General features: G+C 37.8%; 1 protein-coding gene and 1 long non-coding RNA gene across 2 annotated transcripts; one reads left to right on the forward strand and one right to left on the reverse strand.

Annotated features, from left to right (window-relative positions):
- Positions 1-17,601: 17,601 nt before the first annotated feature.
- Positions 17,602-46,389, reverse strand: NOX3 (NADPH oxidase 3). Its single transcript, XM_068183001.1, has 10 exons — positions 46,329-46,389; positions 44,877-45,022; positions 41,671-41,852; positions 38,795-38,924; positions 35,542-35,634; positions 34,259-34,512; positions 30,650-30,812; positions 23,421-23,567; positions 20,111-20,235; positions 17,602-17,866 (listed from the first exon to the last, which is right to left on the reverse strand). The coding sequence occupies exons 1-10, from the start codon at positions 46,387-46,389 to the stop codon at positions 17,740-17,742; spliced, it is 1,428 nt and encodes a 475-aa protein (XP_068039102.1). The 3' UTR covers positions 17,602-17,739.
- A 16,906-nt stretch (positions 46,390-63,295) lies between these two features.
- On the forward strand, positions 63,296-66,083 carry LOC137469924 (uncharacterized). Its single transcript, XR_010996794.1, has 2 exons — positions 63,296-63,433; positions 64,948-66,083. It is a non-coding gene; the product is annotated as an uncharacterized lncRNA (long non-coding RNA).
- Positions 66,084-72,089: the final 6,006 nt, after the last annotated feature.

Raw genomic sequence — 72,089 nt, forward strand, 5'->3', positions numbered from 1 at the left:
GTTAGGTAAGGCCTGCAAGAAGAGAACTTCCTTCTGATGGTCCTAACAAAGTTCACAGAAGAGATGTGAGAGAAGGAAGCTGGAAGGAATTTTTCCATTCCTGTGAATGCCTGCCACTCACCCTGGGACTTTCCAGTCTCTTTGTCCTTTGATGTGCCGGCGTTGTCCCCAGAAGATATTTCTGATTACTTACCACAAAGGTACTCGTGTCACAACAAGGGATTATGAGTACTACAATCAAGGCAGTCCTTAAATATGCAGGAAGAGGATGGAATATGGAGAGCACTGGTATAAATAGCAATAATAAAACCTTAATGGCCTCCCAGACTTTGGACAACTCCATTTTTATACTGGAACCTGGCCCAAGAATCTACTAGAGAAGTTCTTAATCTATTGTCTTTCATTCCTCCAGGGTAAGAACAGTTGGAAAAAAATAATAAACAGAACAATGCAGAATTTTGGAGTGCTGGACAAATTTTTTTTTTTTTGGGAATGGCAGTAATCTACCATCTGCTTATTTCATTCAATTGTGTCTTAACCTTACATGCAGAGCCTGCTAATGTTGAAGCCAATGATACTTTCAGCACACATTCCACAGATCAGGTGGATGCCAGAGAAAGCTAAACCGAGCATCTGAAGAAGCTCAGGGTTGGGTTCTGAGATCAGTTTTGCAGAGACACCATAATGGGATTAGTTGGAGTTCTCTTGGCTACAGCTTCAGTTCAGGTTCACCTGCCAGCATTGCAAGGCTTGAAACCAAAGTTGTGTCTGTAATGATGAAAAAGCATGTTCATCAGTGGGAAGCTAATTTTATAGACTTGCTGAGCTCATTCTTAGATACTAATTTTTTACTGGTCCTATGTTCAGGTTTTTACCATTTAAAAATAACTCCCTCTTAAAGGAAGTACAGTCTTACTGAGCTAAACATTTTGTTGCTTGGGAATATTGTTAGTAGTTTTACATTATTGCATCATGTTGTGAAAAACAGGATCCACACTATGCTCTTGAAATGCCACACTCCACTCAATTCTGAGATGGAAAAATCTATTTGACAGTTATTTTATATCAAGTTAAGGTAAAAAAGATGACAATATGTAAATGCCCAGATTATATTGTAAAATGATAAGGAAATGTAACACCCAAAAGGGGTTAGAGACAGAAAATCTTGTATTTTCCACCCTGCTGGAAGTATTTTCATACCACAAGGCCTCTATTCTTCAGCTTGTTCTCAAAGACACTGTTTTCTATTGTTTGTTAAAATAAAATGTTTATTTTTTTCTGTTACACTACCTCATAAGGATCCTAAATAGATGATAAGAGCCCATTGCACCAGGCACTATACAAACAAACACAGTGACTGCACTCTGTCAGGAAGACTTTTGTGACCAAATAAAATATTGAAGAAAATAAATTAGCAAATGGAAAGAAGTTTGGGGAATATAACAGCAGAGAGATGTACATTTGTATAGTCAGAGTAATTTTAGAAGCCATGAGCTGCAAAAAAAGTACAAAACTGTTATGAAACCTCTTCAGTATTAACTCTGTACAGGCTCTGTAATATGGTTTCTTGCTCTTTGATAGTGAAGGCAATACATTTTAGAGCCCCTGGTTTGAGCTAAATGTTTTGCTCACTTCAATATTTACACTCAATGTGAAATAAACCTGAATAAAACTTCAGCTATTTTTTCTGGTAGAGCCAAATAATTTGGTTGTGGGGGAAATCTTCCTACTTATGTCAGCCTACCACTGTGGGATTGTCAGGCCACATTTTGACCTGGAACAGTGCTTTTCTTGTTACCATTTCAATAATGCTTTGTAGCAAAAACTAAACACTCAAAGAATAAAGACTTCATGTTAACAAAAAATCTGGCAGAAATTTCTGTCCAGACTGCTGAGTTCTTTCCTAACATAACTCAGGTAGTACAAAGATCCAATGGCTTTCTGTATTGTCATAGCAAATGGCTAAAATTCATTATATTTATTTTAAAGTATTAGAATTTCTTTTAATGCTCAGTTCTTCTGATGTGCCTTTTTATTTGTGAGCGACTTAAGTCACATTGTAAAGCTCTAGCTGTAGCCATCCACACAAGAAAGTTTATTTTTACTTGACAATTTTGACTTTCACTTGATCATGCCCTTCTAGGTGATAGGGCATTTATAAGAAATACCAGTTAATGCAGATTTTGGGTTAAAATTTGAGGAATGTCAGGAATGATGAGACTCAAGACTGCTCTCCTTTACATTATCTTCTGGCTTCTGTAGAAATGGGGTTTTTCACACTTGCAAGTAGGACTTAAAAACAAAACCACAGACTCAGTACTACCAGCAGCTACACATTTCATCCATTTATCATTGGCAATTTTAAAGCATTGTGAAACATTGGTAGTTCAGTGAGCTTGGTCTTGTTCACCCAACATCCAAGTGTCTGTGTTGGAGGATGTTCCCTTGAGGATAATAGTTGTTTGAATCCTAATTAGGTGCTCTGATGTTCCAGTTTTAAGTATTAAGTATCCCCAAGTAAAAAATAAGGAAAGCTTTGTCATTTTCAACAGCTCTCATGAAGATATTAATTAAAAATACAACATACCACATCAATTGGAACCCAGACTTTTGTACTCTGATCGTAGAAAATAAGTACAGAATTACCTAAATCTTTGAGGAGCAGAGAGGTGACTGTTCATTGCCACACCACATTTCCAGCTGTGCCTCCTTTGCAGTCGTTAATTTATGGTCTTGTTAAACCCACCCATGGACAAGGAGTGGCACAGAGCCTTGGATGTCCCCCACGAGGGGAGATCACAAAACAGGCTATGTCCCTGGGTTTTCCTTTCCTGCTGCCACAGGTGTTTTGCAGGACATTTTAAAAACATATGTTTACCTCATCTGGACCACTGAACAATGTGGTAGAATTAGATGAGGTCCTTGAACTTCTCATCTTCCTTGCTTGTGTCAGGCAAGTCAGTTGCTGCCTGATCCCTCAGAAATAAACAATACCCTTTATAAGTGCCTCATAGCTGTGGTGGATTGCTTATGCTCCCAGAAAATGTGACATGAAAAAAGACGACAGAGAGGAAACCTTTTAGCCTCAGTTCTCTAGTTTCTGTCTTTCAAGTCCAGAGGTGGGATTTGGGTCTGGGAACTCGAGCATGAAAGGGTTTCTGTCTTCAGTATGTGGGAAGGGGATTTTTAAAATGCAGAAGGCAGAAACTTTGGGACATGAATGTTGGGCCAAGCTCTGTGACCACTGGGTGCCACTCTTGTTCCACGACGAGTGAACTGCTGTGTCTTTAGCAAGGACCAAAAAGTTTACTGACTCGACTGAATGTCCTTATGTTGAGTCAGGCTGCCAGAATACGAATGCCATATATTCTGCCTAGAAGAAATAAAAAGCAGAAGGTCAATGATAGACGCTTACAGTAAGCAAGAAAGGAAGATTCAGTAAGCAAAATCCAAGCAGTAAAACCTGGAAGTTAGGTCTGCTGAATATACCACTTGTAAGGGTAGGTTGTTAATCATAGTTGTGAACTCCTAAGAAGTCAATGTCAGAATTTGTATATTCCTAAGGAAAGGGTGAAGAAACTGATTTAAAAATATGTTTTTAAAATAAAATATTTAATTAACAGATTTTAAGTCAGCTTTTTGCATCTAATGCAGCTGGCAAAATAAAATGTAGTTCCTCTGTTTGAACCATAACCTATTTCTATTGTTAGGGTGCTGTAACAACCACAGCATTCTGATCATACATTTCTAAGGGGACAGACAACCACCACTGCTGTAGTACTGAGTATGGGAGAGTAAAGTTAACTGCAATGATTTCTCTGTCCAGACTAAGAGAAGTGCTAAACAGAAATAAATAAATCATCAGCAAGACATTGCTCCCCTAATCAACAGTGTGAGGTTTTTAAATAAATGTTTTTCTGAGGCTTTACCTGGCATAAATTGCTACACTTCTATTAAAGTTGTGGTGACAGCACTGATTCCTAAAAGGTGTGAATACTCTTTAATTCTTTTAAGAATTGTTAGTTTGATTTGATTTTAAACCAAATTATTCTAACACCTTCAAAAATGCAGCAGTGAACTGCTCACTTCCAGATACATTCTGTCATATTGTGATCTGAAAATGGAGGTGGATTGAGATGCATTTCTTTCTGGCTCTTCACTTGTCAAATTCTTGTTTGAAATTTGTTTGGAGCCACAGCTCCTCTTGGACTGCTAATGAATGCATCTGTTTAGCCCTGTGTATTAAATAGATACTATTAAATTCTGTATTCAAAGCTTAGAATGGATTTTTTTAATAGTAGTCATACCCAAAGGCCCCTAGCTGAACTCTAGCGCATCAGAAATTGTACTAGCACAGCAGAAGATGTGACCTCTCTCAGGGAAACCCTGCTGTCTGAGTCCAAAAGAATAGGTGGAAGTGGATGCTAATAGATTAGGAGCATAAGAAGGTACAGAGTTAGCAGTGGTCAGCATGACAAGCTGTGGTCTCAGGAAGGCAGCTTTTTTCCTATAAAATCACAAAAGGAGGGCACAGTGACAGAACTCTGCTGATGTTTATGGGGAGGGCAAAGGGGAAGAAGCATCAAGGTGCTTCTTTGAAACATGGGCTGCTCTCATGAACCATGGCCTCTCATAATAACTAAGTTTCCAGGAAGCAGCCTCAGAAATATTTGTGCAGAGGCAAGTGAATATGAGAGTTTGTGGCATATGTTGCAATATAAAAGGTGAAGCAGTGAAAGATATAAAGAGAGGAGGGATTAGGCCAAAACAAAACGGAGGGAGATATGTGTTGAAGAATGGATATGACAAGTGGTGCAAGGAGGCATTTATAAAAGCCAGAGGGAAGGTTGTTTAATTTCGCAAAATATGAAAAGTTCAGAATTGGATGAGAATTTTAGCTGTATTAATGGAAAAGTAACTTAGCGATTTTGTGCAGACAGATCTGCAAAACAAAGGTTGAGGATGAGGCCCAATTAGATGTCCAAGGTGATAGTGATAATCTGATTATATGAGTAGATGGGATCACAGTGATCAGAAAAAAGTATTGCTAGGAAAGAACATTTTAAGGTGGTTTTTGTTCAGGCCCTGCCACCCCAGGCCTCATTCTGGGAACAGAGGTACACACTGGAAGCTTTAGCTCTTACTCCTCCTTCCACTAAGAGTAAAGTGAATGGAGATTGGAAAGCACTTGCCAAAGACTCCATATATTTGATAGCAGAAAGAATTTGGAAAGTATTTGAAGGAAAGGAGGAGTTTACTAGGACTGAAGCTGTAAAACAAGGACCATATGAAAGCTTGGGTCTGGCTGTGATTTAGTATTGGAGAAGATCCAGCCAAGACTGAAGGTTTATTTCTCTGAGTACCTTGGAACCTTTGGTTCTGTGTCAAATAAAAGACCTTAAACAAGAATTAAAATCAGCAGGAGTCCAAGACATAGTTTCACCTGGGTAAGTAGCTCACTGACTTGTAGCATCACAGTAGTGAACCAAGACATCATAAGAAGAGTGGAAATAGGACATCAGGAGATTTTGGGGTGAAGATAAGTGGCTTATATTTGGTATGAGAGAAATGGAGACTACTTTTGATTAAACCCCAGTAACTAGGCTGCACAGGGTCTAGATACCTTTGTAGATATTACTAAAGCCTGTAGTCAATTATGTGACACTGCTGGAAAAGAAGTCCTTAGAGACTTGAGGAGATCTCTGTGCAAGGAGTCAGTTTGCAAGGTGGTGTATCAAGATATATGTCTGAATATAAATAGTATTAAAGTACCTCATCTGTAAGTTCCATCTAGTCATAGAAGCAGAATGTGGAACAGATACAGCTGATATGGGGGCTAGAAAGGCATTTAATGTAACTTTTATTTTTCAGGAATAATAGAGCTTGCCAATATTCATTCATTAACTCCAGGCTGGTATTTTTAATGACTATTCTCCATGTCTCTTGCATTTTATGATTCCAAGCATCAAAGTGGGTCAAATTTAGCTACTTCATTTTTTTAGTACCCTTCTAGTAATCAGTACAAAATGCAGATACTACAAGCTAAAACAATTGGTACTTTTCAAATATCTTGAATAAACTATATTCTGCAACTGTTTCTTGGTTGTCTTTGATAACTACCTCACAAAGTCTTTTATTACTCTTAGGCAGTGAGCATATAAGTTATTTCATATAGTTAGAAAGGCACTCAGCTGACATGGTTATAAGCACATCTCACAATGTCTTATCCTTAGCCAGTCATTTCCTCTTTGAGAGGAGGTACACAGGCTTCCTCTTTGAGATCTATAATAGGTTTTCTCTGAGGTGTCATGTAGGTCCTCTGCCAAGACCCATATTTTAATTGCTAAGGTTAATTTGGACAGCACAGTCTAGAATTTAACACCTCTTCCTTGTTTTCCAAAATTGCAGTAGATTATCCTGGCCCCATTTCCCCACTAAACAAATGACATTTCCAGCTTCTACAGTGACCTTGGTATCTCAAATGGGACATGACAATTACTGACACTAGAGTGTTGTTTTTCATCAGAGAGCAAAAATCTTATTTTTGGTAAGTAGCTCAACACTGAATTACATCACCATTGAGAATACTGTGTAGGATGGCGGTTATTGGCAAAAGCTCCAGCTCTGTGTAACTTCTCCATCAGACTAAGTATAAATCAGATTACATTTTTACTTTTGGTCCCTGTTTTTTTCTCTGCAGGTACAATATTCCCTAGAGCCACTTTATGTATAATAATGAGAAGGCAGAAACTTACATAAATAACCCTGAGACTTGTAAAATTGCAAACAGGAGATACAGCAATGTCTTTATGGTATCACAGAATTATTTAGGTTGGAAGGAAGCTGTTGAGATAATTTACACCTGTGTTTCAGTTTGTGCCCATTTCCTCTTGTCCTGTGACTAGGAACCACTGAGAAGAGTCTGGATCTTTTTTTCTTCATTTTCTCTCATCAGGTGCTAAAGACACTGGTAAGATCCCTCTGAGCCTTTTCTTCTCCAGGCTCTTTCAGCCTGTTCTCTCATGCTCCAGATCAATAATTATTTAATGGTCCTGTGCTACATTCAGTCTGGTAAATCTGTATCTTTCTCATTCTGTGTAGTGCAGCCCTGGACCCACCACTTCAGATGTGTCTCACTGGTGCTGAGTAGTGGGAAAGGATCACCAGTATCACCTCCCTCAACCTGCTCTTCCAAATGCTGCCCCAGAGGTTATTGCAATTCAATGGTCATGTTTTAATTGAATCAAGGTCTGGTGTTTGGAAGTTCTGATCACTCCATTCTGTGCTATTCTCAGGACATCTGCCTTTTACTGGGGATCCTATAGGAAATAAACTGGCATCTCATTTGCTAGTTGTCTGTAAAGTGAACTAAGCAATGTGAACTAAGCTCTTGGAATTTTGTCTGCCCCAGAAATACAGGTGGTTTCCAAGCCAACTTGAAGAGACTTCCAGCATACACCACTGTCCTCCATTCTGGACATGATTTTCATTGTTTTGAACTGGTAGGAGGAGAGTATGTTTTCTTCTAGGCAGCTGCACAAGTGCACATAACTAGATTATTGGTCCATAACAGACAGGCTCTAGGTAGACTTTCTCAAGTCTAAACCTACATGCATCAGGGTCACAGCTGTTTGCCACCATCACCTTATCTGGCTCAGTATCAGTGTGACTTTGGCCGCATGGTGGGATCCACAGCTGCATTCAATAAACCTGCCTTGGGTCTGTTACTCAGTTTTGGGAGTTCTGATTTGTCTGCTACCTGTGTACTTCCACTGTAGTTCTAGAACGTCTCCATCAACCTTTGAAACATGAGGATCCATAGACATTAGTTTTTGACTGCTCACAGAGAAATCAGTTACGGACCTCTCCCTTCTGCCAAGATGGTCACCTCTCCTAAACCACTTTTGTTATCTACCATAATTCCCAGTGTGTATGGACAGAGAAAACTAGACCCAGTTTAGAAGGAGGGACAGCCTAGAAGTTCAAGAGGGGGTTGACAAACTGAAGAGATCAAGACCTTAGGCTTTTGACTCCTTTGGTGGTCTTGAAGCCCAACTCAAAATTCCTATCAGTTTTCTATGTTATATAATTTTTCCAGAACTAAAGACATTGCCAGAAGCAAAACTTTCCTTTGTGTGACGCCAGATAGAAAGCTATTTCAAAATCAATGATTCATCAGGGCAACATGTTTCTGAGTGAGCTGTACAAACTCCTGAGCTTCAGTGATGATGTTGTCCTGAATATGAGTCTGAAAAGAATGTTCCCTGCTTAAATTATGAGTAGACATCTGCAATCACTTTTCTACAGCCAAACATGGCACCTCTATGCCCTGTACCGTGCACAAAAACAACTCATTCACATCTGGGATATTTATGTGCCTCAGAGATCACTGAAACATCTGTAAAGGAGCTGCTGCCATGTTAATACTCCCTCTCTTTGTGTGACATACCTGAAACAGAATTATTGCTAGGGCCTCCACCTACTTTACAGCCTCCCACAGCTCATGTTGCCCTACCACCCATTCTGCCACTGAGCAAGACCTTGTTATCTATATTTGCTCCACTAAGGGACTGATCTTCATCTCTTCTAACTATGATGGAGGAGTGCCAAAGCCATGCTGGTTTGAATCTCTTAAGCTGGCTCAGTTTGCATGTCACAACAAATGAAAACACCAGGAAGAAGACCATAATCCCACAAGGCAGCCTGAGTAAGACTTCCGGCTACTTCTGGTAGAAGGAGGAACTATACTTCGATGAACAATGGTCTCTAGAAATGCTGTGCCCCCTCTTGCACTTCCCCTGCCTCTCCCTTTCCTTTGACATGTTTCGAATTACAGTGTGCTGATTCCCAACACTGTGAAAGCCCTCATGCCTTTGACATGGCTTAGTATTGAAAATATTAATCTATATATGTCACATATTTATGTCACATGGATGTCTGCATCACATTGAAAGTCAATATGATTTAGTCTCTTAACTCAATTCCTTTTGAAATGTTACCTTTGATGATCCCATGCATTTGATGAAAAATCCAGTTCTAAATATAATTTTGATGTAGTTGATAACCTAGACAACTAAATGTTATGATTTTCAGCAGCTGTAGCATCATTTAGAGACTTTAGCAGATGTGGGTTTTATAACCATATTCATCTGATCATCTCCTCCCAGCCTAAACACACACTGAAACCTTATTGTCTATTTCTCAAAGCAAACTATCCAAATAAGAGCAGCAAGGAATGCAAATTAAACATAAAAGCTTGTGAAAACACTGTGATGGACAGTGTCCCAAGTTAAAGTCATTTTGCTAAATGTGAAAATAACTTGCAAATACTGTAGATTCATAGATATCTTAAGAATTATCTATGCTTTTTTCTCCTCCTGAGGTGAAGGGGTCTGCCTAGTCTAGGCTTGGTTTTTATTTTAATGTTTTCATATTTATATTTTTCCAGACATCTGCACACAAAAATCATTCTGTTTAAAAAATGGCGTAGTTCACACTGTCAGTGCTGTTGCTGGACTTTGATACTTGGATATTCAAGTCCTTTTCTGAAGCAGCTATGTAAGACTGAGCTGACAAAAATACCTTTTCTAGATCTTCTAAACAGGGATGTACAAGGAGTAACTCTGTGAAGATAATTAAAGGATGTTTTTGGCAGAAAGCGCTTTTGCAATATAAAGTCATTCTGTATTTAAATATCTTAGGTAATCTCTGGGTTTAGGGAGATTTTTACTTTAATTGTTCATTTTTTCCTTTCCCATATCACAGTTTAATCGTGTGCTCCATCCTTTTAAAGTGACTGGGTGGAATTTTAAGTGGCAGCATACTAAAAAAGTAATTCAGCTGTGGAGCTGCTATAATTCTGATGGTCTGGGTTCAACCCTACATGCAAGCATTAATTAGCTTCAGTTCATGAAGCAGGCTTTCAATGGCTGAATTTCTAGATTGATATTGTCTTTTAGAATTGTTTTCATTCTTCATCTTAACAGTATGCTCCAGTGCTTTGTAGCAGCAAGTGGAGTTGAACTTACTATGTAAGGTATGAATGACATTCGCCTCCCTCAAATTTATTTTATTAAAAGCAAATTTTGAAAATGCATAGATCCCTTTCCTCTGATGAGCCTTGGATCTTTGTACACTAGTTAACATCAATCAAAAGAAATAGGATAAAGTCAGCATAATAAAATGCCTTCTGTTCTGTTCTTCCCATCACAACTGCAAATGTTTATAAATGTTTTCTGATTGATTCTGCAGAGGGTGAAGTGTTCTAAATGCTTCCTTCCCTGGCATTAATATAATGGAAAATACTAGAGAATAGAATGAGAAGGAATGAATTTACTCTTGTAAATAATATTATTGAAGACACAGTTTTAATATGCCTTTAAGTTGGGTAATAACCAAATACACTAGTCTGGGTGACTGTGGAGCCAATAAGTGAAGTGACAGAGTCATGGTGAACACTTCATATCTGGTTATGTTAGAATTTATTTTAAGCTGTTAATAGAGGATAGCCACAAGAAATAACTGGGTACCCCTTTGCAATCCTAGAAAATCCTTGAAGTACAGGCAAGGTGACAGAAATCAGAAAGCAAACAAATGTGGTGTTGCCTCAAAATGGTCATAAAGATGATGAGTGCATCCCAGGAAGCTGAACCAAAACTGCTTATTTACTTAGTTTTATTATTTTTATTGTATATTCTTGACAAGAATTATTTAATGAGGAGGTTTAATACTTGAAAATTTTCTGATCTGCCCTACCTGAAAATGAAATCTTGGCTCTCCTGACAGTGCAATGCTATGCTATCTGATATTTAGCTGGATCCTGTTATGGGACACAATAAGCATTTTCCTGTGTTCAGGCTTGAGTCCAGCATCAAAATCTATGTTCAGATATTTAATAATGTTTCTTAGTAATAACCCCAAACTTTGTTTCTTTTCTAATAAATATTTTTGTTTGCTTTAGATCTCCTATTTTAACACAGAAATCATTCATTGTCTGCCAGAGGATCCACTTTCATATGCATGCTTTATATCATAGATAGAATTCTAGGAGTAAGCAAGTATGAATCATACTGGTCCTGAGAATCAAAACACTTGCCTTTCAAACCATGCTGCTCAATAACAATAGAACAGAAAATAATTCAAATCAGTTTTGTGCTCATTCAGAAAGCTTACAGATATTTTTAAGGGTTATGTCAAATATATGTAATACAGTCTATAGGAGAGGGAGATTGCTTGTAACAGTTCGAGCTATGGTCTTTGTCCTAAAAGCCTGTTTAATCCTTGTCCTGACATTCTTTTGAGAGCTTGAGGCAAACCACTTAGCATTTCTGTGGCTCAGTTCCTCAACTAAAACTGGAAGTAATAAATTTTTCACCTGATAATGACATTGTGAGAAAACATACATTCAAAGCATTTTGAACTGCACTTAGACTTTATTCATGGCTGTCTATACGTATAGCAATAGGACAATCAGCATGTAGCAAAGCAATGGCTATTTCATTATAAACAAGTCAGACAGTTTAGAATTTTTTTCTTTGAATTTCAGTATTCAAAATTTGCAATATATCATTCAGCACCGGTATTGACTAAATCCCAAATTCTACTGTCCTCATTTTGGCAAAAACTCTTGTTAATTTTGTTGTCTGAGTGCTAAAGTTTTGATTCTGCAAAATGCTGTGCAGATACAGTTTCTTTTAGTTTTGCTAAAAGCACTTTCAGTTCAGCACCTCCCAGAAGAAGACCATTTTTAAAGCATTTTCAGGCTCTTTTATGAAAGCATAATGTTATAGAACGATGATGGACTTGCTTAGATAGATGTTGGGTGGCCAGCATTTGTTATTATGCTTGATGTTTCTTACTATATAAACTTCTTTGTAATGCCAAACACATAAGAAAATAGTTGATGTGCATTCCTGTCAGAGAAATTGTACTTGGGCCTGTTTGTATTACACAAAGTCCAGTTCAGTCAAATCTATCTGTTCTCCCCATGATTTGTATTTGAAGTAACTTCAGTGTTGACCAGTATCACAGAATTCATTTGTTTGTTTTGTCCTCAAACCTTTGATATTAAATTTAAAATTGTCCAACTGTGCCTCTTAACTATCTTCCTCTTGCCGGTGTGGTAAAGAATCTAAAATAGGGTGATCTTAAATGGCTAACTCTGCATTGGTATGCATTCTGCATAGCCCTCTGAATTTTCTTAGCAGCACAAAAACTCAGCAAATTACATGGATATTTTACTTATAATAATGAGAAAATAGTGGGCATTCTTCAATCTAAACATTTTTATCTAAATGTAATGTAATTGTTTGGTAATGTATAACTAATGACTGTGGTATGTTGCAGGTTGATTATGTACCTGAGATCTTTTGAATTCGTCTTTCCTTTTTTAAACCTTGATGAATTCCTAGAAACATGAGAACAAATACATTGTGCTTGTTACAGTAAGAGGGAATTGTGTGTGTAATATCTAAAGCAGATAGGTATCTGCAAATTTCCTGTGTGCATCCACGCTGCAACTATTGTGTGTTAGCTTGGGCTTGTGCACACATCCTTATCTTTGCTCACAAAGTCCCATTTAGTTCAGTTTTTTGACAGTAATGATTTCTCAGAAGGTTTTGGCAGCCTTAGACAGCAGCAGGAGGAAAAATGTTGCTTTTGTGCAAAGAACCTGTCTCAAGCAAGGGTACAGGAGGTTCAGTGTTTAAGGCAGTGATACTGGGGAATGGTCAGCAGTACACTGAAGACCAGGAATTCTGTCTCAGAGGACAGGCTCTTATTTGCCCCCTCTCCTCCTTATTTGCATATATCCACAGAATAAAATGTTCAAATGTTCAGATCTCCATATTCATCATTTGGCCAAAATAAAAGATAAAAGCTCTCCCTGAGCCCACTTTTTTTTTTTCTTAATAAAAGCTGCAAGACCAATAAAAACCAGGTCTTTTATTAGAGTGTGTAAGTGCAATCTTATCTGTGTACCTTAAGGTGAGTGTGATTGTAAGTTATCTTTCATATTCAGAATTGCTGTACCAGAGAATTGGTCTCTAGACAAGTATCAAGACAGTCTGGTAGTGAAATAGCTGAATAATAGAGATCAGCCTTCAGGACCCAGCCTTGAGCCTGACATCAGTCCTCTGTGCATGAGCTTCAAAGGAAACCATATTTAGTCCTCTAGGATAGTAAAAACGTTGTTTGAAGTTAGTAAAGCACATGTGTAAGTATTGGCAGGCTCAGGGCTTTTATCCTCAATGAATACAAATGTCTTACCATGTTAGAAGTCATTATTGTTTAGAGATAATTGATGCAAATATTTGAAGCTGATAGCCTTTGAAAAAATATGCTGGTTAGAGTGGTTCATTATACTATACAACTTTTGTTTCCTTCTGTGTATTCTGAAAGGATGCTAATATATCTTTTAAAGAGTTTAAGCTTTTTTTGTTCTTTCTTGCTTTTGAGAAAAAGTGTGTTTCCATGTCAACTAACACATTTGTTCCCATATATTAAGACCCATTGTGTAATTGAGATTTTTTTCACTGCAAGATATGACTTGTTGAAGGACAAGTAGACTCCTGTTAAATAGACCTAACTGGTTTGAGTTTTAAAATGGAAATCATCAGCCCACTCTCATTTGAATATATTCAGTAACATGTAAGTAGACATTCTTAAAAAATGTGGCTGCAGCTTTAATGAAATGGACACCCAGTTTTATTCTGCAGAAATGCAGATTTTCTCAGACAATTAAGTGATCACACAGGAGGAGTCAGAGTTGCTGCTGCAGAATAGAGGATCTGACTGAGGTGGGAAAGCCTCAGCTTAGCCAGGTTCCAGCGCTAGGAAGGGTTAGGACAGCCAGTCCTTGATAGGATGTCTTCCACCATGTAAGTGGTCACCAAGGTAACTTCACGCGTGGTATGTGATTGCCTGAGAAGTGTCAGGAGATGCAATGAAGTATTGCACCTTCCAGCCCATCACCTGCTATGCTGATTTGACCCTCAAAGGTTTGCATTCCTCATTACTTGGTTGACTATGCATGTTTCATTTAAGCTTTTTGTATTTATAGAGCGAGATGGGTGGAAGCATTGTCACTTTTTTCTTTTTCCTTTCTCTGTTCCTGCAGAAATTCAGGTAATTTTCCATCAAGAAAAAAAATCACTGAAATTGTTAACCAGTTGAGATTATAAATCTACCATATAATTTAGTTTATTACTTTTCTGAAGGCAACTAAGCTGCCTTTAAGGCAGTTTTTATAAAATCTCCTGCTAATCAGAAGCACTCAAACCTTTGAAAAGTTTGTCACTTTTTTGCGGTTAACAGTATTTCCACTAAGCCATTTGAGTATACCTAAAAGCAGGAAAGAAGCAGGAGAGTCCTTGTAATAGTGTTGATATGGCACAGACATCCTATGATGGATTTTCTGTTAAGAGTGACAGTTTCCCTTCAATATTTTAGTGTAAACTAAGGAAAAAAATTACTAAAATAATTTCTACTACAGACAACTTAGGAGAAGGGGGAGAGGGGGAAACCCAGAACATATAAGCCCATGTATTTCAATTTACAATTCCTAGTGAATAAACTTAAATTATCATAACAAAAGTTCAATCATTATAATAGCACTCTTTTTATTGTAAGAGCCAAAGTAATTAATCTGTATATTTATGATCCTTGTCTATGATTAGTTTTCTGTCACAGGATGTGGTGAGTCTGTGCTGTTATGACTATATTTTATTTAATAATATTTTCCTACACAGTGCTGAACACTTCCTGCTGAAGCAGCTGAATGGACAAATCCATGAAGATATCTTTCATTTTCCCTGACAGTGAATGATGTTTCCATATATAAACATAATAATAGAGTCGTTACATATGCACTCACATTATCATAGCTGCTGTATGCTCAGTGTTATTCAAAACAAGGCAGGAAGCCAAATTTTCCTAGTTCCCATTTTGATTCAAATTGTATTTGTAATAAAGGGATTTTCATTCAACCTAAATGCAGTTTCATCCTCGTCCAACAAACCTCCCCACTTTTTTTTTTATTATTATTATTATTTTTCCTTTATTCTAGGTCACTCAGTCTTGATGCAAGAGAAATTCTCCTCTGGTGGTGATAACAGCAGTGCTACTCAATGAACTATAACAAGGGCTCTAAATGCATCTCCTGTAGCATACCACAGTGATTTGCAAAAGTGGGAATAAATCAAAGCAGTGAAGAGATGCCATGTTGAGCCAGAAGCTAAATGTTACATCTTGTTGCATGAGGCTGGGGGGAGAACAGATCCTGTTTTTCTGGCAGCACAATATCTTTGTGCTTGTTACCTCCGATCCAACCCCATTAAGACAATCATTCAGAATCTGCAGGAAATTGTCACCTCTTTCTTTCATGCAATGGCAGCTGGTATTGGTGCCTACACACATTTCTCATTTCCTTCAAGATTTTCAACACACATAAAAAAAAAAGAGCTTAATTTATATTAGAAAATGTGTCAGCTTACCCTGAGGCTCAGCATGGGCACCAGGGGAAAAAATAAAAGATAAATGCCTCTAGGTGAACTGGCAGAGGCTCTAATTCTCTCCTCACTCTACTGCTAACACAGTATGCTCTGCATTAATCATTTCACATAGGCAGGCATTTAAAAAAACTTCAACTATTTTAAAACAAAGATGCGTTGCCCTAAACTTAACAATAATAGAACTGTATATTGTGGAGCAATTTCAGTTCACACATGCCATATCCCCAGTAGAAGATGTATAAAACAATATTGGAGTCTTCTCTCTCATAATTTTTATTGTTCTGTTTCTTTTGTCTATACAGTTATGTCCCCTCTAGTGGGTATTTTTTGTCTGTGGATAAGGATACATATATAAAGTTGTCCTCTGTTTGTCATTCAAATGCTGACATACACAGGATATTTCCTATCTCCCATTTTTATCATGTGGCTGTATAAGTGCATTATGTGGTCCTAGTGAACTGTTACACCTCAGTCCAGCTCAAATATGGAGTGTTTTTACTCTCTGTGCTGGGATAGAGGGAAATATTTTTTGTCCCTTTTTTAGCTTATGGGAATGTTGTGTGATGGGGAGGGAGTGGATGACCAACAATCAAATGAGGAGGTGGTGGACTGGAGCAACAAATAAAGTGTACAGGATGATGTGAACAGGAGAGATGTCACAACCAAAAAAAACAGGGCAGAAGGGCTCTACTCCTAGGTATCCAGACAACTAGAAAGTGCCTACAGAAAAGCAGGGTGGGGAAAGTTTTAACAACTCTTTTGGAAAATTCACATGACTGGATGCCTTTCTGAAGTGCATGTACACTAAGACACGTGTCATTAAGGGTACATAGGAAGAATTCAATGCCTAGAAGTTTCCCATGCAGTGTGGTCCTAGAGAGAAGAGAGGTCCAGGGAAACTAGAGGAATTTCAAGAATCACCTTCCGCAGGTTCAAATATGATCCCTCTTGCGTGGACTAAGCCGAAGATGGTAGGAGATCCATATGGTTGAACAATTCCCTCCTGATAGAACTGAAGCACAAAGGAGGCAAGGAAGCAAGGAGTGCAGGGATGGGGTCAGGAAAGCCAAAGCCCATTGGGAGTTAAATCTGGTGAGGGAAGTGAAGGGTGAGAAGAAGAGCTGCTGTGCATGTATGAGTAGCAAATGGAAGGCCAGGAAAATGTTGCTTTGCTGCTGAATGGGGTGGGGAACTTGGCATCCAAGGCCATGGAGAAAGATAGAGGTACTCAATTCCTGTTTTGCTTCAGTCTTTAAAGATAAGGCTGACATTCAGAGATCCCTGGCTTCTCAGGCAAATGGAAAGATCTGAAAAAATTCATGCTTACCCTCAGTAAAGGAAGATCAGGTTAGGGATATTTTAAGCATGTCCATGGAAACTGATGGGATGCATCCACAAGTGGTGAGGGAACTTGCCATTCTTTATTTTTGAATAGTCATGGTGATGGGAGAAGGTTCATGAGGAATGGAAGAATGCTAATGTCGCTCCTCTCTTCACAGAATCAGCTCTGAGCAAAAGGTTTGGAGTAGAAGCCAGGGGTGCCTTCCCACCTCAGTCATTCTACCATGAAACTTTTTTCCACAGTTTCAGTTGCATGTCTCACGAGATCCATTTGCTGAGTGTAAAAAATTTCCGGAGTTCCCTTAGCCTATTAAACCTAAGTACGTATTAGTCCATGAGATACACAGACATCATTCCCATGGAAATGTCAGGTTTAAATGGTGCATAACTTGGTAGGGAAAAACAAATTTGCTCCTTTGGAATCTGACAATGTATAGAGATAGTATTGCTGTGGCACAAAAGGTAATGCAGATATGGATGTGTGTGCAGTAGGAGTGTAAAATCAGAAAACCAGGAAGGAAAAGCTTTCAATGGGCATGATTTAAACAGCAGGGATGTATTGCCTGCAATCATACACAACAGCAAAGCACAGCTCTAAATGTCCAGTTTACTCATGCCTTTTTCTTCAAAGGTTATGGTTTGTGTGTGTGTTTTCACACAGGTGTAGAGGGATTCATGGCATCATTAAGTAAGCAATGAAAAGCCTAAGGAGGGGGTCCAAATCTTTAACTGGCATAGGATGGCAATTTTCTACTGAAGTCAATACACTTATTTCAATTTGCAATTCTTAATATCTGGCCTGAATGCTGCAGAATGAGTAGAGGATGGGAGAAGATGGGGAAAAAATACACAGCCTGGTAATATCTATTATACAGTTAAGAAGTACAGCCTAGAAATTTTCTTTGTTGTAGTGAAACTGAACTCCTCTTGGATCAACTGATGAATATGAGTGGCAGGTCTTCTGCAGGATCTTAGAGAGAGCCTTGGGTCCACAGAAGAATACACCAATACTGTTGCTGGAATCACAATAACAACAACAAACATGAGAGTAGCAAGGGAAATGGATACACTGTGCTTTTTGGCTGCCTTCAGCTTTGCATCTTTTCAAATGTTTTTTTGAGAAACACATTTGAAAAATCTTGTGTTTCTGTATACTTTGTGTTATGTACTATTTAATTTGTGTTGCTATATTAGAGTATAATAATTTTAATACTTTCATGTTTATTATGTCTCATTACATTATTTATTAGATTGCTATATTAGAGGACACAAAAATTTTAAATGGTAACTCTTTGGTTTTGATCTTCATAGCTTTTTCAATCAGAGGGGCAAACATACTGCTTGTGCTGAAAATTTTAAGTGCTTTTTCTCCAGCTGAGTTAATTTTTTCCTAAAAAATTGTACAAAATGGTGATTTACTTGTGAGTTTTCTTCTCCTGTCCTCCCCCACCCCCCTCCCTCACCCCCCTGCCACCTAGTCTAACACCATGTAATCTAACACTTTTCTGTCCGCAGCCAATTTTAAAATAGCTGATTTAATAACATTTGTAAATAGTTACTTCTTATAAAATAAGAACATGACAAATGTAACAAACAATTGCGTTCATATGTGCACGAGCACGTAAGGAGCTGGTAAACCTGGTTGCCTGCTAGAAACTGCCTAAAGGGTTTGCCTCCAAGTACACTACACGTATTGTTTTAAAACATGTATGCAGACACAGATTCACACGTGTGCTGTGCTGCTGGGGAAAGCTCAATCTGCAGAAATGCAGAGGAAGTGACGAGTGATAGAATGAGTTTAAAAAGGTTTGCTCATGGGGGCTGTGGATATGATTTTGGTGCCCAAGCCATAGCCCCCAGAAGTCATGCCCAAATTGCTCTGGTGCTCAATTGCACCGGTGTTAACCTGAAGTGGTGTATTCCTGCTAATCTGCTAAAAGACATTGTTGCAGCCAGGGGAAACTCTGTCAACCTGGGCACAGGGACCCAAAATTTAGTCAGATCCTAAAAGCTGATTGTTTCATCACACAGTAGAAACTCTTCTGTTTGACTTTTGGATCTTCTATAATTCGGAGCAAGAAAAATCTTATTTTCTCATAAGAAATCCTAATTTCATGCAAGGTTTTCTTTAAAAGGTTCAACACTGACCATAAACATGGGCATCTAGGCTCACAAAAAAAGTGGAGATTTTTCTGTCAGTTTAGGACTGGCTTTCTATGGAATTACCTCAAGATCCAGTAGAGAAAGCTAATGCCCATATCCCCCTTGAGCAGCAGAAAAACATTTTTATCTCATCTGTACTTACAGTTGCAGAAGTAACTGATGTTAAAAAGTAATGTTTCAACTATAACTTTAAAAGCTCTGTTTATATAGTAGAATCCCTATGAAAGGTCTTTCAAAAGTCACATTTTCTATTCTTGGCCTTTTTATGCTTTTAATCTTCCATATTTCCTGATTGTATTTATTTTGACCTCCATCAAGTGAATTCTCTATTACTGTTATTCTTGCAATTTTATGGTATTCTTGTAGCATACTGTATTCTCTTTGATCTCCTCCCTTCCAGCTTTTTCTTGGGTCTTTTTCATCTTTTAAAAGAATTTTTCTCCTTTTTCTTTTTGTATTTCTGTCTTCCAAGTGCAAGCCTTTATTTTGCATTAGCAGGTAAATGTTTGGAAATCACAAAGTTACAAAGATTCTGGAATTTTCTACTGCTGAACATAAAATATTTCAAATTCTTGCTTCAAAGGCTTTCAGGAACAAAGAAGCTTTTCTCAGACCACTAGCAAATCCACCAAGTTCAAATGAACTGTCTTTGCCAGCAGAGATGAACTAATAACAGAACAGCATACTCTTGCAAGAGCAGCCAAATATGTTAGGGGAACAAACATATCCTTGACATCATAAGAAAAAAAATCACAGTTTATCTCTTTAATAACCATCTTCAAGGGAAATTAATGCTACTTTGTCCTTTGTGCAGAACAGTAATTGGATTGTGTGTTTCAATTATATCTGGACAAAGGCCAGGATATTGAAATACTTCTAAATATTAGATTTTCTTGTCCAAAAATTAGATTTTATTGGCATTCTCTTTCCGAGATTTCTTCATTAAAATCTTCATTAAGCATAAATCTTCTTTCCACACAGCAAAAAAGAAGAAATTGTTTTAAAAGGGTCATTTAGAAAGGTTTGCTCTCCCCTCCTCCCACTGTTTATGCTGAGAGAAGAGTTACTTAACAAGGTTAGAAATCAGCCTGCCTTACCTAGGATGATTTTCAGCTAGTTGCTTGAACTCATTGTCCCAGTTTGGCCTTCCATAACAGGTTTTCTGTCTCAAACCAGTAATTACATCCATCTTGTCATCACAATGTAGGGCTATGTGAGTAGCCTAAAGGCAAATTTACAAGATAATAATTTTAGTGTCAAAAACATATATTCCAGGTAAGAGGCAAATACAGGCTGGGGAATATGCAATGAAGGAAAGGACACTCTGCTATTATCAAATGGGAGGAGAGGAGAGAGAGAAAGAGAAGGAGAGGGAGAAGAAGAGGGAGAGAGAAGATGAGTATTTGAGAGTTCACAATATTACTAGAATTGTGGAAAGCTTTTCCAAAAGCACTTAAGAGCCAAGTCCAGAGCATTCTGGTGCTGATGGAAAACACAATGGATATACCAGCTCAGTAGGGGTAAAAATAGGGGTCCAGTGGAGGATCAAAAAAATGATGAGGGGTCTGGAGCACCTCTCTTATGAGAAGAGACTGTGGGACCTGGGTCTGTTTAGTCTTGAGAAGAGAAGACTGAGAAGGGATCTCATGAATGTGTGTGAATATCTCAAAGGCAGCTGTCAGGAGGATGGTTCCAGACTATTTTCAGTGGTGTCCAGTGGCAGGATGAGGAGCAATGGCCATAAACTAAAACACAAGAAATTTCATCTCAACATGAGGAAGAACTTCTTTACACTGAGGGCAGCAGAGCACTGGGAAAGGCTGCCTAGGGAGGTTGTGGAGTCTCTTTCTGGAGATATTAAAAACCCACCTGGGCAAGTCCCTGTGTAACCTGCTCTAGGTGACCCTGCCTTGGCAGGGGAGGTTGGACTGGAGGATCTCCAGAGGTCTCTTCCATCCCTAACTATTCTGTGGCTCTGTGTAAAACCCTCAATGCTTTGAATTTTCTATTCAGGTAGAGGCAGGTGCGGAAAGTGGATCACCTCAGGTGAAGCACCGAACCAAGTGAGCTTCTCAGCTCCCAAGTGCCAGGAAAAAAAATCCTTATTTTCATGGGCATTTACTGTCCTTCAGCTCCTATACTACACCTATTACCATGCTATCTGAGTACTTCCCAGGTGCATTTAAAAACAAAAACCACTGTCACTCCTAACTGCTCGTGTGTAGGAGTACTGCTCTTGTGTAAGAGTAACATGCTTGTTTCCACTACAGACTACCATCATCGCCGTCACTATCAAGAAACTAACAGAGGAAAGTAAGTTTAAAAATGGACTGTGCATTTAGTCCAGGCCCTAGCATGAACTAAGTATGATAATCATCTTTTGCAGAGGTGGTTACTAAAATTTAGATCCATTTCCTAGGAATACTATATATTTCTTCTTCTAATGAGTCTTAGATATTCCTTACCAAAACAATTATTCTTGTCAAGTAAAGTTGTCACAAGAGGTCACGTTTCTAAAAGCTTCTTCTTGTTAGTTTGAGCCATTGTCATGAAGGATTTGGAATAGTCTAAGAAAGAACTTAAAGTGTTTGGTAGGAGTGGGAGGTAGAAAACCATGGAATTTTTGAATTGTTTGCAGCACTGTTGTCCCATTGAGAAGATGGGCTGTTCTCATTAAGTGGAAGTTTCCCAGGATTTTTGGTATTAGCCTTTGCAGTAGCTCACAGTGCTAAGGGTGCCTAGGAGTCTCAGGGGTATTGCAGAGAGCTTGTTCAAGCAGAGGCAGATCAGTAGACACGTGTCAGTAAAGGAGGGTGTACTAGAAGGTTTAAAATGCCCATTCTCCTTGGGTTCAGCTTTACTTGACTACTGGTCATCTATATAGTGAGATGGAGAGAATGCTGAGAATGTTGCTTTGTTTTTTGCCAGGGGAGAAGTAAAATATCATTCAAATATTACTGGTGCAGAGTGATGAGGGAGTGATGAGGATTTTAGTAAATTTCTGTTCATCACTTGAGGAGTGATGAACAGGAATTTACTAAAAATAAGTAAGTCCTGTAAGACTAGGGAGTTTTGCATGTACCTGAAGAAGATGATTTTACTCAGCATAATGCCCAGATCAGAGTGGGAGAAATAGCCACTGAAAAACATTCCTCTGTCAGGAATCAAGAGACATTATGGGGCTGAAGAGAGGAAGTCCCTTCAGAAAAGTGCAGGGCACAGAAGTGAATAGAGACGGACACCCCAGCAAGAACAATTATCACCCTACCTGTCTTCTGGCCTGATGTGTGCCCAAGAGAGAAGTGAAGTGACAGTTGAAAGATAAGGGCAACTTTGTGGTTTTTAGGTTCCCCAATAGCTTCTTTAACAGCAGGTTTTAGGTAATACCCTGTGATATTGCTAATGAAGAGCAGTAGTTTCTGTAGCTGGCATCTACTTCACAATGGGAGTAGATTTTTCTGAATACAGCTTTATGCACATACCTCATTACTTGACAGAAACTCTAAGGAAAGCAGAAAGAAACAATGGGGGTTTTGTATCAGCGGATGCAGAAAAGGAAAAGCTCTATGAAATCTGTATTTTTTTCATCTCTACTAGGCTGTCCTTCATTCAATAGAGACAGCAGGAAATAAAACAGTAGAGCAAAGACTTCCCTGTTAGAGTTTTTCTGGCAGGTACCTGACTTACCACTGCATGATCTGAGTGATCCATTAAAAAGGGAAGAGAGAGAGAGAGAGAGAGAAAATTAACATATTTGTGTTTAGGTAAAGACTAAACAGGTTGAATAATATTGACCCAATCTAAAAATTAAGTGCCCGAGATGGTATGATCCAATGAAATTATGAGATGGCAAATTTAAAGTCAATCAGAGAAAATGTCTTTTCAAACAACATGAATTAGACCATGGGGTTGGTTGCCAAAATTTTTCAAGTGGAGTACTTCTTAAAAATGCACTGGATATATATATATGTATATATATTTATGTATATATGTATGAATTACTACAACAGAAGTTGTATTAAATAATAAGAGTAAATGAAACCTACATTTTTTAGACAGTCCTCCACATTTCAGCACAAAAATGACAGAATCTAATGAAAGACTGTTCCTGAGACATAGACAAAATATCCTTTGATAAGCTTCTGAAAACACTATGTACTTTTCTGTGAGACACCTGGTAACCATCTCTGCCCAAGACAAGATATGATTTGGAGGAATCACTGGCTTGATTTCTCCATTCCTGTTTTCCTAAAAGTGAGATGTAAACAGACATCTTAGGATCTTTATATTTACAGTTCTTTGTCTCTCTGCTTCATCCATCATTTATTCAGCTGTTCCTGTTCCATATGTTACCATACTGGAAAAGCAAGGTACATTAACTCTGACTTGTAACAGTTTCATTATTACCTGACTTTCATCCCAGCCAGTAAGAAATATATGATAGCTTAGAAAATCATTTTTCAATTTTTCAGCCATTTTTGTTTCCAAATGGAACAGAAGATCAGCAAACCACTCAAATGCTGATGGGTCTCGACAAATCCAGTAAAAATAAACCTGTCAGATAAAGTAAAGAGATTTAATAAGAAGCAAACTTTCAACAAAACTTCCCAATTACTGGCTCAACTCATTAACCATATAGTATGTGATTCCTCTCCACACTAAATTTATAGTAAACATAATTGAACATCATTTTGACATTTGAAAATTTTGATTGTCATCTTAAACAATGAGTGAATATATTGATGTGCTAGTGAAAGTAGGCAGTGGACAAGCTTCCTGTATATCCCTAGCAGTGCATCTCTGCTTTGACTTGTAATACCTAGCCCTTCATTTCTTGCTAATAATTTGATGATTATTTGAAACTTTGTATTTATTTAATTTCAGTTTTATTCAGCATCGAAGCTAGGAATTCCTTGTTTCTCAAGACCTTATGCCATAGGCTGACTCTTGATGTTGCCAAAAGGTACTTATGTTCTTCAAGTCATATGCCCCGTATAAAACAGGTGAGAAATTTTCCCTATTTCTTTTTTAATGTATTTCATGTTTAATTTGGAGCATCTAGTTCCTAGAGAAACCTGAAACTAAATTTACAATTGCCAAAGGGGTAAAATGAACTGCTATCCCCTGATCGGTTTTCTATTGTTTGAAACCCTCCTCTCTATCAAAAATTAACACTACTTCTCTCATCCGGATTTTGCTAGTTTCACTTTTCGTCTTTTTTGTTTGTTGTCTATTGTGTTGGAGAGCCTCTCAGCAAAGTTTCATTTTACAGGTAGAAATTAGAGGATGCGATCGAGTCATCCTATAATTATGTCTACGGCAAACCAAATGTTCCTGGGATCACTGCCACCGAGACGCATCCTTTAATCATTCCTATGGCTTATTTTTCCTACTCTATTGCAGTAAATCAAAAACACCGCAGAGTTTGTTGGTTTTTGTTTTTTTTTTTTTTTTTTAAGAAAGAAGCTGATTTATTAATATGTTGGCATAAGGTAATGCTTGCATAGGAAAAAAATCTTTCAAATAAGATTGTTAGTCATTGTCCATATGATGATGAGTTTCTATTTCAAGAGTCCTTCCTCTGGCATCTTCAGCTGGAACAGTGGGAGTCCACAAGAACGTTTTTGTACTCAGTTTTTATAGCCAGCTGGCCCAGGAATCATTGTGACCACTCCTGCATGTGCATGATCTATTGTGATCTGTTGTCTTAACTGCATATAAAGCATCTTCTGACTAATTAGCTATTTCTAGAAGGCTGTCCTCTACGACCACTTCTACAAGAATAGTTTCTGATGGCCATTTGCGAATGTCTTGTCTGTGTACAAGTTAATAAAGTTTGCAACAGGAACTGCCTCAGGACTGATGAAATTCCCTTGTCAGGATCTTATCAACGCACTGAAATTCATTCACTCCTAGGCCCATCAGGAATTACCTTATGGAGTCTTCAGCACCATCATGATTTCCCAGTTGGAAATCTCCTCTAGCAATGCTGTGCTGTGTAGAGGACTGGGACCAGTCCATCCCCTGGTTTCAGCTCAGTGCCTTGTATGAAACCAATACAGATGTGGAGACAACTCAGCCGTGAGTTCCTGTACAACCCAGAGGATGAATGTCTGAAATTCCCAGGCTGTCTGCCCAGGCACTGCCCTGATGGCAGTCTGAAGGGCAATTACAAGATAAGTCTGCAATTCATATTGCTCAAATTCTGTATTTCTTGCCACACATTCTACCATTATTTTGACCAGATGGTGCCAAACCTCAAATGGGCCTCTACAGGATGTGTATTTTCATAATTTATCCAAAGAAGAAATTCAGAAACATGGAGGAAGTCTAAAAATACAGAGTTTCAGATGTGAAAGGAACAGCAGGAGGGACAATGTATGCATTTATAAAAACGGAATGATTGGAACTTATTTTATTGTGACTGGGATTCTTATTTTGTTACAAAATCCTTTAGCTTTCTCCAACCCATCTCCTTCTCTGCTCACCAGCCCCTCTGTATTTTGTTGTACTGCAATATCAAAGGGGATCTAGAAGGTATGTTCCCAAAGCAATCGTTAACCCTTTTCCACAGGATCAATGAGGTAAAAATGTGTATTGGACAGTTCTGAAATGAAAAACCAGAGAAAGAAACCAGAAAGCTATAAAGAGATTTCCCAAAGATATATTATATTGGGTTGTCAGACTTCTGGTAAGGTGGTGGGAGAAAAATGTGGTAATACCATACTTCAGTGGAGATTTGGTGAAAGACACTAACAGTAATTTGAGATGTTTCCTAGATCTGAGTGTACTGTAAGAGACCATCTGTGGTTTATGTAAGAAATATAAATGAAGTATGATCCCAGAAACAGAGATAAGGCATTCAGGGTTAAGTAGGGTATTTTTACAGCCCAGGAATAAGACTGTCTATGGAACTTTAGTACTAACCATCTTGGCTGTTTGTTTTTTCCACTTCTGTTTCAATATTTTGCCTTAAATATGACCTCATTGCTTTATGGAGAGGGGTTGCTGCTTATTTACCCTGGCATAGGTAAGCCCAAAAGCAAGCCCACTGATGTTATAGAATTTCATATTTATGGCAAATAACAGCATTATTTTAAATTACCAAAACTAAGTAAGGTTTATAGCCTTAACCTGTATGTAGCTTTTTTGTGTCTGAGTCCTAAAGTCCCCACTTGTTCTATATACTCAGCACCTTGAAAATCAGCCCACTGAGTGCTGTCAGTCTGTATCACACCATAGCTGTTGATTTGTAGTGAGAAATTTCTTCCCCCAGATTCTACTTGATCATCTTATTTCTCAAGTTTTTTCAGCAGTTCATTTTATGGAAATGTATATTTAGTACATGTGTGTGGAGAGGAGATAAGTATTTTTAAACGAGTAAAGAAGTGTTCATTGGGTAGCAACTGGGAGCATGTGGGCAGGACTGGGAGATAGGCACATTCAAGGAAGGAGGAAGAAAAGCTAGCCAATGAGTTGAGACTACAGTCTTTGAACTGGGGAACTGGTTTCCAGAACATATTAAAGGAATGCTTTTAGCTGTTTGGAGGCCTGGCTGTCATAGGAACAGCCAGTCCAACTGGTTGGAACAAGTCACCTCTGGCACACTCCTCTAAGGAAATGATGGAGGTTTCTGAAGCTGCAAAAATTCCTTAAGCTCATCCCGCGGCACCCATTGCATTGCCTCTGATTTTCACGTTAAGAGGTGGCAGGCATTTGGTGATGAAGAAAGACTGTCACTATTAGAAATATTTTTGGCTGCGATTATAATCTTAGAAAGAAAAGAGATAGTGAAGAAGTATGGCCTGTGGGTAAAAGGAATTAGTTTCCCTTAGATCAAAGAGGACTTCTAGTCTAATATGTGAAAATAAATGTTGTTTTCAAAAAAGTCTTCCTTTCTTTACACTGGCTGCCCATAGCATAGCACAACATATTACATATATAATTAAAATACAATGAATGCACAAAAAAATTAATCCTTATTAAAACAGTAGAATAAAGTAGCTCCAGTGTATTTATATAATTAAAGATTATTCTGAATCCTGTTTTTTTCTTGTAAGCTTCATACTATTAACTGACAGCAATTATTTAGGACCCTTAAAAATCTGGTTTAGATTTATATTTCATTAGTCTCCACCCACCCTACTGCCATCAATTGCATTTATCAGCTTGATGGCTTGCCCAAATAAACTCTCTTAAATTTACCAAATGCTCTTTTTGCAAATTGAGTTAGATGCAGTATTGCTATTAATCAGATCAAAGCAGGGGGTTGAATAGTTGCTTATTTCTGTAATGCTCTGCTACCTTGCAATTCATGGATATTTATCCTTCAGTTTCCCACATTCTGTATTTTGTACAATGGACAAGAGCAAGAGCTGTGTTACCTCTTTCCTGTAAGGTGAAAGAAAATTCTTTGTAAATCAGCTTTCATCATGAGGAAAGTCAATAATAATTATCTGTTGATGAGCATCCATCTGTTTCTCCCTGCTCCCTGAGTGCAGAGTTGGAGCTGCAGCTCTGGGCAAAGCCAGCTTTTCAATAAAGGGCTGTCCAAGGAGGACACCCCTCATCCCCGACTCTTGCTGTTCTCTCCTCGGCATGAATATCCCTACAAAAACCTCTTACACCTGCAGGTGGGCACCTCCCAGCAAGCATCCAGTCCTTCATGCTCTGTGGGCTCTAGCATACAAAAACAAACAAACAAACAAACAAACAAAAAAAAAACCAAAAAAATCAGAGGTCTTGCAGGAGCTGGGGGTTAGGCCGCCTACAGGAGGCACTGATTTAGGGTGGCAGCAAACAGCCTTTCCCATAAATGCATAACAAAGTTCAAAATCATATTCCTAAATTTGAAGCAAAAGGCTTAAATTGTTATCAAAAAAGGCCAGAAAGATGGTTACATTTGACAGAAGAGCGAGCCTCGGTTTTTAGGTCTTCAAGACAAGTTATTTGTGCAGAAGGACTAGAGACTGGGGCAGATATTTACCTGAGGTGTGGAAGTCAGTCCCAAAGCAAAAGGAGGAGGCTGATTGTGTTTTCCTCTCAGTATGTAGCTGAACTTACTGCCACAACATGCTATGGTTGTCTAAGGTCTACATGGATTCAAAAAACAATTAGACTACTTAATGGAAGAAAAAGCCACAAAGGGATATTAAAGGCAGAAGTACAGCTCTTGTATCAAGGCGTTACTGAGCTACGAGTCGCTCAATGTTGAGGAAGTGTCCTGTAAAAACCAATCACCATCTGATTTTCCTGGTCTGTATACTTTTCTCTAGTGTTCATGAAGAGTCACCGTTGGAGACAGGATATGGGGCTAGATGGATTACTCAGCAGGATCTTTCTTATGTCTTTTGTAGGGAAGAGAAAGTGGATGTTTGCTAGCACTAGAATCTGATGGATCAGTATGATTTTATCAATTTCAGTAACAATTGATCTGAAAAATGAGGGCACTAATGTGAAAAAAAAATCATATTATGCATAACTAAAACTAAAGCCAGTAGAAACTTTCCAGCCATGACTGGTATTAAATGCAAAAAACGATGGGGAAAGGAGGGCTCTAAGGCTATTTAATTGTGAAGAATCAATTAGATAAATGTGTACTCCTTTTGATTTGTTGGGTTTTTTAAATTATACAGCTGCAGACATTTGGAAACTATGAGTATTTATATCTCAACCATATGTGGGCAACACTAAGAAATATTAGTTCAATAAGTGTAATGATAGCTGTACTCAAATCAAAATGAAGTTGTTAAAAAAAAGAAAAACCTCTTATTTATTTCCTTAATAGATATTTCTATGGTACTCATCATGGCAAAAAGAGAGTGCTGAATACTTTGAGGAAGATTAAATTATTTGTAATTATGCGACAAGTGGAAGCTTTTAACCAATGGAAAAAAAAAAAAAAAAAAGTGGAGCTACCCTGAGATTAATCGCTGTCACTGAGATGACTGCTAAATTTTTTTAAGTAATGCTGTGAACTTCCCCATGACCTTTAATCCACACTTTCAAAATATTTTGCAAGCATTGATGAAATTTAGCTTCATAACACCTGTGAAAAATAAATATTGCTATTCCCACTGCACCAATAAGGAAGCCAAGATATAAAGAAAAGACAAGTAGAAATCTTGATAATTTTGTATTTCACAGGAATTCAGAAAAACTGAACTCTGTAGCAGAAAACCATGGCAGTTTGCATGATGCATTTATCTTTGCAGGCACACTTAGCTGAAATTCTCCCTAATGCTCCCTATGAATGAACACCCTCAAGTATTCTATTGATGCATAGTTAAATCCTGTTATTTCTTCCTTAAGATAGCAGCAATGACAATAATAAAAACACTTTTACTTGTATACTTGTACAATATACATAATCTACATATATAAAGTTTATATGCATATGCGTAGCTCTCCTTCCAGTGGAAAAGATCATCCTGGTACAACTGTAGTGTTTGCAAATGCACTTCTTTTTTCAAATAGCATGTATTACCATTTTTATTTCCCTCCCTTCTCAGTGCTTTTTCTGCCTCAAAGATCCCCCCTGGCAATTTGAACCTGTCCTCAACTCCTCAGTTACTAAAATCCCAGATGCTTTTTCAGTGGCAGCTCGTCATTAAGATGCCAGTTTTAACACTCTTTCATTTAAAAAGATCAGCCCCTTGGTCCTGCAATCAGCTCCATATGTATTGACCCTTTCAGAGCTCTGTCCCTTCCAATGCAATTTCAATGTTTGTCCTTAAATGCAAAATGTTGAACAGTTCCTGATTCAGCTGTTACACTGGAAAATGGCCTAAAAGCTGTAGGGTCCACAAACTACCACTTGCTGTGATGGATATGGAAGAGAATGTTTAATGCTGATTTTTTTTCTGTGCTACCTTCTTGCCCTCACCCCACTTCACCTATTATCTCTTCTTCACCTATACTCCCCAGTGCTGCCTCACATGCCATTAGCAGAAAGTTAGGTTAGAAAATTATGAGTATGTTAATTAATTTTGTGCCATCTTTACCTTATAGATCTGAACATATTTTTTCAACAAAATAATTAAAGTGGTTCGAGGGAGTAATATGCATCTTGATATATGAATCTCATCCAGAGCTTAAATGCCTTTTATATTCCTTCTGTGCTGGTTAATATCCCGACTTCACAATGTGAAAAAAGCAGCAAATGGTTGCTGAATGCAGCCTTCTGGTCCAGGACATGCTGCTGAAGGACCTTCATGAAACTTGCACCTGGACAACGAGCAAGTGCTGCCCTTCATTTCTGATTGAGATGACATTGCAGGATTTTTTTTTTTTTATAAGAAAGAGGATAAGTTTCTCTTGTAGGTCCCTAATTATCTGTCTAGCTGTGAAAGATATTCCACAGTTATCTCCAGTTGCTATTGAAAATCTAATCCTTCAACTTTTGCTAAAAACATTGCAGCTCGGGCTACCTTGCTACCTTCTTTCTTGGGGAATGACAGTGAGTTCAGGAGACTTCACCCCACAACAGTTCCTAAGGCAACTAGAAAGGGAGTGATTGCTTCTCAGAGCAAGTTAAAGCACTCAAGTGAGCCTCTAGCTTTGAATTGCCTCTCTCCCCTGGCTTAGTAGGCTCACTTGTGGAACTTTTTAATGAAGCAATAAACTTTTCCACCTACCTTCTGCAGTGCTAGTACTGTGTTAGGGTTGCAGCATTTATACCAAATGGATTTTAAAATAGAGGCAAATGGTGTGACTCCAATTCCTGCTGCAATGCACACACTGACTCGGTAGTGGAAGATGTCTGTGGTTGCAGATCCATATGGTCCGTCCACAGCCAGTCTACAGCAAAAAAACATTTAGTCAGGAGTCAACAACACATAAAGTGACAGAAAGGTTAACATTTGTTGGGCTACACATTGTCAAAACTGAATTTCTGTTAAAAGAGAAAATACATGTCTAAGATAGCACATAAATTGCCTGTACAAATACATTTAATTTTCAGTGAGTGCCATTTAATAGCAAAGCAACTGTCTTTTCTGAAATGAGAGAACAAGAACACCCATGTGTATTTGGGGCCTGGCCATCTATTTAAGCATGCAATTGCAATTTTCTGGCTTTCTGAAATGTGATTAGTCATATAATTGCATGTCCAAATTTAGCTATGGAATTTGCATATTTAATTATGAATTACTGAAAAGCATCCTGTTTTAAAGCTTTATTTGTTATATTGTACATATCAAAGTAAAGAGGAGCAGATTATATTAATCATTTTTAGAAGTTCTGTATTTGAGTCAAAGTAATAAAAAAGAAGGCAAGAAAAAGGTCATCATATGCAAAGGAACTACTATTCTCTCAGTTCTTTCTGAAAAAGCAGTATTTCAGGAATACATTTTTGGCATAATACTGTACTTAGTATTTGATATAAAGGCAAAAATGCATAAGGAGACATGCTTGTTGATATTACTGCCTCCTGTAATCAATGTTGCTAATGCCAAGAAATTAATTTTGGTCAAAATTATAGATGAAATATATTATTGAATAATAAGATTCATTCCATTTGCAACATGAAATGTAAATACACAGAGTACTTTGAAGTGCTCTTTCCAGTCCTGTCTTTATACAACATACATGCTTGGAAGATGGTTTCACCAACACCAAGTCCTTTGAAAAAAAAAAGGTTTTTTCTTCCCTTTAGATTTTCTGTTACTTTGTACTCTTTACTGTATGAATCATCCTTAAAAATTATCCTTAAATAGTACAAACAAATAGGCATACATAATCAAAATGGAGTGTTTTAACAGGGCAAGAAAGGGGGATGCCCAAGCAATGCTACACACAAATATAGGGTCACAATGTATCTCAAACCTTATTGTTACTTTTTTAAAAGCCCTAAAAAATATTTGCCATTTAATTTCAATATTCAAAATGCCCTGCAAGTGCAGTAGCAAACAAAACAGCTACTCTGGCTTAATTGCTGGAAATCTGATGCTATACATCAAGATTTTTTTTTTTTAATATGTACAGTTATTTAGATTATTGTCCAGCCCAGTATTTTTTAAGCATTCAGAATTCCTGTAAAATAAGGTTAATTTATGGTATATGCACCTATAGTGCCTAAGAACAGATTTTGGATAAGCCTTCTATGTAGTTCAATGTGAGACTGGAAGCAATTCTCATTGTTGTCAGTAGATTGAGAAAAAAATTGATCTGGAAGAAATTTCAAGGATTCTCTAGTCTGTTGCTATGCTATAAGACAGGTTCAATTATTTCTGAATCATCCCTTGAAGAGATTTGTCTTGTCAGTCTGCTCCTAAATCCTCAGGTGACAGAGATCCCATCATTGGTCTGAATGCTTTACTCAACAATAGCTATACAGCTTAGCCAAATACAAAGCCTCAGAAAAGCAGGGAGGAGAAAGAGGAGAAGGAGAAACTGAGCTATGCAACTCATTCATTTGATCTAGATAAAGTGGACAAAGGTAGGAAGATAATAAACAAAGTGACAAAAATGTTACATTTACATTTGCCGAAGACATGTAGAAAATAGGGCTATGAACTTTCCTGCTGTGGTTTGTACTGTCCATATTCTTCATATCCATTTCATTAGAAAATAAATTAGATTTATGGGGAAGGCAGGAGAAATACTTAGTTTTGAAAAAGTATCATTAACAGATTCTGTGATCATTTTTAGAATTTAAATATTTGCTGATCACCATGATGATTGTGTAGTACTCCTGTCTGTAAGAGCAGTTAGATTTTGGAAAAATGTATTAAACCAGCAATTAAGTCAGCCAAAATCCTGAAGAGACATAACATGGAATTTAATTATTTTTACATGAATAGTCTATTCTATGGTTTTAGCTCCCAAATTTGTCAGAAATCACACCTATCTTTGCTACTTATATATATGTATGAATATTTCATTTTCATCCTCTTTAAATAATTAAAAAACACACACTCTATTCTTAACCCTACCTTATTAATCAGTTGCTATATCTTCTGTCTTCTTCACAGTGTCTGCTATATGTTATTTTTTAATATAGTCACCAATTTGGGGTATAACTTTAGATATTGAAACTGGGAAAAAGACCAGTTTTTGCTTTATTGCTATTAACTATTGAAATATTCTTTTAGTATATTGCAAGAAAGAAACTGAAGTATGTCATTAGGCACCCTAATGAGATTAAAAAGAGGACTGTTTATGTACGACAGTGCTGTTAATTTCAACCCTGAATTGTGGCAAGCAGCATTTGAAAACTTTTTTTCTCTTCCTCATTTTTACACATGCTGTCAATCACTTTGAACTATTTTTTCTCCGGTTCTGCTGAAATGGCATACTTCTCATTCCATTTGATTTTAACAAAGGCACTGATTTCATTTCTAATTCTTATTAACTTATACAATGCAAGGACTGGACCAGATTTTCCTGTCTGCGCCCCATCTCCAATAAACCTCTGCAGCTCAGTGGTGACTAAGAGCTTTCCGGGGGAAATCAGTCCCTGCAGTCCCAGGCCCTACACACTCCACTAGAATTTAAATGATCCTATGCTGGGCTCTTCTTTACTGAAAATCTCCCCTATTCCTGGAAGCAGTGCAGAAGTAGATCTATGTGGTTTGAATCCATTCTGTATAGAGCCAGGTTCTTGGCTAGAGTAAGTCAGGATGGCTCCTTTGACTTCAGAGGATCCCCACTAACTTGGAACAACAGAGAATCAACTTTTTGCTTGTATTAAGATACCAAAAATACATAATTTGAACACAAATAACCTTTATAAAGTGAAGCAGGGTTTGGGAAATAGAGACGAGGTCAAAGGAGACTGTTGGAAAGAAGTAAGGTTTAGACAGATGTTTCAGGGACCACAAAATATCTAAGTAAATGAAAGGGAAAAACTGGAATTTTGGATACTAAGTGATGGATACCATAAGCATAGAGGCAAAAATATAGCAGATATCTTCCAGTGTCATTTATTAAACAACCATCTTCCAAAATAGATATCTTTAGGTGTAGATATAGGTGTTAGACATCCAGATGGTAGCAACAGAGATAAGGATATTGATATAGGCTTTAAATCTTGGATTGGTCATCACATCCTCTTGGTAGCTTCTGGCCCCAGTTCATGGCTATTTGTTTGTGATGTTTTTTAGTATAATGTATTTATGAATCCAGAACTACAATCTAATAATGTATCCTAAAAAATGCATGCGAAATTAATTAAAGTTAAAATGTTAACATTTATTTAAAAATGTAGAAATAACATTTTAAAATATGTAATCTCTTATTCAAACCTTGGTAGCATCCACAATTCCTTCAAAGATTTTTCCTCTGCTCCAAAGGCCTTGAAAAGGGCTGTAGTCCAATCCCCAACGAGCCGTATGTGGATGCTGAAGTAGTCGTCCTCGGGAGCTGAGGTGAGGGTGAAAGGGTGCCACTCCAGCTGTGAGACAGATGGGCACTGTAGAAATATATATTGGCCAGCTCCCATTTTAAAGCCTTGTTTCTTCATGTGGAGCTCAAGGACTCCAGAGGAATGTGTCACTACCTAAAGAATGATAAATGGACAAATTTTTTTTTTCATTCAGAAGGGTAAATGTTTTCATTATGTCACAGATAGCCTAACCTGCATGTTGCAATGTTGTTGCCCAATGGCTTGAAAGCATGTACAGTATGTATTGTGGGACAGCTGGACTTCTGAGTGCAGGATGCAGAAGAAAGGCTGTAACAATTCAACAGTTTGTCAATTTTCTTTGTATAACCTGTGCAAAAGTATTTCTTAACTGATTAGAATAATTCCTTAATTCCTAGTTTTATGTAACACTGCTAACTCTGTGGGATTACAAAGAAAAAAGCACAGTGAGCTCAATTCTAATACACTTTCATAGGGAGGTAATCTCAGTTAAGCAGCAGTTTTGTATGTCACATGTTATATAGTGAGATTTGCAGATCACAGCCACTCTGTGAAATCAGCAGCAAGACTTATCCAACATCTTGTTCCAGTCACACAAGATACAACTGTTCCTGATCCCTGGCTTGATAGACGTGGACTCAGCTGCTTCAGTAGCAACATCCTCAGTCTATTCTGATGTGAGTTAAATAGTCCCTGGGCACACAGCTGGGGGAAATTGTTACAGTGGTATTAGTGGAGCTCTCAAATATATATGCCAACTGATCATATAACCCTTCATCTCCTTGGAAGCCTCCAGATTTTAAAGTAAAAACTGTATGCTTCTACTGAAGTCAAGGCAGTCTTTGGCATTAACTGCAGTGGAACATGGTTTTAGTTCATTAAAAAGGGAGACCACAAACAGATGTTTGTGTTATGGTGGTGTGAAATCCGGTACTTCATTAATCAAGTTTGGTCCCATATGGAATATTGTTATGGATTTGCTATTGGAATAAATGCAAAATGTAAAATCAATACTTGGCTGAAAACATGGTAATGACTGAAAAGTTGCTGAAGCTAGGAGTGAAAAATGAGGTTCCTAATATAGACAAGTTACCTAAAAACGATAAAAAAGTCAATGACATAATGGGTGCTTTTTTTTGCAGATATGCGAGCCTTGTTACATACCTTAGTAATGACAACTTCCTGTCGAAATCTCCAAAACCTAACAATTCTTTCACAGATGTACAACACCATAGGACTTAAAACCCACTTCCAAGCCTGTAGAAAATTCCATATTAAAAAGCAATGTTTATTTGAATGTCCAAAAAAATGCTTTGCTTTTCTGGTTTAAATCAGCAGGTAGCCTAAAATTAAATTACTTGATTTTCCGTAATTTTTGGTTTGTCTTTCTCAAGAGAGTATTTGCATTGCTGCTGTAGCTGTTCTGGCTTTCTTGTGGAATAGACATATGGGACTCCTTCACAAACACAGTCCAAAATCAGTGCTAATATCTATCTGTACTCTGGCCAAGAAGAATCCTTTAATATCTATTCCTATTAAAAGGCAAAGGAATGATCCATTTAGGTGTTGTTACATGTAGTTGTCATTGGACTTGAAGCTCTATAGATACATACATTATTACCATATTACCCATAGAATTACCTTTTTTTTCCCCCCAAAGTCTGAAGTATTTCAAAGCAGGCAGATAGGAGTAGGTATTATTGTCAGCTGTGAGTTTTCTGATGGAGTATGAGAAAACATTAAGTCCCAAATATTCAATTAGAGAAATGGGATACATTTCCATTTAATCCATTAGTCAACTCTTTATCAAGAAAAGAGTTTTTTTGATCTGGGATACTGAGTTGGTCATACTTTTAAGTATAGCAGATGATTGCTGTGTTTGTACTTGCTAATCCTATGTACTGATCACTGTAACAATCAGAGGTACTTGGCTATTCAAATATTTGAGCTGATCATTTCACTAAGTTGCACTGACAGCTGATATAATTAGATATTATTGTATCTTCATTATTTAAAAAGAATGGGGTTTTTTTCTCCCCAGGAAGAGGTACTATTTTGTTTCCACTTCCTTAAATTACACCTCACATTCTAGCAAACTGGATAATCCACAATCATGTGACTTTTAAAATTGCCAAAGAGTAACTTCACTTGCTGAAACATTGACTATGCTCCACAAGCTGGGTAGAGAGGGTTATAAAGTATCTTTTATGAGAAGCAAGCCATAAAATTATGTGTCTTCCTTAAAAAGTGCTAAGAGGATGGAGTGGCAATTTCCCAAGGTTAATTCTTGAAAATCAAATTTAAAAAAGAATGATTTAATAATGGGAAGAAGCCAGCATAAGCCACAGGATTCTCAGCTAAAGCAGAAACTCAACACATCCATTGTCCCTAAATACTACAGGTGTCTCTGCGCAGCAGGTAATCTCATGTCTTGAATACATTTGCATATATCAAGGCACAATAATGATAAGATCTGCTTTTCCTCCCTTCCATTTGTGCTACCTGTAAATAAAAGCATGTGACAGGAATTATAAGGTTGTAGGCTACCCTGTGCGAGAGCTCAGCTGGGATTTTAAATGTGCCATCTCTCCAGTGCAATGGAGCATTCAATCCAAAATATCTCTTGGCTGGGTTGGGACAATGGGGCATCCACCATGGGCTCCTAAGCTACACAGCTCCTGGCTGGCTAATCAGAGCATCAGTATTCTTGCCCAAGCAGTGTTTCCTCCTGTAATGAGAATGAACTGAGACGGGGCGGTGATGGCTGAGGCGAGGCTGTGAGGACGAAAGTCCGGACGCCTTGTGTGCAAGAGAAGTGATCCATCATCCCCAGTAGGAGCCAGACTGGGCTGCTTCCTACCTGCTGAAATATGGAGCAGGGGAGCAGGTTGGCGTGACTGGGAGAGGGCCTCTCTTGTGGTAGCCCTCCCCCAGGAGCCCTAATCAGCGTGATGTGCCCTATGGTCACTTCACAGTGTCCCAGCCATGCACAAGGCTGTCTCCTCCATGCTCCAAGGCTGCCCCACCTGCACCGGCCCCTGCCAGCGCTGCACAAACCTCGCCATGGCTTTTTAGCCTCTGAATGAATCTGTGCTATTTGTCTGTGACGTCTAGCAGGTCCATAGCACATTACGCACATTGCACATTACGCATCCAGCAAGGCACTGTTCATATAGATGATCCATATGCCATATGGTATTATCACAATTCATTTAAAGTAATGTGACTTTGCAAGTATGGCCCTGGGTAGGCAGGAAAGTGTGACAAAATAGGTTTAACACAGAGAAGTGGAAGTTCTTTCCAGTTAGTTTTATGATAATGAATGTCAAGACATGCTGTTGGAAGCAATCTTGCGTCTGTATTCATGGTGCGTAGCCATGTATTGATTTTTATGGTGACATTGTAGCTGAAATTTTTAGAGAGGCATTCATTTTCTCATTAATATGCAGGTTGGATAGTGGCTAACAATAGTTTAGTTTAAGAAAAATCTATGTCAGCCATTAAAAGAGCTACCAGACACAGAATGCTAATTTTTCTCCTTTAGGATTTCCTTTGGTATGTGTTTTTCTTTTTGGAAGAAACAACAGAAACTTGCATATGAGCAACCTAAATCTTGAGCTGAAAATGTTAAATGATTTTGTTTGTATGCAAGACATCTGACATACTGTACAAGTCTGCTACTTAATTACCCCCTGTGGATTTGCAATCTTGTTCTAGCAAAATCACCCTTCCGTGGGACATTTTTCCTGCCTTTTGCCTTTCCCTTTCATAATTCATTGTTTCAAATTCTCTCTTTTTTACCTAACTTAAGACATCAAGACTGGACAGTATGAAGCGTGTGCCCCAAAGCAAGGACATGATTTTCTCTGCACCTTATTCTCCCTTGGTATTTAAACTACTCATACTAAAGTACTGTTAGTTAAAATAATAATATTAATTTGCATCCCTAGCTTTACAGGTCTGTTGTATTTTCTGTATCTCTACCCTCATTAAGTTTTCACTTGGAGTCTGTCTTTGTGCAATGAGCACATCAAGGATATTGGTTATACTGAATTATTAAAAATAACTGTATACAACAGATCAGAGAGAGTATAATCTTGATATTCATACCCTTCAAAAAGAGTGTTAGTTAGTGTTTTCTAGCTAAAGGATCTTCCAGAAATAAAAATTGCTGTTAATTACACCAAAATTGTATACAAAACTCTTCACTGCACGTGTCAGTACTGATTACAGAGGAGGTTGGGAGCACCATCCTAATACACAGGGAGAGATCCCGGAACAGGAAAGTGAAACTACTCTCTGAACATGACACTAAGTGCCAGTCACTGGCACATGCTCCAGTCCCCTGCTCCCTAAGACATTTGGCCTCCCAAGAAAGGACAGTAAGTTAAAAGCAGAAGACAAACATCACTCTTACCACAGGTTTGCTGCCAGAAAACTCTGGCAAAGGGCACTGAGTGGCATTCTCCCATTCCCAGTAGTGATCTTTGCAGTAGGTGACGTTGTGGAGCAGCAGACTCTGGGGTGTCTGACCTCGGACAAGCTGACTTAAAACAAAAATGTTCATCAATGATATGCTTCTTTCCAAGGTTTCTGTGTTTCTCTAGGTTTTGCAGTAATAATCAAATGCCAGTTCTGAGATAAATTAAAGTTTGAGAACTGGCCATTTCATTTCAAACCTGTTCTACTCTCCTGTTCAAATTATCTTTCCTTTAGTTTTGCAGTGAATTTTTGACCAAAGGCAAGAAGTGTTCTGTAGTATTGGTGTCCATCAGCACAGCTGAAATGGAGAGAGCCCTTGCATAGAAAATGTACATTTTACTGTATGTGGCAAAATCTGATTTCCAAGTACTTTGGAGTAGGCTCTTTGACCTCCTCTGTATTTGAGCATCTGGTAGTGTTTAGTAAAGTGATAAAATTTAATAGTGACAGACTTTCTTTTACTGCTTTCTAAATGTATTTTTAAAAACTGAATAAAGTTGGAGGAGTGTAATTAGATGTATACTGTCTAAATATACTAAATTCGAGCTTCCTTACTTCTGAGAATGTTAATGATGTGAATTTTTTAAAATATATCAATCCTTACTGTTCAGTTTAATTGTGTTTCACCTAGTGTTGATTATGGGCAGAGAGGGAAGATTTATATGGGGAAACCCTGTTTGTTTCATATTGTTTCTCTGAATTTTCCCTTCCATATTTAGTTTGCCTCTGCTGCCTGTTCAGACAGAAAGAAAAGAAGTTAGTTTTGAGTTAGGTTTGTTCAGCCACCTGGGAAGGAGGAATACGGGGAAGGGGGATGAAACCTTGGGGTTTGACTCTTTTTCATTAGCAGGGGATGTTCTGGGACAGGAGGAAGCTCTGTTGCAGTGCACTCCCAGCCTGGAGCCAGTAGTATGCTCATTGAATGGTATTGATAGGGTTCTTCAGCCAGTGCCCCAGTTCTAGGGCAGTCTCTGGCTGAATAGTGCTGGTCAGCTGGTTACACAGAGATGGCTTAGAAAGCTGAACATTTTATAGGATTCATTATAGTTGTTTGAAGTTAGATTCTAAAAGTTTTGCCAGAGAGAGAGAGAAGGGGCATTTTAATCAAGCCAGGATAAAGTCTATAGTGTTTGCTTGCAGCTCTACCTTTGTAAAATGGGACAAATTAATTGGGCCAACTTCAGGAATACTCAAAGCCAAACTAGATGTGACAACTCTCAAACCACAAGGAAAGAGGTAGGGAAAGTAACACACTACAAACCATTGTGCTGGCCTGTTCCCTGCCTCATGATGAAGCATCCATGTACCTCCAGAGAACAGGCACATAGCTGTGTGGGCTTCCACTGTCAAAGAATTGTGGTCTGTACATACTTTAGTGGTGGGCAATAGCATCTCAACATTTTATGAAATAGACATAAAAAGTGTATTATGATCACAAGGACAGGCTGATAGGGTTTTTAGCAACCTGGTCTAGTGGGAGGTGTCCCTTCCCATGGCAGCGGGGCTGGAACTAGATGGTCATTAACGTTCTGTACAACACAAACTATTCTGTGATTCTGTGAACACCAAATGACTGCCTTTGAATCCGAAGATCTTAACTACAGCTTGCAGCCATGTGCACACAAGCTAGCTAGCAGGAAAAGATCTATGGAGCAAAGTGATCTTTGTTGAGGGCCCTTGACAGGACACGCTTGAAGGCTACCTATGGCTTAGGACTAGGTCTGGCTTGGTCCTGTGAGTGGATTACTTGTTAGCTCTTGGAACGCAGCAATGTGTTCCTATCAGTGTATTTCCACCCCAAACACTGGGTTATGCAGCCCAGGGACTGTACCATGGTATGAGCCAAGTCCAGGGGGTGAGGATGACCATGAGATTTGCCTCAAAACTGTACTCCCTGAATTAAAATGTGAATGTAGATTAAAATGAATGCTATCATACAGAAATGAGAAAAGGAAGTGGAGGATAGCCCACAAGAGAGAAGCAGATGTTGCCAGTGGAGCTGGAAACAGAAGATGGAAATGTTTTCAGCTCTAAGGACCTTGCTGCTCTCACTCTGCATTGACAGACAACTTATCAGTCCCTGAGCTTCTCAGGGAAGGTCCCATGCATCTGCTGTCCCTCACTGTAAGAACCAGAGTCCTTTACTAAGAGGAGAGACCTTTCTTCTGTGCTAAGAAACAGGGAGAGAAACAGCAACCAGGCAGTCATCTCTGTCCATAAAAGTCATCTGGCTGAGCTAGTCATAAGCCTGAGTTGTTTGTTACTGTAATAATTTAAACCTGGTTTTTAGGATAGTACCTAGCACTACTACACAATATGTCTGTATGGTGAGGAAATTTGGGGTTCTCATCCTTCCAGAGAAATGTCAAAATCACTTTACATTTGTGGAGGGAGAGGAGAATGGCCACAGAGACACCTACTGTAGGGTAGATGACATGCTGAAAGCTTCTGAAGCTTCTACAAGGTCTCTTGCAAAATGCCTTACAAGAGCTATGAGTGTAAGGTCTATTCCTTACTAATTTGAACCCATAGAGTTTTGATTCCTGATCTGTAATGTCGCCAGTTCCCAAGCATAAAAGTTCATTCATTGATAAGGTACAGCTTGTAAGATGGTAGAAAAGTGGGTAAATAAACTGAAGGATGCTTTCATTCCTCTGAAAAGTGAAGTATTTTAATTTCAGAAATTTTTCATTTTGTAATCTCACCAAAGATCCCAGCAGTTTGTTAGTAGAAAAGCATGGGATTGTAGATGTGGATGGTTCATCTCGAACTGTGTACATATATGCCATGTAGTTTTACACAAATACTTACCCCATACCATGGATTATTAAACCAGTGAAGAAAACCACAAAGAGGTGGTGGGTGTACCAGAAAACCTCATAGCATGACCTTCTGATGAGCTCGGTGGATGAAGTCATGATCAGAATTAAAGCCACCGTTATCACAACTCCAGTTATTCCAGCTATTGTGGTCAATACTTGCCCTGTTGTGTTCTACAATAAGAATACATTATTATTATTGGTAGTAGTAGTCACTGGTGTGATAACTATTATTTTTATTACTATTTCTGTTACTTTTATTATTGTTACTGTTGCTGCTATTACACGTGAAGCCAAAATCTTCAGCATAGGAACAAAACCAGAAGAAGACATGGAGGCAAGGCAATACTTCATTTTACCACAGAACCGCATTGAAAGATATCCCTCTGCTCCATTTCTACTCGGCTTATTCCAAACATACTTAAATATTTGCTGCCACTTACTTGTTTCAGGAATTGAAAGGAAGAAATTAGATAGTCTCATTTGTACTTTGATCAATTTTACTTACTTACACACTTAATGAAAGTGTGTCACAAATAAACAAAAAATTATTAGAGAAATGAGAAGATTAAACCTAGAAGTCTATTAAAGAAAACAGCACTAGAAACCAGCTTATTTTTGTGAAGTGATAATGTGAGGTTCTAAGACACCTGCAACTGTAAAGGTGTGGAACTCTTTTGTGCTTACTTTACTTCCAAGTTTGTGGGGCTGTAGCAGCCTGGAAGTGGTACACAAAGATGGTATACTCTCATTTACCTAAAAAAATACATCTTGTTTACCTGTTCCTTACATTTATTTGTAGATACACTACATAATACTTAGGTTTATTTTTAAAAATACATATTTATATTAACATTTTTATACTTGTCAATGAAGAAACATTAATATGCTGGGATGGAACATGTTCCTTCTTGTTCATGACTCACAGATGTCAGCACAGGTCTGGTATATCTGTCTAAATCCACCAAAATAAACTGAAGTGAGAGTGAAGATGTATTTTGAACACAACTGTCAGATGTTGATTGCAGTTATAAAGTGCAAATCATGAAGAACAGCAGTAAAAATCTCACACACAAGATGAGAATCAAGCTAAGTATGCTATCAGAGTGTAAATGAAGTCCCTGTTTAGCCTACAAAGCATGTATATCTGTTTTCCCAGTGCTGATGGACAGGAATGAAGAGCTCAGAACATCTTCTGGATTCTGGTTTGGTTCTACAGCTTAATACACTAAGAGAAAAAAAAGACCCCCTATTGTATTTGTAAAGTGCACTCATTTGATATGGAAATCCTGGAGGTGATAAAATTCCACAATGCCATTTTTACAGTCATTTTTTATAGTAAAATCATTCTTTCAAATGGTCGCACTTGACAGCATACAGTACATTTTCAAATGGGTACCTGTGAAGAGCATGTTCAGATGCTATTACATTTTAACAGGATTGATCTAGATGATATTTTGAACATTTCCACTACAGTGGCTAGTTTGGATATTGAGATGAAAAAAGGAAAAATGTCAAAGACAGTACATTGCTTCAATGGCAGTAAGATAACTGAAAAGAAAGCCTGAATTGTTGATCTCAGAACTTTCTTCTCTGAAGTTAGAAACAATCTTTTGTTTGCTTCCCTTCGTAATTTATTAGTTCTGAGTTTAGCCACTGAGACACAAGTGAGTGATAAAAGAAATATAAATATTAGATGTTAGAGTAAAATCTAGGCTGCAAATTGAAAGGTAATTGTGGAGTTGCTGTGAGAAATCTGAGAAAGAATCTCAAAATATCCTAACCTTTTTCCTCAAGGGTATTTAGGATCTTAATGCTAATTAGAGGCCTACCTTACAATTATATCACTATGGGAATGCTTAGTGGAAAAAAAAAAAAAAAAAAAAAGCTTACAGAATGATGGAATGTTCCTTTTCAGAGATGGGAGCTTTGTTCGGCTCCTGGGGAGCACCTCATGGCCATGCAATGGAAGTGGTCACTGGGTGTACTGAAAGACTGGGAAGCCGAGCCCTTGGCTTGCTGTCCTGTTGTGATAAAACTGACTTTTTGTCAATGCTAACATAAAGACTTTTGTATTCATAACACTGACTGCATAAATTTGCTTGATTTTCTTCAAATTTGAAATTGTTTTCAAATGCTATCTAAACTGGGATATAAGTAAGAAAAAGCGGGACAAGCATTGCTGCTTAAAAGCGCTGTTGAATCCTATCAATGGTTGTCCAGCCATCTTCTCACTTGGTTTCTTTTTTCAGTGGAGCACACCACTATTCAAAAGAGCACCAATCCATGGTGTTCAGTCCTTATTTCATGCTGACTGTGTGGGCATTTTCTAAAGAGCAGAGCAACATATGTGGGAGTCTCACCATTGCCATTTCAGCCCTGTAATATGTAACTATGAAACAAGATAAACAAAGAAACATCTAGCATAAATATGATGTGTGCTATAATGGAATATGGGAAAAAAAGCTGATTAACTTTTGTATGGTTTACATGCATTGTCTGCATGCTCAGCTTTTCTTTATGTTATCAATATTATAAGGGAGAGCTCATAATGCTGTTGTGGGTTATCCAAGAAAGTGGACAGGGGGCACAGTCACTCTTTCCCCCAAAACAAGCAGAACCATTTTTGGGTTGAGGATCCTGTAGCTCTGCTAGGCTCTGAAGAGCACACAGCAGCTCTAGATTCCCCCTGCACTGCTTCCTGGATGGTTTTGAAGGTGCTCTTCCCTGAGCAGCTGCACTCGACACGCAATGAGGCAGAATCAGCCCCCAGATCGGGAAGGTGCTGCACCACCATGGGGAAAAGCAAATGCGAAAGAAATATTATGAAGTGCTATTGCTGTTTGGTTATTTTTCTTTTTGAAAAGAAGTTGTGTTTGTTCCATGTATTGATAGTTTAGTTTTGGGTTTTTTTTTAATTCTTTGCAGGTTTATTTAATTGCCTACTCTTCACAACACTCCTTAGCCTCCCCCCACCAGCTGTCTTCTGACAAACTAATTAAAATACTACAGACATTTCTTTGAGCTTAGTAACCTGAAAATTGCAGCTCTGAGTAAGTGTTTTCAGCTGAAATTGAGGTTAACCTTTGGCAGCACCTTCTCGCTCTGGTTAAAAGGCTTTGAAATAGAGTTTTACAAGCAATAGAATCCACAGAGAAAAACTTTTTAGATGAGGAAACCTAAAAAGTGACATCTTACTGTTTCATAGGTCCTGATTGGGTTCAAGTAGCTTTCATTTGGACTCTTGCCAAGACCAGAAAGTTTATTCTGTAACTCGCCAGCTTCTTTTGACTGGCTGGAATGATACCGCTCAATGTTGATGGAGTGGGCAACAATATGGATGGCTGCAGGAGAGAAAGAGTGGTGTGAAATTACAGGCACACTTGTATTTGCCCACAGTGCCAGAAGGAACTTCATTATGCACACTGTGAACTATTTGAAAAGCTCAGGCATAAATTGAGAGTTTTGCATGAATTAAGCTGACAATAAAAAGAGAATTTTATCAACTGCATGTCTAATATGAAGCGACTGCTTCACAGTGGAGAGGATAGGAACAGCATCAGGCTCACCTCCCAGCTTTACAGTCAAGTGCCCTGCAGTCTCCAATATCATCAAAGGAGGACCTCTTGAGAGTCGATATAAAAGTGTATGCTTCTGACTTTAAATTGTTCAAAATTAGGTAAACTCATTAAAATTCATACTTTTAATTAATATACTAGTATGTGCTATGGCCTTGCTACACAGGACACTAATTTGACTGGTTTAGGCATGGACCAGTTTGCAACTTACACTAGACATGTTTTCAAAATCTGTCCCCTATTAACAAGTAGCTGTAGCATTACTTTATGCAGGGGAGCCTGGGGAATCCATAGGAACTATGATTTAAAGGAAGAAGAGCAAATCGCAGTGTTAGATCTGATTTGTCTGGAGTATCATATATCGCCTCTACTTCTGGCCTGCTCCCAAAATGTATATGAAATGGTCAGTTTAGAAAAATGCCTTAGATTGAAGTAAAAAATCCCCTGTAACTATTTTCTTGGGTGGAAAGAGTATAACTTCAAGAGTGGAAAAGGAAGGACTTTGTTTTATTGTTGGCTTACATAGATAAAGTTGTAATCAAGCTAGGTGCAGAGTTTCATTTTTCAATATGAGAGACTCTCAAACCATTGCATGCAAGTTGTAATTAATGCAAGATATTAAATGCCAAAGGATGAAAAAATGACAATGAAAGATAATGATATGTTTACAGCACAGCTATTTCGAGTTTTTATAATTAGCTTTGTGTCATTATCTCTCCTTCAGTGGTTATCTGTTTCTGTCCCTGACCATTTAAAAAATTATTCTAAAAGGCAGTATTTGTAGTAAACCAAATATGATCTTCTTCCCTGGAAACCTCTTCTCTTCTCTTCTCTTCTCTTCTCTTCTCTTCTCTTCTCTTCTCTTCTCTTCTCTTCTCTTCTCTTCTCTTCTCTTCTCTTCTCTTCTCTTCTCTTCTCCTCCCCTTTTTTAAAATTGTGACTATGCGGATGAAAAGAATGTTTTACTATACTAGTCACTGTTTAATCATAGATGTAAACACAGGATTAAATGCATAATGACCTTGGTATTGCTGGTCATTTATGTGCCTAACCACTTAGTGAGCTCACTCACTCCACATGCTGGAGTCCAGCTTCTCTTCAGCACCTAGGGACGGCTGTGTCCATGGGTGCATGAGTTAAAGATGCTGGCCATGGAAATGGTTAAAGCAGCCATTGCAGGAAGGTAAAACATTCCCCCTAACAGTAAGTTATCCCATGTGTCCATGCTGGAGAGAGGCTATTTTCACTCTGTACTTCTGAGATGATCCTTCTAGAGCAGTAGATGTACTGTGGTTGGTTGATTGTCAGGATGCACTTCATTCAAAATGTAATATTAACTTAGGGACTCCCCTCACCACTTCTTGACACCTCATTGCCTCATGCTTAGATATTCACTGGGAGATGAAAGACCTATTTAAAAATCCTTGTTACATTAAATTTAAAGTAAGGCTTTAAACCAAATCACATGTCCTAGTCACTGGGTTGACTGGTTATTCTTTTGAGCTGTCTCTTGATGAAGCCCTTAATAAAAATAATGCAATATTTATTGACATAGGCATCCCAAGTGAATATCCTGAGCACCCAAACTGCAAAATCAACCTCCCATTTCTCCTGAATCTTTGGCCCAATGAATAAAAAATTATTTATACAAGCTGGAATAGCTTCAGCAGGATGGAGAACGAATCCAAATGGGTATGAACTGCAGAGAGATAAAGTGAGCCTGGAAATTAGAAGACAGATTCAAGCCATCAAAGGAATGAGACTCTAAAATAACATTTTGATAAATGGGATAATGGGATCAAGCAATCTAAGTAGCTTTCAGCCAAAGGTTGTTCATTTTATGAAATGGTGCGCATGACATGACTGTGAGCATCAGAGGGTACAGGACTCAGTGGCCTGGCATGTTCTGCATGTGTTGTTATGGGATAGGTGCTGCATGTGAAACAGCATTGCCAGCATCAGGTGAAAGATGCTTTCTAGAGCCTGTGCATGAGTGTGCTCCCAGCACCCCAGAAGTGCTGGGGGCACTGGAAGGAAGGTGACACTGGACCCCAAGCAGCGAATGAGATGTGTGGATTTAGACTGTCAAAACCCAAGAGCCCAAGCTCTGAACTGGGTGGTTTAGGTGGCAGCTGTATGGGGGCTGTGGCAGTCTGTTCCCCAGTGTACAACTGATGCATAAACAGTATATAAACACTGTTTATATATTTAAGTGTAACAGCCTATTTAAGTGCTGAGTGGGAAGGGGGGAAGTGTTCCTACAAGGGGCTTCTTTCAGAACAGATGTGTTGGCCTGGTAAGGATGTTATCTGATCCAGCTGGAAGGGAACCAAGTCGCTGCTTGATGAGGACCTGATTTCTTTGACATCTGAAAGAGCTCACTCATAGGACAGGAGTGTGGGGTAACAGATTTCTGGCTCTGGTAAGTTGTGGAGTTACATGCTGCACATTGTCTGGTATGGGCTAAGAGAAAGAGGAAAGAAAACTTTCAACCCTGACAATGAGTCTCTAAGTGGACTTCTACTAAGTAGTTTTACTTTGGCATCTATGAGTGATTACTATAACTTGGCCCTCTTGCCCTCTATACCTACAGGATGCTCTTTATAACTCTGGTATGATGTAATAGTCCCCATAGCCTAGGGACCAGGAGAGTTTCACATAGTTAGGATCCATAGTGCTGTTTTACCAGAGCTTGCCTGTAGTCTGTCAGCTGCAGGTTTTGGATTATTTTTGCTCATTTAGAATTGTGACATTGACTAATTGTGGACGTTTGAATCTGTGTTCATAGCAAAAGGCACTTTCTTCTTTCACCTTCAAAACAATAGATTTTTTTAAAGTGATATTGCAGACTATAAAATATTCACATTAATGATGACATTTCTGTTGTTTAGAAAGCTACAAAATCTTGTTCTTTCCCCAAAGTGCAGGATTCTACATAATTTATACAAGTTCTAGTCATGTCAGCAGTGACAGGATATCTAATGCTATCTGGTAGATGCTGAGTGTTGAGAGTGAAATGAGGTGCTAGTTTTCTCCAGAGAGACAGAGTTCCACATTCCCTAACAGAGCATTTCTAGTCTTGGAAAGAAGAAAAATGGGTTGAATGGATAGAGTTTCTCAAGAAGGTCTTGAGACTATAGTTGGTGAGGAGCACTCATGTTGCAACTTTCCCCTGGAAGAAGAGATCCAGTTCCAGCAACCTAGCCCAGTAAGGCTTTTCTGCAGGCTATCAGAGGACACTGTCTTTTCCATGTGCACACTGTTCTGTTTCCTTGTGTTTCTGTCAATGGAAACATCATCATAGATTATTTGGGATCTACCACACCTTCCCTTCTGGGTGGCATTCTCTCCAGCTTTCAGCTGATAGGTAGAATATATTACAAGTGTAGAAGACTTCCCGAATGAACAGGAAGAGAGAGACTTGTTGTTGTTTATTGTTGTTGTTGTTGTTTTTATTTTCAGTAAACTATTCTGTGGGAGAGGTAAATGTACAGGGAATAATGATACATTGAAAAATATCACAATCAAACTAATGATGTACTGAATATATTGGTTTACCTGAGTCTCCCATGATCTTAGATATTGCCTGGAGTATTATTAGATTAATACTTCTAATGGGTTTTTTTCTGCTGCTAGCAAAAAATGATGCAATCTAAAAATGAATTATAGCTGGATGGTAAGAGTAATGCAAAGATATAATTCCATTTTCAGTGCGGTTCATTTCATGTATAATAATTGTAGCAGAATAAAAATTCTGGCACCGAACACATCGCCATTAACTAAAATATTTTACATCCCTAAAATGCATTTTCTGAACATCTTTGCATCTGCAGTGTATAGAATTTACTAAGCAATTCCAAAATTACATATGCAGACTTCTGAAATCTGAGCTTACCACAGTTGGTAGCTCTTTCCTCTGCACCACTTATCTGAGTTAACCACGAGGGCAAAGTTTAAGAGACTATGTCTCAGAATTTTCAGTTCAATTTTTTCCTCATTCTGCATGTCCAAATATAACATATGGAATAAATCACACAGTCTTTTAAACAAAGCTCTTTTTTATAACAGTTTATGAAGAATGAAGCATTTCTGTTGTTTTTAATGACATCTGGAACCTCTGAAGCACTTAACATACATTAATTTGTATTTGACCCTGAGATGTTCTATCTAGTCCACCTCTGAGATGAAATTAAAGGCTTTATTGGAAGGGGAGAGGGAGGAAAAGGTTTGCTTTTCCAAACACCATGCTTAGATCATGGTGTTTACTGTGCATATCCTTAAATACAAAGAGATGTAAATAAATTATCTTGAAAGTATAGTCAATTTAGCTACTCTTATTCAGCCAATTGTGCCTTCAGTGAAGCACGCACAACTTTCATTGAACTAAACAGAAATTTCATGTGTTTATCTGAGGACAAGATTTAACTCTATCTTTTTCTGCATGCCTGTACAGGATAATAATCAAATTGGAGCTTGCTGCTAGCAGTTAAACATTTTGATTAACCAGCCTATCATGGTAAAGTCAAAGGGTCAAATCCTAGCCTTTCTGCCCACAGCAAAGAGAACAACTTTACAGGCAGATAACCCAGGCGTGGAGAATTCTGCCCCTGACCAAAGCTGGGGTTCTTTGTACTACCCATTGTCTTGTGACATTCCTAGTTATTCAGAACCTCTAATTCAACTTCATAATGTCTTTTTGGACTATATAAAATTAAAATAGTGACCATACATGTGATTGCATTTTATTTTGTTTTTAAGAATGGTTATAAACATCAAAGAAGAGCATGACTTGGACCATTTTCTATCTTAGCTGGAAGCTTACAATCTTCAATTTAATATTGTTTCCTTCCTAGTACTTGCACTAAGTCTGGATTTAAACAATCTGACTAAAAAACAACAAAAAAAAGACATTTAATGGAAGTTTGAATTTCTGTAATTTCTGGAAGTACAACACTGAGGTATCATCTAGACCTCTTTTGAAGATAGGCATCGCTTCCCTGAAAACTTAATAATTTACACAAAAGTGTGGCTCAGGTCACCAAAGCCATTCACATAGTTTAGCAAAACGTGGTTGAAAATTGAAAGGTTTCCTAGTATTTTTAGCTATAGATTTTTCAGTGATTGGCAGAAGCCAAACACACCTGGCATCACTATACTTCTTTCTGCACTTTGCATGTTTTTAAAGAAGAACATATTGCTGGAATTTTTAAGGAGCAGGAATCACCATTTCAAACAGCCTAACTCCAAACAACCTTGTACAAACTTCCCCTATTTTCCCTTAATTGCTTAAACTTTATTAATATCATAATTCAAAGATTGACGGAGCAAAATATCCATATGACCTTTCTGCAAACACCAAAAAAATGCAAGTAATTTATTATTTAAGATAAGCCCAACATATCAAGGTAAAGAAATAAAAATGCCCCCAACACTCCCCACTTCAGAAAGTGTATGAATATGCTTTTTTGAGAGGGTAAAAACAGTACAGTAAGAAGAAGGTGTTGTAGAAAGTATTGTTACTATCTCTTGTGATGTCTTTAATTTTCAGGCCACTGTGTCTCAACTGAAAAGTCTCTTTCCAGTACAAAGCATAGAATTATTTGCAATGATCAAACTGAGAGTGCATTAAACTCTGATTTTATTCTAGCAGAGTTATGGGTCTATAAGGAAGATTTATTAGTGGCTGAATAACTTCCAGACAGCTCTTATCACAGACACGCATGCACAACACAGGAAGCAAAACTAAGCAGAATTCCCTTTACTGAATTTTCAATGATGCCCTTGATTATAGATGGCATTGTTTACTCTCTCTCTTTCCTCCAACTTCTCTCTTCCACTAGTCTTTAATTTTATTCATTTATGACCTGACCAATTAAAACCAGCTCTTGAATTTGTATTAGAGATGATGAAAAATTAAAGGTACAGATGTACTCTTTCCAAGGCCAGGCACACCTTAGCTGAGCTAGCTGCTTGTTAGAAGCCAGAAAATACTAATGTTGCACTGACTATTTTTAGCACACTATTAAATAAATATGCTGGAATAACATCACCTGGCAAGCCAAGATGAATACATGTTGCTTTAATAATAATGGAGTTTACTATTTTATATTGAGAGGCTAAGCTTAGTGATCTGATCTTCAAATTGGTTTAACTTTTTGCTACCACATTTAGTCTATTGATCATACAAAGTTGAACATCCATTTAACTGAGAATTACTAAATTGCAATAGACTAATAGGAGTTGACTATGTTTTTGTGTAATAAAAGACAATATAGCTAGTACTAGGATAAATAATGTGTCAGTTGAGAGGAAAATGGCATCTATTTACACATCATTTTAACACTGTTAGATTTTATTGAAAAGGATTCAGTGTACTTGTGGGTGCCACTATGAAATGCTGCTTTTCTGTCACAATGTGTTCTGTAGACTTTATTTTTCTATGAACTTAAAATTGAATTTCAGGAAATTAAGTTTCTGGCTATTCTTTACACAAGTCTAATGCTATTCAGTGATGTAGTTTTTTTCCAAATATGATAAATATTTCTCACTTGACTGTTATGAAAGCAGGAATTCATAGGTTGTCATGCATTGTTTATTAGACTTCCTTGTGTTCTGTTTTCTTTCTCAAAATCTCACCAACTATTTTTGTATTTTATATTTTAGGAAAAAAAAAGTATCCAACTTAAATAACAACCCAAAAATTAACCTTTTATTTCTCCCTAGAGAGTGATTTAAATGAGAATTATATGATCATGCTTTCTGTCATTTCACTTTGGGTTCTGTGTCTTTTTCCTTGAAATTAGTAAAACCATTAAAGTAATCACTTTTCTGATAGACTTGCACTTCCCAAGCTGTCCACATTAATGCACTAGCAAGCATTTTAATATTAATGTAAAACCAAAAACATAAAAGGTTTGACTGTGAAGTTAGTTTTTCTTTCTCTTTGGAACATGACCTATTATACATCAAGAAAAGTTGGTTAATTTATATTCCTGGTTGATTTATTAATTAAAGAAGCAATGTTGCACTCTGTAGGCATCTGTTCTGCAGTGAAACTGAACTCTGATGAATGAGTGGACATGACAGATAAGTAATTCATCAGAATACACTGTAAGATGAATGCATATGTCCCGTAACCATCCCCTTGGAATTCTTTAGCATGACGTACAGAAGACAAACTTTAGCTATTGGTTCCTGTTGGCAATCCTGACTTCAAATTCTTGTCTCACAGCATGAGAACATTAACAGCCTCGACGCGCAAAAGCAGCTCCCTCACTCAGGCTGAAAAAGATATTGGGACCAGAATCCACCCTGACAGCCTGGGGGTAGAACAGTTACCCTGCAATGTCATGCTTGCAAATAGCCCTGATTAATTCCTCTGTCTCCTTCCCATTTTTTAAGAGAACTATCTATCTATCTATCTATCTATCTATCTATTTATCTATCTATCTATCTATCAATCAATCATCTATCTATATCTATCACAGATACCTCTCCATCTCTGTGTGTTCATGTCCCTCTTCACACTGGCTTTTGTTGTTGTACATCCTTTGTCCTCAAGCTATCTCCTGTTCCCCTCATGTCCTTTGAATTTCTACAAACTTCTCCAGGTCCTTTAGAGAACAGGAAGATGCCATGTCTTTTTCCCAGCCAGGTGAACAAGCACCTCAGTAAGTCACTAGGACCAACAGAATACATAAATTTTGATCTCAAGTTGTTGTTTTCCCTGCAAGGGGGCCATTAGTTTCCTGGATCAGTCGCCTACTAAAAATAAATATCTAGAAATCCGTTGTTTTTGAGACACCTGCCTCTCTCAAATTCAGATTAAATTTAGTACCTGGTTGAAATATTAGTGAAGATGTATTGGTGGGCAGATTTGTTGTGTGACTCATAAGCATCATTTCCTTACAGAATCAGACAGTAATGCTCTGTCATCTCCCCAAACATCTACCCCCAGGGATTCAATGAAAGTTATTTACACGAAGTTTTAAGGGCATACAATTTGTTCAGATTCACTAAGTGGCTACTGGTGTTTACTATTCAGATTGAAAGTTTATTTCCTTAACAGTCAAACTCTTCTCAAGCAAAAAAGATTACAAATGGTTAATCAGATGGGACTCCTACACACATTTAAAGCTGCAGTCAACAAATGATTGCATTAAAATATCACATCTCAGAGCTGATGGGGATTACAGCATTAGGCAGAATCACTATGAAATTCAAAGAAGTTCAAAGGCAAAGAAGAAAAAAAACCAAAAAAGCTTACTTGCATTTAACGCTATTCCATAGGCAACCATCTTGTGAAATGTGATGTTTTTGTCAAGCTGTCTCCTCAGTGCTCCTCCACAGTGCTTGGTGAAAAAGCAGAACTTGTTTTATATCATTCCTATTGGTGTTTACATCTCACATTTTGGAGAGAAGAGTTCAGTACATTTGAAAATGGAATGCTGAAGGAATTCAGTGGAACTTTAGGGTTAGTTTTAGGACTCAAGTAACTTTCCTGAGTGGCACTCCAGGGTTTCTCAAGCTATTCATCCTATATAGGAGCTCAAAAAAGGGTTTGATAAAGCTCTGCAACACTTAGCTGTGATTTGTGAGTGGTTTATCTGAGCTAACATTAACTCATTTGCAGGTATAAGGACACCAGGCTGGGCCACCACTGCTTTGTGAGTTTAGCATAACAGAGTTGAAGTGCTGGCAAAGCCAGCTTGCAATGAAAACATTTTCTCAGCTTTCAGGAAATGCACACCCCAGGAGGGTGAGGCTGTCTAGACCTCAGGTGGCTGCATGCTGATGTGTTACTGAGCCGTGTTTCCATTATTGGAAGGGCTCGGCAGTGGTGTGCTCACGGCCAGCTGGGTGCCCCAGTGCGGAGCCAGCCTGGGGCCAGGGGCCGGCTGCAAAGATCCTGGCATGTATCCACACTGTTTCCCAGCTAATAAGTATTCCAAAAATCTGGAGCACCACAGCATGGGATGTCAAAACACCACACCTCCTTGGAGAGGCACTGGATCCAGCCTGGTGCTGGCCATGCTGGAGCAGTCAAGTTGCTCTGTACCATGCTCCTCAAGAGTAGAATATTGTTCAGAATAGCCAAATATTATCTGTGAGAAGAGTTCCAGTTCTCTGCGCTTTTACTCAGCATCTGAGTGGGCATGCATATATCCTGTGCTGATTCACAAACTGGTTCAGAAGGCCAGGACACCTTTTCTCTTTTTTTTGGTAAATGTTCAACTCCTGAACTCAAGCAATTAAATAGGTGTTGATTCCCACCCTAAAGACTGCTCAACATCTAAGCCTAAAAATCACAGAAACAAAAAATGGCAGAACTGAAATAAGAACCATCTTACTATAAAATAGCTGTATCTTAGCATTTCTAAATTCCTGTTGTTCCTGGAGTCATGAAGTGATCAGTGATTTTTTTACCCAAACATGTGGCTTTGGGATTGCTCTGACTCTAATAATTCAATGCAGGTTGAAGTTATAGCTAATAGAAGCCTTAAGTACTTCCTATGTGTGATTCCAAGGTCAGTGTGAATGCCTGTTACAAAAATGCATTTACCTCAAATGAAGACCTGAATGGTGGCCACTCAGACAGAAGTGTTGAAACATGTTCATTGTTATCTTTAGAACATTTTTTATCTATCTGGACATTTTATTTCTCTGATTTTCACTTTGCATCTACAGAGAATACACATGATGGATATGAATTTTCTCCATTTGGCCAAGTGGCATTATTATGTCCCTTTTTTGTGGCTTCTCACTTTTCTCTTCATGACACCATGCTATGCAGCAGCTGCCAAAATCAGCGTTGCATTTAGAGCACTGTGTTAAACAAGTCATTTGTTTCTCTTCAGTCATGAATAATGACAATTTAAATGGTAATAACTAGGCAATAGTATACAGGCTTCTCTATCAAAAATTAAAATTCCTTGGAAAATGTTTGATATGGATAATACTGCTGAACTGCAGAAATAAAAAAGAGAGAATAATATGGCTATTTGAGAAATGGTACTTACAGTTCTTGCTCCTCTTAAGAATGAAATAAGGTTTCTACAGACTGGTAACAGGATTAGCATGCAGTTAAAATTAAGGCACGTTGCAGAAGCTCTTGCCCAAGCCAGGGTTGACTGTATATATAACAGCATAAAGAAATTAAATTACAAGCTTGGTATAGGAAGAGCAAAATAAAGAAAATACTATATTAATATAATGCTCTTACATGGGAAAATTACTTTTGAAGCATCAAAATTTTTATGAAGGATGTAAATAAAATTAGACTATGAATTCATTCTTCTTGTGAAGCCCTTTAACCATCAAACTCGTACTTACTCCCAGCATAATCCGTGTATAAATGTAAGCATTGTCATCTTCATACCAGTGGAAGGTATCAATAAACAAATAAAAGTTCAGTCCCAGCCACACCAGCTACAAAGCAGAAACACTACAGGTTAGTGATATTTACAGTATTTTTTAATGCATATAAAACTGGCTATGGTTATAGTTTTAAAAGAATCTGAGAGATGTTTCAAAATCAGTGTGCAATGCAGTTCTTGATCACAGATGATAGAAATCAAAAATGCCTGCTGGAATGAGGCTGTATTTTAGCAAATTCAGGGTTACAGTTCTACCCCGAGATCTCAAGTAAATGATATAAATGATGTTTACTGTGTGATGGTAAACTTGCTTTTAAGCACAGGCCTTAACCTGGTCTCTAAAAAGGAAATAAACACTAAAATTAAAAGATTACAGAAATGGAGGGAATTAAGAGCTAAGGCAATTCCTTTCTCTGCTTCCCATATACAATTCACCAAACTGTCTGAAAATAAATCAGAATATAATTTCAATTCTAATTGCAAACCCCTGCTCCCTTTATCTGAGGATTAAAGTACATTGACTTAAAAATAATCAAAAATAAAACACCAAGACTTTAAATTGTTTTTAAGACTAGTTATAAAAAGGCTGCTGAATATTTTATAGCAAGTTTTACATTAAGCTTGGGAGTATTACTGTAAGCAAACCATAAAATGTCTTTTAAACAAGCTTAAAATATTTATATATATCCAATTAGACTTTTTAATGCTAAAAATACTCACTAATAACAGCACTGAGAGTTTTTCATTGAAAATCCAGCATCCCATCCTGAGTGTCTCTCTCTATGCTAGCAGTAGCTGACTCTTGCCTTTCAGTGTAACCTGAGTTCTCTGTCCATTCCTTGGGCTTTTCTACCGACTCCTTTTGTCTTTAGTTTTTAATAAGCACCTAGTGGGAGCATGAGTTCTCTCTAGGAATTTTCTAATTAAAGACTGCCTGACAAGAACAGATCACCTGAGTGACATGTCTCATGATCTGTATAAATAAAATGCTGGTCATTGTCCAGTCCTTTTTCTCTCCAGAGTTATTTCTCAGCAAATGAGAGATGCTGTCATTAAATTGTCCTCTTGTACTAGCATGTATTTGGGTGGGGGTTTTTTTCTTTGTTTTTGTCTTTTGAACAGGGTGCAACATTTCTTCATGATCTGTCTTTTAATTCAGTAGCAAACGGCAGTATCCCTGATGTGTGTATAATATGACAGTGTGTCCTGGTGAGGGCACTGCATTTACCTTTGGTTCCCCTTGCCAGAAGCTGTGCAAATTCTGCTTGTAGTAATCTCGTTCTTTCTCTAGTAAAACCATTTCCTTAAGGCTTTCCTGACTTGCCTGTGAAGGAGACCTTTCTGTGACAAAATAACTGAAAATTTCTGAAGGTTGAAATGCTATCAAGCTCAGCTACTTTTTAAACCAGTGCTAATGGCTGTTTATATGAGTTAGTAGAATCATGGGACTGTCGTTACAAATGCTTTGAATGCAAACATTTATGAGGGATTTGCTTTGAGCTTTATTTTTCTTGGATGGTGAAATTAAGTATTATTTAATAAACTTTATGACAAGCCATGTGCAGTAATTGGCTGCTGTCCATTATGTAACTTGATATAGGCTGTCCCCACAACCACCCCCTTTATAGTAGCTTTGGTAGTGCAGGGGCTAACAAGCTAGTGAATCTTGCTGTGTTTTTCAGAGGTCAAAAGATGAGGAAATAAGGGAGAAGGGAAGAAGAATGTGCAGATGGTAAGGAGAAATACTAGTAAGGTCAGATGCCAATTTTAACTACTTAAAAAAATAGGAGGGAGAGAAAATCCACTATCTGGATTAGCTTTACTTCAAAGGGAAATGCAGCACTGCGATGTTCAGCTTTGAAGTTCAGCCGATCCAGACAGCAATTTTCTAAACTGAGTTAAAACTGGCATCTGAAATAGATTTTTTTCAGAGTACAGCAGATTCATATGCTGGTTTAGGCTCCAAAATTTGTCTGGATCAGCAGCTGTACTTCAAAGCAGCACATCTCAGTACAGCATTTGACTTTGAAGTGCATGTGCTCCAGATGCCAGTCCTCTTAAAGGAGCCAATGAATCAACTGCACTTTAAATTTTGTCTGTTGAAACAGCTATGCTTTTTTTCATATGTAATGGAAATGTGTGTGGTCTCTAGTATGGCATCTCTCAATAAAAACATAAAGTTAACAGAAAAGCTCTTTATTACTTCATTTTGTACAAAGAAAGTGGTCAACATTTTATTATACTGATTTGCAGTGATCTCAGCAAATTTCTAGCACAAACTATTCAGACAAGACTCAGGAAAGGACATTTTATTAATTAAAGATGTAATGGTATTCCATTTTGTCATTGTTTTATCATTATGAGCTACAACTGTCCTAAAAAAGACAGAAAAAGGATTAAAAGGGGTTCATTCCAGCAGTTGGGTAGAAAGCAGTGCTGGCCATGCTGAGTTCCCATGCAAGAGACAAAAGCAACTCTGCCATTAGCTTAAAAGGCCAGTTTTTGCATGGAAAGAGGTTTATGAGGTGCTGAATTGTTTCATGTAAGTATCTCAGCATTAATGTCAATGTTTGTATCAATTACTGCTACAGACCTCAATCACTGTTAGTTCTATTCTATTTGACAGCAACCTCAATCTGAGGTTGTTAGTAATTTTTTCAAAGTACTTCGAGCAGTGCTTACCCTTTGCAAGACTAATTATTAACATGAGACTGCACACACATACCTATACATATTTCACTTTGCTAGGCTATCTTATTTTTATTATTAAATATGCCTGCCTTGCTTCTCAAAGGCAAAATAATTTCAGTTATCTCTGAACTCTGCCCTAGCCCTTTCATAGTTTTCCTGTGTGCTCGACTTTATGCCTGTTAGCAACCGGATGAACTTAATAAGCTTCACTCTGCTACTTACATGAATGGATATAGGTAAACAAGTGATCCTGAGACTCTGAGTGCTGTAAGTTTGCAGACCAGCTGAAGCCATTTAGTTGCTGGCTGTATCAGAGGATATGCTTTGTATTAGTCTGTACAAAGTGGTGGCACTTCTGTGTTCTCTAATTTTTACATTATCTTGGCTTAATATTTCCCAAAAATGTTCAAGAAGTGAAAGGCAGATTTGTCCTTGATGAATGAAAAAGATGAGCAATATATTGGATAAAACATTCAATTTTGTGAATAGAGAAACTGCTGAAGTTAATTAAAGATCAAACCCTTTCCTTTTTTTTTTTTGTTTTGTTTAGGGTTTTTGTGTGTGGGTTTTTTTGGGTTTTGTTTGTTTGTTTTCCCCTATGAAGACAACTTTGAGGGAACAGAGGTCAAAGTACATCTTTTCTGTAGTGCTCTGATTCTAGCTTTACAAAAGAACATTGAATTTCCATAAACAGTGGCTGAGTGACTAGTAGCATTAAAAACCAGCTATATAATTTTTAGAGATTTTCTCATAGTGAGGCTTTATTTTTTATATTTAACTGCCTCATTAAGGTTAATGGATTTTCTTTTTCTTTTATAAACTGCACTCACATTATGGATGGGGGAACTGTTTTGCAGTTTGAGAACATTCATAAAATCCCCAAAGCTCTAAAAGACTAATGTAATTCCAGCCTTGTCAGTGCCAGAGATTCAAAAATCATCAGAATGTTCTAAAATTTATGAAAGTAAAAAATAGAGAGTGTGCAGTTTGGAGAACAGTACTGAGGCTTCAAGGGCATCTGACTTCCCATTTGCAGCTTTTTGTCAGTAACAGTGTGCTTATTTTTTAATAAAATATTAAAAATCTTGGCCCTAAATGTGGGCTTGAGCAACAACAACAAAAAAAATGCAGTTACCAAAACACTTGTGATGCAGCTGGCAGAATTAGCAAGGGTATTGCAAGTATTGACTATATCACAAGGCACAAAATTCAAAGAAAAATTCTGTTTCTATCCAGAAAAGCAGAACAAAGTTTCATAATCCCATTAAAAAGAAGAATAAAAGAGTTCTGGTTGTAGATCCAGCTCCTTTTGAACTCCATAAGCCAGTGCAATAAAACAGCACCTGTTTTTCTGTTAGCAGACCTGATACTGGCATTAGGGATATCTCACCTGATGGGCAGTGCCAGGATTTGGAATCACAGTGTGTGCTGGGGATGCCTGCAGAGTCAAGAGCAGGAGTCAATAGCATGGCAAAAATGGAAAGGGTCTGGGACCAAAATCATGTTGGAGGCTAAAAGGGAATTTGTCACTGACCACTGTGGGAACAGCTATTGTTTCTGCCTAAAACAGAGCTCAGCACCCTGTTTGCAGACTCTAGTTCTTTCCTCAAGCCAATTGAAAGGTTTATCAATGAGAAACATAACAGTTCTATCTTGGGAGATAGCCAGTTCCCAGACAAAAAATATTAATATTTGAATCCATATATTTTCTCTCTCAAGGGACTCCTTTATTGCCATGTTCACACTGTAATCAAAATATATTCAGGAGCAATTTCAGATGTTCAAAAGCTATTCGTTTCAGTAAGTGCAAAATCTCCCAGCTCTTGACTATGCATCTCCAGAAATAAAGTATCATACCTTCCTAATTACATGTGCAAAATTCTAGTTTTCCCACAAGAGCTGTTGTACACCTTAATAACAGGAAACAATCCTTCAAAGCAGCTGAAATCTTGTACAAATAGATGTGTTCACAGGTTAATCAGAAGAATTTTCCTTTTAGCTATTTTGTAGGCAGCATACTGTGGAAAACAGTTTAAGGATGAGTACATCCTTACATCCTTAAGAACAAGGAGCAGGAGGAAAAAGGGATGAGTAGCATCCATGATTTGCCTCCCCCAGAACCAGGGCATCACCAATGGAGAAATTATTGAGAGCAATTCCATATAGGTATAAAAGGGATGTTCAGGTTCCACATCAGCACACAACCAATTCCTTAACATTACTGCACATATGTAATCCTCTCCGTGTTCTCCAGTGTTGGTCAGATTAAGGATGAGACTTGGTGACAAAGGACATGGCAAAGCTGAGGAGCTCAGACCCTTTTTCACATTAGTTTTTACTGGTAAAACTGACTTTCAGTTATTCCAGGCCCCTGAGGCAAGCTGGAAAGTCTAGATGTACTTTTGGTGAAGGAGAATCAGGTTAGGGAACATTTGAGCCAACTAGGCATATGCAAGTCTTCAGAACCTAATGGAACACACTCAGGAGTGCTGACCTGGCTGATGTCACTGTGAGAACACTCTCCATCATCTCTGAAAAGTCAAAGCCACTGGGTGAGCTCCTAAGGGCTGGAAGAGAGCCAGTGGTCAGCCTCTCAGCTCAGCTCAGTCCCGAGGAAGACGACGGACCGAATCTATCTGGAAACCATTTTGAGACAAGATGGGAGCAGTCAGTATGACTTTACGACGAGCTGGGCTACGTAGTGCGTGAAAGAAGTGTACTTCCTGGAATGAGTCCACTCAGGGCCACAAAGATTATTAAAGTCCTGGAGTATCTTTCATGAGGGGAAAAGTTGAGAAACTGTTCAGCCTGGAGAAAGAACAGCAGACTCAGGGGGATCTTGTTAGTATGTATCAATATCTCATGGGAGGGTCCAAACTAAATGAAGGCAGACTGATCTCAGAGATACTCAGGATCAGAGGCAATGGGCTCAAACTGGAACACAGGAAGTTTTGTCTGAACATCAAGAAACTTTTACTGTGATGGTAACTGGCACAGATTGCTCAAAGAGCTTATGGACTTCCCCTCCTTGGAGATACTGAGAAACCATCTGAATACATCCCCAAGCAACCTGGTGTAGAGGACCCAGCTCTGAACTCTGAGAAGGAAGGCTGAACAGGGAGATTTCCAGTGGTCCCTTCCGATGTCAAACATTTTGGATGTCTGAATTTTCCATTTAGTTTACCAGAACAAAGTGAAGGGAGCATTCTGAAGTTTCTTACCCTAGACTATGTGCATATTTAATTTAACTAAATTAATTTGTCTTTTGTTAAAATTTTCATGAAGAAGTTATTAGATTAGTCTGATTTTATTTCTGGCTCTAATTCAGAACTTTGTGATCTCATTAGCAGTCCGTTTTTATGAGGAAGATATGTTTTGGAGTGCTAGATTGAGTATTTTCAGTGGAATATTTTATGGCAATTTTGGTTGATGCAGTGTTAAATTTTTCACTGGACACACCAAAAATAGTAAGAAGGACAGATAGGTATTTAAGAGACTTCATATACCCTTAAAATTAATAGCAATGACACAAATAAAGACTTCAATTGAATTAATATAAGGACTTGTGTATAGGTATGTTTTTATGACTGTGTGCTGCAAATAATTTTTTCTAAAAACACATCATCATGCAAATTCCTTATTTGCATAGTAGTAAAATTACCAGAGTTGATAAAACGGTATGTTATCTGAATGGTTTTCAGTGAATGATTTCTCCTCATTTAGACTTTATATTTTTTCCTAAATTCATTCTGAGATTATTACTAAACCCTGTTTCATGTTAAATTAAAAATGAAATACAGTTTGCCCAGCATAGGAGCATTAAAAGGTCACTCCTATGTACTCATTGGTGTCAGTAATCATATGAGCATGCAGGAAGAGTAACAATATGTACAACCTTTCCAGATGGCTGTTCACAAGTGTGCACAGAACAAAGGTCAAGAGCTAAGAGTTCACCCAGTTGAAAGCATTTTTTCTAGGATGTTCAAAGTGGAAATTGTATTTTAAAGTAATTACAGCCCATCATTTTTAACACTGCAGTACAGAAATATATAAAAGCATAAGCTGTAAGTGTTCTGGACTTATTTCTCTGCCAGTAAAATGTTATTTGCCTCTATTACCTGAAATTCAAATAAGTTGGTGGCACTGTCTATAAAGTATCTCTCTGTTGTGGGAAGAAGCCATGAAGAGGCATAGACAGGGGTGAGTAATGAGGATTGAATATATGAAGAAGAGATGAAGAAACAATGAATAAAGAAAAAATGGGAGGATGACATATTTAAAAAGTATTTTCATAGTTGAAGCAACAGGGCTCTTGTGAGTGAAGGTTTCCAATTGATGCCTTTCTCCTATCAACATTTTCTCCCCACATATTTCTCCCCTATCCTAAATCTACTCTAAAAGCAGTGGTTTTGCAACTAAGAATAATTAGTCCTGTGCCAGACTTCTCTAATGTCTCATGCCAATGTGCCAAGTAGGTAAGAAGCCTTGCAATTTGTGGCACATTTGATTTAACTTGCCGTGGACAAAGGAACAAATGAAGTTTTAGGATAAAAGCCTTAGTGGCTGCACATGTTTAAATCATCTCATTATTTGGTCTTTGCATTTACATTGTGAGTGGTTCCTTCCAATAAGACCCTGATTTCATTCATTTGCACCTGTAATGGAGTAATTCCTAATCTGTGGGGACATAAGGCAAACCATGGAAAACAAAGCAGCAGACCAGCTCAGGCTCTTTTTTCACCTCCCTTCCCCTTTGGGTGTGGTGTGGGGACTTCTTCCTCTTATCCACAGCATACACAGGCTGGCCCCCTGCCATGCTTTATTAAGAAAGAACACAAGCAGCAAAATCAGCTCCCATCTCCTCCAGCCAGTCAGCCACCGGCAGTGTCCCTGCTGATGCGGTACCTCCACCAGCACCACCCCATTGCCCTGGCCCCACGGCCTTACCCTCCCCTGCCCCCCCAACCTGCTGTCCACCTGCATCGCCCCTCACCAGGATTCCGGGAAGTCACCCCTTACATCATTTTGCTCCTAATTTAGATTAACGTTGCAAGTTCTTCTAGGCTTTGAGATGCCTGCAATTTCTGTGGAACTGTAAATTTGCCTTATTGTAAGTATGAACATAAAGGTAATGGCAAGGATGTGGTGATTATAGTATTTAATCTATGCCTGTTTATACTGTAGTTGCAACTTAAGCTAATGAATTTAGTTTCTTTAAAGGCTTTCCCAGCACAGTGCTTTAAACCAGAAGAGAATAAAGTTGGTTTATATTCAGATATTGCTCATTTCAGATCTTGTAAAGGTTCTAACAACTGCCTATGGTTTGAGAATAAAAAAATTAAAAGACAATTAAAGGACTATAAGTAAACTGCTATTAATTTAAAAGTTGAGCAACATTTTTATAATGTATTTTATAGAAATATAACCTTGAGGGAAACCTATTTACAAATCATGCTAATTTTAAAATTGTTTTAACAGCAATTCAGTTCAAATGTTCTATTTAATTTACTTCAATATTCATTTCATTGTATTCAAATTCTAGGTACTTTATTATATATATTTTTAATTCCTATAATAATAATATAATTTTATTATATAATAATGTATTTTTCATTCAAAACATACACTCATTTTGGTGGCTCTTGCCATGCTAAAAATGCTGTTCAAATATTTCTATTTAGTCTTAATATCAAACTCTGTAAGACAAAGATGAAGAGGAGATTAAGTGACTTTTCGAAGAGTAACAGCAACTATGAACAGGTTGTGGCTCATAAGCAGTTCATAAGTCTTTTGCTATTTGTATGCTGTTTTGAAAAAAGATGAAACATTCTTCATATAGGACATTAAAATTCCACTCTCAATTGTTATTATAGTAAAGAAAATGGTAATATGTGATCACTAGACCCAAATGTTTTTAATGTGATTAGATAGATCACTTGAGAGAATGACAGCAAGAAACAAAAAGGAAGATGACAAGAGATTTATTGCTTAATTTATTATTTGTCTTCAAAAGATTTTTTAGCTCAGGTAGTATTAATACTTTTTAAATGGGAAACTGCTACCATAGCTTGTCAGACCTTCTCCAGCATCCCTGTCCTGACATTATTGCTCATACTGGCTTTGGAGACTGGGAACGTTCCCTGGGACAGGGTCTGTTGTGTAGGGAGTATGTCCATCCCCTGCCCAGCCTGGGGAGGAAATGCCAGACACATTCACACGCTGTTTCATCCTGCAGGCTGGGCCATTTCAAACAAAATGCACTCTGAATGTCTGTTTATCTATGTAAGAATAAAACTGTATACACAGCATGAAGCTTTGTTTTCTGGCATGCAGCAACTTGAGAAAAGTTTGTGGTTTTGAGCAGAAAATGGACTCATTCTGAAGGCTTATTACAGTGGGACTAGACAATGGCTAAATGGTTGTGGGAGTCCTGAGTAGGAGTAGGAATATGACTTGCTTTATAGCATTGGTAAAATCAGTAGAGGAAAATGCACCAAAACCAGTAGTCAAAAATCATGTAGAAAAATTGGTAACAGTAGAGAAGATGGCCACAAAGATCAGGGCTGAAGATAATGCCATCCTTTGAAAAACTTCAGTTCTAAATATTTTTCACCCTTTTCCCAGGAGCAGTGTTCAAGAATGTCAGCTTTCTGTTGACAAATAAATGAGCCACATCCTAGAACTTCTTATGGTGACAGCTTTGAGAATATTAATCAAGGGTAAACTGATCTAGTGATGGTTTCCAGACCTTAAAGACGTCATGGGATGATTGCTGAGGAACATGAAGTGTCCTACACATATGAATGAACTATCAAACCTACAAATGACAGCCTATGGTACATTGAAAACTGAAACTGCATGGAAAATAAAAGTAATTTCAGACACACCACATAAATCATGCTGTGCACAACAGTATGTACTGCTATATTTAATCAAATAAAGCAATCCTTAAAAATAAATGTTTGACATAAAATTCTTACTGTATTTCTAAAATCACAAGTAGCTCAGATCATGCTTCCAAAACAGATTAGTCAGGGCTATGGTAGTGAGTGTGTCTTCCATCACAGATGGCCTAAGTTCAGTGACATCACAGAGTGGCAGCTTGTAAACTGAGCCTGTCAGAGAATGGGCGTATTTATTAAAACATGTAATTTATCCCTGAATGTAGATGCTGAACCAGACTGGTGTAAATTGAGTGAGATAGGGCAGAAGAGCCTACAAGAGAAAAGCAATGATGAGGGTAGATAATTAAAGTTCTAAAGGAACAGATTTTGACTTACACCATCCCATAATTTGCCTTTCCTTTAGTGACTTCCCTCTGTCTCCTATACATGTAAATTGCACTATCTGAATGTCCACTGAATGCTAAATTGTACATTTTTTTTTCTACTTCATTCTCTTTCATCCAAAATCTGATTCTCAAAGCTATTAGAAAATTTATTGATTTTCAATTTTCCACCACAGAATAATATTTGGTCCAGTCTGTATTGGTAAAACTTATGGTATTATGATTGGCAATATTTGTTCACACTGATATTTTATATTCAAAATGAACTAATGCTTTATATTTTTTGAATTTTACATTTTTATTTTTCTCTTTGAAAAGAAAACTGTGAGGAATTACATTAAAATAGTCAAACCCAGATGCTTATATTTTGTATAATTAAAGTAGTTTAACTGTCTTAAGAAGCTTTGGAGATGAGTTTCATGAAAATTGTTTCCTCACACCGTTTTGAATATAAAACATTTCACAACCTGAATTTTTTTGCAATGCTGTTTATATACAAAGAAAACTAATAATTTGATATGAATGATAAATGTGATGCCTCTCACTAAAACTGTGTGGTACCTACAGTCATCTGCTGATAAAGATTTCATAATTGTGACTCTATTTTTGTTTATTAGTTTTGGCTTTAATCCATGAATTTACAGATACTTTGATGATTTTTTTAATATGAAAAATACCTGCAAGTAGTCAAGTTAGGATGTTACTTGTGTCTGGTGTGGATTATTTTCCTGTTGGTATTGAACTGATCTTAGACTTTCTGTCTGAAATTTTCTTTCTTTTAAAAGAATGAGCTGAGGGTGAGCTGGTTTGTACTTTATCTACTCCTTGCCCAGCTGGTAGTGAAGGATGCGAATCTGACCTCACCCTGACCTGATAAGTGTCCTGTTTGGGACAATGGTTTGAGGAACCTGTCTATACAATGTCCTGGTTTTGGCTGGGATGGAGTTGATTTTCTTCCTAGTAGCTGCTACAGTGCTATGTTTTGGATTTAGGATGAGAATAACACAGTGATGCTTTAGCTGGTGCTGAGCAGTGCTTACGCTAATCTAGGACTTTTCAGCTTCTCATAAGTGCCTTGCCAGCAATTAGCCTGGGGGTGCACAAGAAACTGGGAAGGGACACAGCCAGGACAGCTGACCCCAACTGACCAATGGGATGGATATTCCACAGCATATGGTGTCATGCTGAGCAATAATACTGGGTGGGAGCTGGCTGTGGGAGGTGGAAACCTGCTGCTCATGAACTAGCTGGGCATCAGTCAGTAGGTGGTGAGCAATTCCACAACTTGTTTTGTATATTCTTTTAATAATGTTATTATTATTTTTCCTTTTTTTTTTTTTTTTTTTTTTTTTTTTGTCCTATTGAACTGTCTTTATCTCTACCCACTGGTTTTACCTTTTCTTCAATTCTCTCCCCCATCCTACTGAGAGGGAGTGATCATATAGTGATCATATGACTGTGTGGTGTTTAGCTGCCTGCTGGGATAAACTGCAAAAACAGTTCAGGAGTTAAGGCTGATGCTAAGAATTTTTCAACATATTCACTTGAACATAAAACCAATTTCTGTCCTGAAGAATTAAGATGGGAAAGATACAGCCACCCTGTACCTAGTCTAAAAGCTGTTTGTCTGCACAGGTCCTCTATGAGCCAAAATGTAATTGTGAGAGGAGGAGCTCAATTTTTTGTAATTTTCAAGACCGTCCTTCTTACCCAGCACCTACCTGCTGTACGACAAGGAGGGATGGAGTCAGACTGCAGGGGAAGTGGGCTGTGCAGTAGCAGGAAAGATGTTCGTGTAAAGGACAGGCACTTCCACTTTCATTTTTACATGCAATTATTTTGACTTCCATTATTCTTTGGCCAGAGAGGGTTGCCTTAGGTTCAAGATTGCCTTGTAATTAAGAAAAAAAAAAAAGCAGCTTTTGTTTGTTGTGCAAATGAGCACACCTATCTGAATATCCACCATGAGCTGAGTGCTCCATCAAGCCTTAAAGAAAACTGGACACATCTCATTGACTCCCTGCAATGGAAGGAGGTCTGTTTGTATCTGGCCAAAAAAGGTGCCTCAAAGGAATTGGTTGAACTAAATGCAACACTTTGAAAAACAGTCTTGAGATGATGGAGGAGTAGGTTGGAGAACAGGCTATGCAGGAAGAGTTTGACCTTTGTTTTGTTTGTCTTAAGATGCAGCTCTCTTCAAAGACAGGACAGAACTGCCATTAATTTCTTGCATGTATTTTTGAACATGAATGGATAAATTGAGAAGGCTAAAATGGCCTAAATTACGCTGTTTTCTGGTGGCTTATTTTTGAATGACTTGTCAGCTTTATCTTTCTGAGTCAAAAGCAATGATGCAAAAAATGTGATCTGTTGTGGCAATCTATGGTGCATCTGTATCTACCTGTAGCTTCATTTCTCTATTTTCTGTGTGTTTATAGTGTGACTTCTCTACATCCTAAGTGGAAATCGGTCAGCTCACAAGTTTGACAGGAATAGTGGGAAAGGACAAATTTGTATTATGGTGGAGAGTGATAACTAGGTGATAGGAGCAAAACAAGGGGACAAAGTGTCTCTTGAGGGCAAGAGGCACATAAGCCCCTAACCAGCACATCAACAGCCCTAGAATGAGCAGAGGCAGGAAAACATGGACAGCATTTGGCCTCTGTTGAAGTTCTTGAGACTTGAAATATTTGGATGATGGAGTAGATGCTCTCCCTGATGGCAAATGGTTGACAGGGAGTGCTAAGCCATATTCTCCTACAAAGGAATGTTTTCAATGTAGTAGCTAGAATGGTGCATATATTTAATTAATGGGTACTGTTTTCAAGGTTGACAGTGAATGCACCCTTTAATCTTCTACGCCTTTCATAAATATATTGTGAAAAACTTGCCATAGTTGTTTTTTTTTTCAGATTAAAAATGGCATTTGTAACTTACTTTTTAAAACTACTGTCTTCTCATGGGAAATTCTGGAAACATTTTCTATAGAAATAATTCTGTTTCTAGAGCATATATGTTTTTTTATCACATTTCTCTATTGATTACGAGATATATTTGCATAAAAATATGCACATAGGAATTTATCATCTGCTGCTGCTTTTTTCTGACTTGAAATAAAAATCCCTGTGGAACAAATGTACTCCTAAGCAACAGAAATTTTCACAGGAGTATTTCATTTTAAATAAAAACAAGCAGAGAAAAAAATACCCTGAAAATATTACTTGCTACTTTTGGAAAATAGTTTTTAGTAATGGCTTCCACAAAGCTCTTAATATAATAATCATGCTTTTAAAGCTCTCTCCTAATTTAGTTGCAACCAGCATAGTATAATGCAGAAAAATTGATAGCCTGTCCCACATTAATATTGTTGTGGTCTTTTCAGAAAATCTTGCTCTTTTTGCCAAGATGCTACTGCAATTAAATTTTGTCTTACATCTAAAGGTGGTCAAATGAGTAATTTTGCAAAACTACCCATGTTGAGTGGAAAAACAGAGTTATGTTTTGTGTATATTTTCCTGTGATATATTTTTAGTATTCTCATGTAATCTGTAAAGGCGATTAATTAAGTCCATATATAATAATTTGCTTGTCTGAGTGAACCCAGGCCTTTCTGGTTATTTAAATCTGTTTCTTTAATAATAATTAGCAAAATGGAGAGTCCTAACTAGCTAAGTTATTTTCAAATCCTTTTCCCCTATTACAGGGGTTGGTTTGGTTTTGGGGGTTTTTAAATTCTTATCCTAAACAACAAGATCTTATTCATAGTCTGAGACACACAAGAAAGAAACAAATTCAAAAAACATTTCACCGCAAAGATTTCTAAGACTTTAGGAAGAGGGTTAGACCAAATACTTCTAGCTTCATGTAACCTGCCTGACTTTGACTTGGCAAGGATTCTGCTCGCTGGTACATTCAGCAGTGACATTTTAATGAACTGTTCCTTCTCCTCTCCGCCCAAGCTCCTGTGTGATTTCTCTGCCAGCCCACCCTCAGGGCTGCTTCAGGGGCAGCCTGAAGGCACAATTAGAGGACAAAGTGTAAACGTCACCTTCTGACAGTGTGCATGATGGGGGAATTAACACTGGTTTGGCACAACTTCTCCAGAGAACTTCCATTGATTGGAAATGAAAGCTGAATCAATATAACACTCCCTAACTATCACAGGTATGGTGGAGTTTTGATCATAGCAGAAATTTAATCTGTCTTTGGGAAAATCTGAAGACTAAAGCACACCAAAAATAAATAGCATATCCTAAGAAAGATATTTTAACAAGAAAAAAAAATGCTAATGACAAGAGAGCCCTCTTCAAGTTTATTTCCAGGCTCCAGAACTCTGAAGTAAGAGCAATTTGAAATCATTTGGCTGCATAATATCAAGAGGCACCTTGGAAAGATTACCAGAGTGATACAGACAGGGAATGTCAGCATTTTTCTGCTTAAAATTTTTAATTATAAAAAATCCTTTTGTGTCATTTACTGATTTATGGTCTATTATTTTAACTTTAGAAGAGTAAATTCTTCTTAGTTTATTTATTTTAGAATATGAAATTCGTATCTTAGAGTTGGAGACTAACAGACTAATCAAGAAGCTTAATTTAAAGATTGAAGATCTAGGACACCATATATTCAATAAGCTTAAGGCAGAAGTACACAGTGGGAGCTTATCCTCTGACTGTCTTTGAAAGTTGTCTCCAGAAAAGAGGGGAAACCAGCCATGTAGTCCTAGCAAGGAACAGTCTGGAGTGCATCTCTGCCAACAGAACCAGAAAGAGAACCCCTTCCTGTGTTTGCTCTAGAACAATGCTACTCATTTTTAGTTCATCCCTTTTTTGGAACAACTGATTACAACTTTACCCTACTTCCAACTCTTTGATGTACAGGGTAAAAAAGTGCAGAAAGTGAGGAGAGAACAAAATTCATCTGAGCTTCATTCAAAAGCGAAAAGGTGTGTGATGATTTCAGCTGTACTGTAAGTGATGAAACTGAGCTACATCAGATCCTTGAACTGCTGCAAATGTCTGCTGTGTCACTCATTTCTTCCCCTGATTTTTCTGAGGGAGATGACAGCCCATGGATACTTTTCAGTGTGTGCCCCAGCTGATAACAGCAACTGGGGCTGAAATGACTTCCTTGCAAGGAGTCGCTTGTGGGCTGCAAGGTGGAAAGGTATCAGAGCCATTCCCTAGTGTGCTGGCGTAACTTTAAAAAAGATAGATTAAGACTATTAAATGTACTTTTCTATACTAGGGAAAAATATTACAGAACTCTCAGCATTTAAGAACGGTACAGGAGCTCTTATTTTTAATGAATTCTAAAGAGAACATTGATTCGCTTAGTTCCACTTACTATTGAAATAACTAAAAGTTTTTATATGATTATTAATTATATCTAAAACAAAGTGTAATTACATTTTGCAATTAGGTTAGTAATAAAAAGACTTTAATTTGGTGATTTCCTTCTAAAAGGACAATATGTAATCTTTTTATATTCAAATGAGTAATAATGGGCATCTTTGAAACCCATTCTTCAGCTTAAGACCAGTTTAAAATATCTATAGGTAATATATGACCTCATATATTGTTTTTATCAGAACAGCACCTTGACAGGACATGTTTGGTGAATTAGTAAATGAAATAGCTTCATCCAATTTTCCAAGATTCTACAAAGTGGAAGTAAAAAGTTTAGTCTTTGATATGATACTAATATCTGATACTACTGAGGCAGTTTCTGTCCTCTATGGCATCTAAAACAAAATAAAGCCTGGAATATTAAAATTCTGCAAGACATCTTATGGAATGTCTTGGTACTCCACCCAACAGTCCATTAGTAGCAGTAAGATGTCCACAAGAGGTTTCTCCCCACAGAGCTTTTTTTCCATCTGCTGACAGCTCTGAAGTCAGTCATACGATAGGCACAGGTCTGACTTTGTCTGAATTAAATCGCCCAAAGTGATCTTTAATCTCTGTAAGTGCCTAATAGAAATTCAAAAGTTTAGAAATACAAAGATAATTCTCTCTCTATGAAACCAATATGTAATTCTCTGATGTCTAAAATCAGATAAGAAAGAACACACACTGTATATGTAACTTAGAGGGTTTTGTCCAGTGATATCTGATTTTGTAATCATTGAAGAATCTCTCAGCCTTTGTACATTGGGGTAAAAAGCTCATAGTAAATTCCCTAATGAGCTAAGAGTAGACAAGATGCAAAGTCAAGCTACAAATGTGCACTATTGACTTGGCTGTTTTCTGCTACCATTTGCACAGTTTAGCACCCTATTTTCCAGGCAGTATTTCATGTGGTTTGGGTAGTGAATTACTCATAACCTACTTCACTATACTAGCTTCAAACTCAGTGACTTTTGAAATAAAAGAACAGAAGAATACATTTATTCCACAATTTAGCTTCATTATGAAGTGGTAAGAGAAAGATTTGTAGTTAACCGAGGTCCAAATACATGACTCAAATTGTTAGTTTA

This window comes from Anomalospiza imberbis, chromosome 3, assembly GCF_031753505.1.
Source record: "Anomalospiza imberbis isolate Cuckoo-Finch-1a 21T00152 chromosome 3, ASM3175350v1, whole genome shotgun sequence".
Lineage (NCBI taxonomy): Eukaryota > Metazoa > Chordata > Aves > Passeriformes > Viduidae > Anomalospiza > Anomalospiza imberbis.

Coding starts and splice junctions, on each gene's coding strand:
- NOX3 (XM_068183001.1), bottom strand. CDS start 46,389: ATGCACCCATGGACACAGCCGTCCCTAGGTGCTGAAGAGAAGCTGGAC. Junction 34,513..35,541: donor AGGAAGTTGTCATTACTAAG/GTATGTAACAAG, acceptor ATCATTCTTTAG/GTAGTGACACATTCCTCTGG. Junction 30,813..34,258: donor GAATTGTGGATGCTACCAAG/GTTTGAATAAGA, acceptor TTTTTGCTGTAG/ACTGGCTGTGGACGGACCAT.